The sequence below is a fragment of the Oncorhynchus nerka genome, unplaced genomic scaffold, assembly GCF_034236695.1.
Source record: "Oncorhynchus nerka isolate Pitt River unplaced genomic scaffold, Oner_Uvic_2.0 unplaced_scaffold_2028, whole genome shotgun sequence".
In the NCBI taxonomy this organism is placed as follows: domain Eukaryota; kingdom Metazoa; phylum Chordata; class Actinopteri; order Salmoniformes; family Salmonidae; genus Oncorhynchus; species Oncorhynchus nerka.
The window spans coordinates 1-55,059 of record NW_027039297.1 but is presented as its reverse complement, the minus strand read 5'-3'; the positions used below and the strand labels follow the sequence as shown (position 1 = coordinate 55,059).

Here is a 55,059-nt window from a genome sequence, read left to right as displayed (position 1 = left end):
TGACTATGGGTTACTGATAATATCCTATCTCTGGGGTGACCTGTTGTTGTGACTATGGGTTACTGATAATATCCTATATCTGGGGTGACCTGTTGTTGTGACTATGGGTTACTGATAATATCCTGGGGTGACCTGTTGTTGTGACTATGGGTTACTGATAATATCCTGGGGTGACCTGTTGTTGTGACTATGGGTTAGTGATAATATCCTCTCTCTGGGGTGACCTGTTGTTGTGACTATGGGTTACTGATAATATCCTGGGGTGACCTGTTGTTGTGACTATGGGTTAGTGATAATATCCTCTCTCTGGGGTGACCTGTTGTTGTGACTATGGATTAGTGATAATATCCTGGGGTGACCTGTTGTTGTGACTATGGGTTACTGATAATATCCTGGGGTGACCTGTTGTTGTGACTATGGGTTAGTGATAATATCCTGGGGACCTGTGACCCTGGGGTGACCTGTTGTTGTGACTATGGGTTAGTGATAATATCCTGTTACCTGTTGTTGTGATAACTGATAATATCCTGGGGTGACCTGTTGTTGTGACTATGGGTTAGTGATAATATCCTGGGGTGACCTGTTGTTGTGACTATGGGTTACTGATAATATCCTGGGGTGACCTGTTGTTTTGACTATGGATTACTGATAATATCCTGGGGTGACCTGTTGTTGTGACTATGGGTTAGTGATAATATCCTGGGGTGACCTGTTGTTGTGACTATGGGTTACTGATAATATCCTGGGGTGACCTGTTGTTGTGACTATGGGTTAGTGATAATATCCTGGGGTGACCTGTTGTTGTGACTATGGGTTACTGATAATATCCTGGGATGACCTGTTGTTGTGACTATGGATTAGTGATAATATCCTGGGGTGACCTGTTGTTGTGACTATGGGTTACTGATAATATCCTGGGGTGACCTGTGACTATGGGTTACTGATAATATCCTGGGGTGACCTGTTGTTGTGACTATGGGTTACTGATAATATCCTGGGGTGACCTGTTGTTGTGACTATGGGTTACTGATAATATCCTGGGGTGACCTGTTGTTGTGACTATGGGTTAGTGATAATATCCTGGGGTGACCTGTTGTTGTGACTATGGGTTACTGATAATATCCTGGGGTGACCTGTTGTTGTGACTATGGGTTACTGATAATATCCTGGGGTGACCTGTTGTTGTGACTATGGGTTACTGATAATATCCTGGGATGACCTGTTGTTGTGACTATGGGTTACTGATAATATCCTGGGGTGACCTGTTGTTGTGACTATGGGTTAGTGATAATATCCTGGGGTGACCTGTTGTTGTGACTATGGGGTGACCTGTGACCTGTTGTGTGACTATGGGTTACTGATAATATCCTGGGATGACCTGTTGTTGTGACTATGGGTTACTGATAATATCCTGGGGTGACCTGTTGTTGTGACTATGGGTTACTGATAATATCCTGGGATGACCTGTTGTTGTGACTATGGGTTACCTGTTGTTGTGATATGGGTTACTGAATATCCTGGGGTGACCTGTTGTTGTGACTATGGGTTACTGATAATATCCTGGGGTGACCTGTTGTTGTGACTATGGGTTACTGATAATATCCTGGGATGACCTGTTGTTGTGACTATGGGTTACTGATAATATCCTGGGGTGACCTGTTGTTGTGACTATGGGTTACTGATAATATCCTGGGATGACCTGTTGTTGTGACTATGGGTTAGTGATAATATCCTGGGGTGACCTGTTGTTGTGACTATGGGTTACTGATAATATCCTGGGGTGACCTGTTGTTGTGACTATGGGTTACTGATAATATCCTGGGGTGACCTGTTGTTGTGACTATGGGTTACTGATAATATCCTGGGATGACCTGTTGTTGTGACTATGGGTTACTGATAATATCCTGGGGTGACCTGTTGTTGTGACTATGGGTTACTGATAATATCCTGGGGTGACCTGTTGTTGTGACTATGGGTTAGTAATATCCTCTGACCTGTTGTTGTGACTATGGGTTACTGGGAATATCCTCTCTCTGGGGTGACCTGTTGTTGTGACTATGGGTTACTGATAATATCCTGGGGTGACCTGTTGTTGTGACTATGGGTTACTGATAATATCCTGGGGTGACCTGTTGTTGTGACTATGGATTAGTGATAATATCCTGGGGTGACCTGTTGTTGTGACTATGGGTTACTGATAATATCCTGGGGTGACCTGTTGTTGTGACTATGGGTTAGTGATAATATCCTGGGGTGACCTGTTGTTGTGACTATGGGTTACTGATAATATCCCTGGGGTGACCTGTTGTTGTGACTATGGGTTAGTGATAATATCCTGGGGTGACCTGTTGTTGTGACTATGGGTTACTGATAATATCCTGGGGTGACCTGTTGTTGTGACTATGGATTAGTGATAATATCCTGGGATGACCTGTTGTTGTGACTATGGGTTAGTGATAATATCCTGGGGTGACCTGTTGTTGTGACTATGGGTTACTGATAATATCCTGGGGTGACCTGTTGTTGTGACTATGGGTTACTGATAATATCCTGGGGTGACCTGTTGTTTTGACTATGGATTACTGATAATATCCTGGGGTGACCTGTTGTTGTGACTATGGGTTAGTGATAATATCCTGGGGTGACCTGTTGTTGTGACTATGGGTTACTGATAATATCCTGGGACCTGACTATGGGTTACTGATTGTGACCTGTTGTTGTGACTATGGGTTACTGATAATATCCTGGGGTGACCTGTTGTTGTGACTATGGATTAGTGATAATATCCTGGGATGACCTGTTGTTGTGACTATGGGTTACTGATAATATCCTGGGGTGACCTGTTGTTGTGACTATGGGTTACTGATAATATCCTCTCTCTGGGGTGACCTGTTGTTGTGACTATGGGTTACTGATAATATCCTCTCTCTGGGGTGACCTGTTGTTGTGACTATGGGTTACTGATAATATCCTCTTGTTGTGACTGGGGTGATAATATCCTGGGGTGACCTGTTGTTGTGACTATGGGTTACTGATAATATCCTGGGGTGACCTGTTGTTGTGACTATGGGTTAGTGATAATATCCTGGGGTGACCTGTTGTTGTGACTATGGGTTAGTGATAATATCCTGGGGTGACCTGTTGTTGTGACTATGGGTTAGTGATAATATCCTGGGGTGACCTGTTGTTGTGACTATGGGTTAGTGATAATATCCTGGGGTGACCTGTTGTTGTGACTATGGGTTACTGATAATATCCTGGGATGACCTGTTGTTGTGACTATGGGTTACTGATAATATCCTGGGGTGACCTGTTGTTGTGACTATGGGTTAGTGATAATATCCTGGGATGACCTGTTGTTGTGACTATGGATTAGTGATAATATCCTGGGGTGACCTGTTGTTGTGACTATGGGTTACTGATAATATCCTGGGGTGACCTGTTGTTGTGACAATGGTTAGTGATAATATCCTGGGATGACCTGTTGTTGTGACTATGGGTTAGTGATAATATCCTGGGGTGACCTGGGGTGACCTGTTGTTGTGACTATGGGTTAGTGATAATATCCTGGGGTGACCTGTTGTTGTGACTATGGGTTACTGATAATATCCTGGGGTGACCTGGGGACTGACCTGTTTGTTGTGACTATGGGTTAGTGATAATATCCTGGGGTGACCTGTTGTTGTGACTATGGGTTACTGATAATATCCTGGGATGACCTGTTGTTGTGACTATAGGTTACTGATAATATCCTGGGATGACCTGTTGTTGTGACTATGGGTTAGTGATAATATCCTGGGGTGACCTGTTGTTGTGACTATGGGTTACTGATAATATCCTGGGGTGACCTGTTGTTGTGACTATGGATTAGTGATAATATCCTGGGATGACCTGTTGTTGTGACTATGGGTTACTGATAATATCCTGGGATGACCTGTTGTTGTGACTATGGGTTACTGAAAATATCCTGGGGTGACCTGTTGTTGTGACTATGGGTTAGTGATAATATCCTGGGATGACCTGTTGTTGTGACTATGGATTAGTGATAATATCCTGGGGTGACCTGTTGTTGTGACTATGGGTTACTGATAATATCCTGGGGTGACCTGTTGTTGTGACTATGGTTAGACCTGGGATGACCTGTTGTTGTGACTATGGGTTACTGATAATATCCTGGGGTGACCTGTTGTTGTGACTATGGGTTAGTGATAATATCCTGGGGTGACCTGTTGTTGTGACTATGGGTTACTGATAATATCCTGGGGTGACCTGTTGTTGTGACTATGGGTTAATATCCTGGGGTAATATCCTATCCTGGGGTGACCTGTTGTTGTGACTATGGGTTACTGATAATATCCTGGGGTGACCTGTTGTTGTGACAATGGTTAGTGATAATATCCTGGGATGACCTGTTGTTGTGACTATGGGTTAGTGATAATATCCTGGGGTGACCTGTTGTTGTGACTATGGGTTACTGATAATATCCTGGGATGACCTGTTGTTGTGACTATAGGTTACTGATAATATCCTGGGATGACCTGTTGTTGTGACTATGGGTTAGTGATAATATCCTGGGGTGACCTGTTGTTGTGACTATGGGTTACTGATAATATCCTGGGGTGACCTGTTGTTGTGACTATGGATTAGTGATAATATCCTGGGGTGACCTGTTGTTGTGACTAACTGATAATATCCTGGGGTGACCTGTTGTTGTGACTATGGGTTACTGATAATATCCTGGGGTGACCTGTTGTTGTGACTATGGGTTAGTGATAATATCCTGGGGTGACCTGTTGTTGTGACTATGGGTTACTGATAATATCCTGGGGTGACCTGTTGTTGTGACAATGGTTAGTGATAATATCCTGGGATGACCTGTTGTTGTGACTATGGGTTAGTGATAATATCCTGGGGTGACCTGTTGTTGTGACTATGGGTTACTGATGATATCCTGGGGTGACCTGTTGTTGTGACTATGGATTAGTGATAATATCCTGGGGTGACCTGTTGTTGTGACTATGGGTTACTGATAATATCCTGGGGTGACCTGTTGTTGTGACTATGGGTTAGTGGTAATATCCTGGGGTGACCTGTTGTTGTGACTATGGGTTACTGATAATATCCTCTCTCTGGGGTGACCTGTTGTTTGTGACTACTATGGGTTAGTGATAATATCCTCCTGTTGTTGTGACTCTGGGGTGACCTGTTGTTGTGACTATGGATTAGTGATAATATCCTGGGGTGACCTGTTGTTGTGACTATGGATTAGTGGTAATATCCTGGGGTGACCTGTTGTTGTGACTATGGATTAGTGATAATATCCTGGGGTGACCTGTTGTTGTGACTATGGGTTACTGATAATATCCTGGGGTGACCTGTTGTTGTGACTATGGTTAGTGATAATATCCTGGGGTGACCTGTTGTTGTGACTATGGGTTACTGATAATATCCTGGGGTGACCTGTTGTTGTGACTATGGGTTAGTGATAATATCCTGGGGTGACCTGTTGTTGTGACTATGGGTTACTGATAATATCCTGGGGTGACCTGTTGTTGTGACTATGGGTTACTGATAATATCCTGGGGTGACCTGTTGTTGTGACTATGGGTTACTGATAATATCCTGGGGTGACCTGTTGTTGTGACTATGGGTTAGTGATAATATCCTGGGGTGACCTGTTGTTGTGACTATGGGTTACTGATAATATCCTGGGGTGACCTGTTGTTGTGACTATGGGTTAGTGATAATATCCTGGGGTGACCTGTTGTTGTGACTATGGAGTGATAATATCCTGGGATGACCTGTTGACTATGGGTTAGTGATAATATCCTGGGGTGACCTGTTGTTGTGACTATGGATTAGTGATAATATCCTGGGGTGACCTGTTGTTGTGACTATGGGTTAGTGATAATATCCTGGGGTGACCTGTTGTTGTGACTATGTTTAGTGATAATATCCTGGGGTGACCTGTTGTTGTGACTATGGGTTACTGATGATATCCTGGGGTGACCTGTTGTTGTGACTATGGATTAGTGATAATATCCTGGGGTGACCTGTTGTTGTGACTATGGGTTACTGATAATATCCTGGGGTGACCTGTTGTTGTGACTATGGGTTAGTGGTAGTATCCTGGGGTGACCTGTTGTTGTGACTATGGGTTACTGATAATATCCTCTCTCTGGGGTGACCTGTTGTTGTGACTATGGATTAGTGATAATATCCTGGGGTGACCTGTTGTTGTGACTATGGATTAGTGGTAATATCCTGGGGTGACCTGTTGTTGTGACTATGGATTAGTGATAATATCCTGGGGTGACCTGTTGTTGTGACTATGGGTTACTGATAATATCCTGGGGTGACCTGTTGTTGTGACTATGTTTAGTGATAATATCCTGGGGTGACCTGTTGTTGTGACTATGGGTTAGTGATAATATCCTGGGATGACCTGTTGTTGTGACTATGGGTTACTGATAATATCCTGGGGTGACCTGTTGTTGTGACTATGGGTTACTGATAATATCCTGGGATGACCTGTTGTTGTGACTATGGGTTAGTGATAATATCCTGGGGTGACCTGTTGTTGTGACTATGGGTTACTGATAATATCCTGGGGTGACCTGTTGTTGTGACTATGGGTTACTGAAAATATCCTGGGATGACCTGTTGTTGTGACAATGGTTAGTGATAATATCCTGGGTTGACCTGTTGTTGTGACTATGGGTTAGTGATAATATCCTGGGATGACCTGTTGTTGTGACTATGGGTTAGTGATAATATCCTGGGATGACCTGTTGTTGTGACTATGGGTTAGTGATAATATCCTGGGATGACCTGTTGTTGTGACTATGGGTTAGTGATAATATCCTGGGATGACCTGTTGTTGTGACAATGGTTAGTGATAATATCCTGGGTTGACAGTAAAGTTTAACTCAAGGTTGATATCCTTCAAACCTGTCCAGTTAGATATCAATGACTTTTAGCAGCCTTTACACAACATAGCTAGTTATTCCCGATCTGGCATTTCATTTTGACAGAGGAAGACCTTATGGTGGAAACAGGTTCCACACTACGTTGGTGTAACTTTTGAGTGATTTACTCCGTGAATGGTTTATTTTCTATTTTCTCTTATCTGTTGAACTTTCAGCCTTTAAACAAATATTTTTGCCCCTTCCACTGTCCTGGCTTACTTATTAGCGAAGCAAGGAAATAAATGTAATGTCTCATTGCTGTGAGGGACAGGGAAGCCTGAGCAGTTAGCATCCCTGAGACTAGAGGTGACTCTGTGCAGACGGAACATAAACCTTAGGTTTAGGATTTTTATTGACACAGAAGGTCCGTATTTATTTTCTTAATGACCCGGGAAAGAGATGCGTGTGTGTGTGTGTGTATTAACCTGGAATGGGCTTTGTGTCTGTGTGTGTCTGTGTGTGTGTGTCTGTCAGTCAACTAAAGGTGTGTATTCCTCATCAATGAATCGTGCCTTCATCTTTTTAGCATGTGTGTACCCTACTGAACCCTGTAGAAGACTTAGAACATGAACTAATCCCATTCATTAGGGTTAGCATAAACAGTCTCCCAGCACTGGGACTATCCACATGTGCTGAGGCTGGGAGTCCAAATACCTTCAGTAAATTCAACCAGATGGATCACTACAGATCTGACGTGAATACACACACACTGACGGACGAACGGACGGACACACGCACAAACGTTTACGGATGGACAGGTGGATGGACACACACACACACACACACACTGACGGACGAACGGACGGACACACGCACAAACGTTTACGGATGGACAGGTGGACGGACACACACACACACACACACACACACACACACACACACACACTGACGGACGAACGGACGGACACACACACACACACGCACGCACGCACGCACACACACGCACGCACGCACACACACACACACACACACACACACACACACACACACACACACACACACACACACACACACACACACACACACACACACACACACACACACACACACACACACACACACGGACAGGGACACACATGGAAACACACACGGACGGACGGGTCATTAGAGATCTGATGTGAACATGGGATGCATCCCAAATGGCACCATGTGACCTCTGGGTCTACCTATGGGCCCTGGTCAAACAGAGTGTACTGTAGTGGGAACGGGGAGCATTTAGGAAACAGTCATGGCCTAATTTAGCTCACAGGTGGCATTTCCTTCAGCAAAACTGAACGCCACTTTATTTCACAAGCAATTTACCACAGCAACGGGAACTGGAAACTCCTAGTTCAGATTGCAGGAGCTTTCCAGTAGCGCCAACCACCAAGTCTTATTTATGCCTGGAGTGATCAAATCTGAAGTTGTTTTAGGTTGCACCTACAGCACTTTAAGACAGCTGGAGCGCGCAGACATATTGTCCTCACTATGTCCTGTACTTACCTCTGTATTCTAGAGCTACTTTGGTAGGCAGAATGTGGTTGCTCAGCTGATCAAGATAACTGCAGATAAGGTACTTAAAATAACGATTGAACTCCAATCAGCAAAACTGGACAAACTTTGGTTCGAAGTAGTTACTAGCATATTAACTGAATCGTTGCTTAATTTGCTTAGTTGTAGCTGTATATAATTACACAGATACAATAAATGCTAGATGCTATGTGCACACTTAAAGATGGCCTCCGCAGCACGGGGAAACAGCGCCACTGGCCCCACCACCACCGTTGTTGTTGTTTTTGTTGCCGAGCTGAGGAGCGTCATGCAGCAAGGAAAAACAAATAGCAGGACATACTGTGCTCTTCTGTTTCCACTAACTTCTTTGTTGTTGTAATATCTCAAACAGACATGGCTGTTACATCATTAAGGATTCCAGCTTTAACATGTGACTGTTGTTTGTTTGAGAGTTTGAAACTGATCAAGTGTTTTTATTTTATTTTTTATTAACCTTTATTGAACCTTTATTTAACTAGGCAAGTCAGTTAACAACAAATTCTTATTTACTAACCCAGGGTTTGGCCGGGTTAGAGTCCCTATGAGACAATCACGGCCAGTTGTGATACAGACTGGAATCAAACCAGGGTCAGTAGTGACACCTCTAGCACTGAGATGCAGTGCCTTAGACCGCTGTGCCACTCGGGAGCCCAAGTTGATGAGATATTGATGAGGTGTTTGTCTCTCGTCTCCTGTCAGAAAGAGTGTTCCAACTTCATCCGAGTGCTCCAACCCTACAACTCCACCCACCTGTATATCTGTGGTACAGGGGCCTTCCACCCAATCTGTGCCTACCTGGAGATGGGCAAACGGGCAGAGGTAAGGGGCAACAACACACACACACACACACACACACACACACACACACACACACACACACACACACACACACACACACACACACACACACACACACACACACACACACACACACCTCTAACCTCCAATAGAATCTAAATTGCACCAAGACAAGGGACTAGATCATTATTTTCTGCTGTGACTATTTCTCACTCATTCAGTGTTTCTAATCAATGATTTCATTTGTGCAAAGTGGGGGGGAGAAGCTCATTACACAGGCCCACATTAACAAGCGGAAATCGTTCTCCCACACAACAGTTTAATCAATCATCTTGATAAGCAGATACAGCTTAATCAATGATCCCCACAGTGTAACTGTTCAACTGTGGAAAGGGGGGGAAATCACTATCTTGTCCTGCATTAATATAATGGGTTCTGTGTGTGTGTGAGTGTGAGTATGAGTGTGTGTGTGTGTGTGTGTGTGTGTGTGTGTGTGTGTGTGTGTGTGTGTGTGTGTGTGTGTGTGTGTGTGTGTATACCATGGTGCTATTTTACACAGATTGACGGGGTCTGTCAGTTATTAATATACATCTACAAGGTCAATAAGGTACAGCTCTACTCCACAGTACGTGTTTCAGGTCTCTAATGACACACTGTTACCCATCAAGTGCACTAATTTGACACACTATTCCCCATTTATTGAACTTCTTGCAAACCATATTCCTTCTGTAGTGCACTAATATGACACTATTCCTTATATAGTGAGCAACTTTTGTGTCATTTGCGTGTTGTTTTGGAATGTTCTAGATGGGTTTCCTACGGGCTATTCTTGAACACTGATCTTTCCCTTCAGGACAACATCTTTCGACTGGAGTCGTCCCACTTCGAGAACGGCCGGGGGAAAAGCCCCTACGACCCCAAGATGCTCTCTGCGTCCATCATGTTAGGTGAGTCCGACTCTAATCCCACTTGTGATTGGTTGGAGTTTGCCAGTGGACTTCCTGACACTTAACATCTCTAATCTCATTGGCTGCTTGTTGCTGACCCTGGTTTCTGGTTGGCAGATGGGGAGCTGTACTCTGGCACGTCGGCAGACTTCATGGGAAGGGACTTTGCCATCTTCCGCACCCTCGGGGAGCATCATCCCATCAGGACTGAGCAACATGACTCTAGATGGCTCAATGGTACAACACAGTGATTTAATATCTTCTTTATTTATTCTTTATTATACAGCTCGATCACATTAAAGCAAAAAGCTATTTTCCAAGGGAGAAATCAAATAAGACACTTCTGATTAAATTGTATTTGCAGAAGTATAAATAATTGAAATGAACAAGAGGGAACCGTTGATGATATGACACAGTAGGCAACAACCTTTATTGGCTGAAATTATATGAATCAGCCCTTTTTATTGGTCGATAGGAGAGGGGGCTCTTGATAGTATAATATAGACATGATACACTTAATCCTTTAAAGCGCATCAAAGGAACCTTCTCATTGGTCAATTGGCGAGAGGACGCCATTCATTGGTTTAAATAGCTGTCGGACAGAGCTTAGTCCTATCTATAAGCCGTGAGTGTCTCTGATGATTCCCATTCAAAGACAGACATAGATATCAGATCCCATTCATAAAGTCAATGTGTGTATGAATGTGTGTGGCTGCTGGTGCTGGTGAGATTAGCCAGGGGTGGGAAGGAGAGGAGCCCTCACTCTGTCAGTCTGCCTGCATAGCCAAGGATTTAATGGCTGCCGCACAAAAGGTCAATTTATGTTTTTTTCCCCCGGAGTCCATATTCTTTCCCATGGAGTTAATCCCCTCAGCTGTTTTCCGGCAGCGACGTCAAATTTGAACCCACCACCACCCCTTTACAGCCCCACCTCCCATTCACAGAACAGTGAACCCCCCAAACCCACTCCATGGTGATGAATGCCGTGACACATTCAGAAACAGCGATTTACCCAAAAGGTCATCTTCTCACCTTAATCCTCCTGTTGTCTGTTGGCTTCTCCATCCACTGGCTCCGGATAAATCCTCTCTGGTTATTGTAATTTGGGGATTACCAAAATGGATTCTTTTCTATTCTAGACTAGTATGAATGGCAAGCATGGCGTTCCTACTTCAGAGAGAATCCTTAATGGCTATGTGAATAGGTATGCACTTCAGAAGGATTCAGACCCTAGGTTGGCCAGACAGACTGTGGCAGACATTTATTTACACATCCTCCCGATCTGTTAACACTCCTAACTCGGGTTTATAGTTAAGCCCACGACCAATGAAATGGCCTTTGTCCGACATTAAATGTATTGAATGGCATGAGTGCAGCCGTTGTGGTGTGTGTGTTTGGGGGGGGGGGGGTTGTGTGTGTGTGCATCCGTCTGCTCGCGCACTGTGCATTTATTAAATGTCTGTGTGTGTGTGCATCCGTCTGCTCGCGCACTGTGCATTTATTAAATGTCTGTGTGTGCGTGTGTGTGTGTGTACTTGCATATCTGTGTTTGGGACTCACCCACATGGAGACAGTATAAATCTGGCAGCGTAAAGGTCCTGCTTTGGCCAGGGGTCTCCCTTTTCACGGCCACATCCTGTATTGTGTGAGTGTGTGTGTATATACAGTTGTGGCCAAATATATTCGCACCCTTGTGCGTGTGTGTGTCAGTGTGCGTGTGTGTCAGTGTGTGTGTGTGTGTGTGTGTTTGGAGCTTACTGCCACCATAACACTGCCCCGCTTGTTGCTCTCTCTCTAACTTAGTTGGGTTGGCGAAACGCCATCTCTCCTTTCCCGTGCCAACGCCTCCATGACTGACTGCTCCCAGATCAGTTTTCCGTAAAGAGCTCTATCCCTCTAGCTGGGGATATTCAAGCCCTAGGCTCTTGGCTCAAGTCATTTAGGAGTTTGATTTCCTCGCACTCCGAAATCTGCAATCGATGTATTAGGGCTGTGTCCCAAACAGCACCCTATTCCCTATGTAGAAGTGCACTATATAGGGAATAGGGTGCCATTTGTTACACATTCTGAAGTGTATATTACATAGAATCAGAGTCATATGTGTTTGTTTGGAGGTTTCTTCTAAAAAGGGGTTATGGAGGACTGGAGGATGGAGGTGTCTTCTAATAGGGGTTATGGAGGATGGAGGTGTCTTCTAATAGGGGTTATGGAGGATGGAGGTGTCTTCTAATAAGGGTTATGGAGGACTAGAGGATGGAGGTGTCTTCTAATAGGGGTTATGGAGGATGGAGGTGTCTTCTAATAGGGGTTATGGAGGATGGAGGTGTCTTCTAATAGGGGTTATGGAGGACTAGAGGATGGAGGTGTCTTCTAATAGGGGTTATGGAGGACTGGAGGATGGAGGTGTCTTTTAATAGGGGTTATGGAGGATGGAGGTGTCTTCTAATAGGGGTTATGGAGGACTGGAGGATGGAGGTGTCTTCTAATAGGGGTTATGAAGGACTGGAGGATGGAGGTGTCTTCTAATAGGGGTTATGGAGGACTGGAGGATGGAGGTGTCTTCTAATAGGGGTTATGGAGGACTGGAGGATGGAGGTGTCTGCTAATAGGGGTTATGGAGGACTGGAGGATGGAGGTGTCTTCTAATAGGGGTTATGGAGGATGGAGGTGTCTTCTAATAGGGGTTATGGAGGACTGGAGGATGGAGGTGTCTTCTAATAGGGGTTATGGAGGACTGTGGAGGATGAAGGTGTCTTCTAATAGGGGTTATGGAGGACTAGAGGATGGAGGTGTCTTCTAATATAGTTTATGGAGGACTGGAAGATGGAGGTGTCTTCTAATAGGGGTTATGGAGGACTGGAGGATGGAGGTATCTTCTAATAGGGGTTATGAAGGACTGGAGGATGGAGGTGTCTTCTAATAGGGGTTATGGAGGACTGGAGGATGGAGGTGTCTTCTAATAGGGGTTATGGAGGACTGGAGGATGGAGGTGTCTTCTAATAGGGGTTATGGAGGACTGGAGGATGGAGGTGTCTTCTAATAGGGGTTATGGAGGACTGGATGATGGAGGTGTCTTCTAATAGGGGTTATGAAGGACTGGAGGATGGAGGACATGGTGGAATTAAATAGCGGTTGGTTTAATGCGGATATGAGGGTTTCATGGTTAAGCCCTGGTGAAAATTAGTCATTGTTTGTTTATCAAGTTGGTGTTTGTTTGCGTGCTCATGTATCTGTGTTTGCACATATGTGTTTGAATGTTTGATCATGTCTGTAAGCAGTTTGTGTGTGTGTGTGTGCGTGTGTGTGTTTGTACCCGTGTATTTGTTAACGTGTGTGTGTGTGTGTGTGTGTGTGTGTGTGTGTGTGTGTGTGTGTGTGTGTGTGTCAGACCCCAGGTTTGTAGGTGTAAACCTGATCCCAGAGAGTGACAACCCTGAGGATGATAAGATCTTCCTCTTCTTCAAAGAGAACGCCATGGACGGAGAACACACTGGCAAGGCCACTATTGCCCGCATAGGACAACTGTGTAAGGTAACAACACACACACAAACACACACACAAGCATCCCATGCACACACTGGCATGCACAGACAGACACGCAAACACACATGGAAGCATGGACACGCACACAAAACACACAGAAACAAACTAGCATGCACTCACACAGACATCATGGATATATTAAACTCTCACACACATCATGGATATATTAAACTCACACACAAGTCATGGACATGTTAAACTCTCACACACACAGTTCCATTCACAAGGACACAGAAATATGTCACATACACAGATGTTCCCCAGTATCAAAGCTGAATTCACACAAGTATTATATATTGTGGATTTTCATGCCTGTCTGTAGACTATCTGTGTGTGTAACGTATGTGTGTTTGTGTGTGTAAGGTGTGTGTTTATTTGTGTGTGTGTATTGTGAGTGTGTGTAACGTGTGTGTTTGTGTGTGTAGCGTGTGTGTGTTTATTTGTGTGTGTAACGTGTGTGTGTGTTTGTGTGTGTCTGTCCCTGCAGAATGACCTGGGAGGTCACAGGAGTCTGGTCAATAAGTGGACCACCTTCCTCAAGGCCAGACTGACCTGCTCAGTGCCAGGCCTCAACGGCATCGACACACACTTCGACGAGCTGCGTAAGGAACTGCGTGTGTGTATGTGAGCCTCTCTGTGGGTACTTTCTACCCGAGAGGGGTACGTATGGTAGCATCGTTTCATTGAAACACTGTATGATGTTGGGATGGTTGTGCTAATGTCCCGATGTGGTTTCTATGTGTTTCAGAGGATGTCTTTCTGATGAGCTCCAAAGATCCTAAGAACCCAGTGATCTATGCTGTCTTCACAACTTCTAGGTAATGATCTAGATATTTATGATTCATAAAACCTACTGTGCCCTTGTGTGTATTCAATACTACTACTATTGATCATAGTACACATGTGCTATGTTTGCTAGGGGATCTGTACTGTATAACAGTGAAACCATTCTAGACAAATTACTAAAACACACAAAGCTCATATCTCTACTGTCCTCTCTCTCTCTCTCTTTCTGTAATCCCTAAACAATCCTTTAGAAAAAACATTTTTGCCTCCTTTAATCCTCTTCCAGGTGGCCAGACATCACCTTGTCTTACCTCCTCCTCAGATTGAAAATCCCTTTAATCCTCTTCCAGGTGGCCAGACATCACCTTGTCTTACCTCCTCCTCAGATTGAAAATCCCTTTAATCCTCTTCCAGGTGGCCAGACATCACCTTGTCTTACCTCCTCCTCAGATTGAAAATCCCTTTAATCCTATTCCAGGGGGCCAGATATCACCTTGTTTTACCTCCTCCTCAGATTGAAAATCCCTTTAATCCTCTTCCAGGTGGCCAGACATCACCTTGTTTTACCTCCTCCTCAGATTGAAAATCCCTTTAATCCTCTTCCAGGTGGCCAGACATCACCTTGTCTTACCTCCTCCTCAGATTGAAAATCCCTTTAATCCTCTTCCAGGTGGCCAGACATCACCTTGTTTTACCTCCTCCTCAGATTGAAAATCCCTTTAATCCTCTTCCAGGTGGCCAGACATCACCTTGTCTTACCTCCTCCTCAGATTGAAAATCCCTTTAATCCTCTTCCCCATTCTCTGCTACCTGTCCCCTTTCATTGTAAAACTCTGTGGAACCTCGGAGCTAAATCTGATTAAGTGGTGGAGAGGTAGTGGGGTGGGGAGGGGGGACACAATCCTCGCTCCCCAGGGAACGTCTCCCTCTCCCTGGCCGACGCTCAAACCTCGACAGGGGTAGCCTCCAGAGCCATGGTTCTATTGTACTGTACACACTGTTGGGCAGTGCGAGATGAAATAAGCGAGTTAAAAGCGGCTTGAGGCGAAAAACAATGTTGGCGATGATTGATTAGGCGGCTGGCGGCGTTCGGCGTGCCATGTTCGAGCGGCATTGTCTGGAGCCGCCGCCGCACGATTAGGACAAACACTTCATCATTAATCACAGACCTAATAATAAGAATGAGTACAGAGAAAATGAGAAGAGAGAGAGGGGGGGGGGTGGAGAGGAGATGTGAGTGGAGAGAGGGGGGAGAGAGAGAGAGAGAGAGAGAGAGGGAGGGAGAGAGAGGCGGGAGGGAGAGAGAGAGGCCAAGCTCGTTAACAAACAAAACAGGCTCATCATTTTGTTTAACCAATCACTGTGCAGGTCTGTTCCTCTCCACCATCTCTAATGCATGCAGTGTAACACAGCACTTGAAAATTCAATTACAGGCTTTGAGGAATTAGACTGGTTTAATTGTTTTTGTAAGTGGCCTGTTTCAGAGATGAATAGAGCCGGGGATTCAGGGGACTGGCTTTTAATATTCCACTTAATGAGGCCCATAGGCTGCTGCTGATAGATCGATGGTACTGATACCAGTGGTGTGTGTGTGTGTGTGTGTGTGTGTGTGTGTGTGTGTGTGTGTGTGTGTGTGCGTGTGTGCGCGTGTGTGTGTGTGTGTGTGTGTGTGTGTGTGTGTGTGTGTGTGTGTGTGTGTGTATTCAACATGCACTAGTGTCTGTCCAACATTCAGGCGTGTCAGGGATTAGAGTGTTTGTGTATGCCCAGCGGTTAATTAAATTTCTCCCTAATTAACATTTTACAAAAGCTCCTCCATTAATCTTTAATGGTTTACTGATATCTGGGGTTCTGGGTGGACAGATGCTCCTATACCACCCACATCACTGCTAGCCTGGTCCCAGATCAGTTTGTGCTGTATAGCCAACTCCTATAGTCATTGTCACAATATGCTAGCCTGGTCCCAGATCAGTTTGTGCTGAATAGCCAAGGTCCCAGATCAGTTTGTGATTTATAGCAAAAGGTCCCAGATCAGTTTGTGCCTTATAGCAAAAGGTCCCAGACCAGTTTGTGCCTTATAGGAAAAGGTCCCAGACCAGGTTGTGCTTTATAGCCAAGGTCCCAGACCAGTTAGTGCTTTGTAGGCAAGGTCCCAGATCAGTTTGTGCCTTATAGCAAAAGGTCCCAGATCAGTTTGTGCCTTAGAGCAAAACGTCCCAGATCAGTTTGTGCCTTATAGCAAAAGGTCCCAGACCAGTTTGTGCCTTATAGGAAAAGGTTCCAGACCAGGTTGTGCTTTATAGCCAAGGTCCCAGACCAGTTAGTGCTTCATAGCCAAGGTCCCAGACCTGTTAGTGCTTTATAGCCAAGGTCCCAGATCAGTTTGCGCTGTACACTCTAAAAATAAAAGGTTCCTGGAGTATCCTTTAGGGGTTCTTCAAATTGAAACTGTCGGGGAACCCCTTTAAACGGGGTTTTTAACAACCCCTTTTAATGGTTCCTCAAATAACCTTTTGAAGAACCTTTTGGGGTACATTTTTGAACTAACTCCCCTCCCCTATTATTATTATTGATATTGTTATTATTATTATTATTATTAATAATAACAATATGCATAACAATGAGAACAATAACATAATATTGCAGTTGTTAGTGTTTATTATTATTTTAGTAGCAAAGCAGAATGAATCCTTTGAAATATGAGATAAACTCCCAACAGAGCCCTAAGTCTAATGGGTATATCCTCTGGCCTGTTGATGTTAATGTGGTGATGTTCTCTGTATCCACAGCCATATATCCTCTGGCGTGTTGATGTTAATGTGGTGATGTTCTCTGTATCCACAGCCATATATCCTCTGGCATGTTGATGTTAATGTGTTGATGTTAATGTGGTGATGTTCTCTGTATCCACAGCCATATATCCTCTGGCGTGTTGATGTTAATGTGGTGATGTTCTCTGTATCCACAGCCATATATCCTCTGGCGTGTTGATGTTAATGTGGTGATGTTCTCTGTATCCACAGCCATATATCCTCTGGCGTGTTGATGTTAATGTGGTGATGTTAATGTGGTGATGTTCTCTGTATCCATAGCCATATATCCTCTGGCGTGTTGATGTTAATGTGGTGATGTTCTCTGTATCCATAGCCATATATCCTCTGGCCTGTTGATGTTAATGTGGTGATGTTCTCTGTATCCATAGCCATATATCCTCTGGCCTGTTGATGTTAATGTGGTGATGTTCTCTGTATCCATAGCCATATATCCTCCGGCCTGTTGATGTTAATGTGGTGATGTTCTCTGTATCCACAGCCATGTTAATGTGGTGATGTTCCTCTATCCACAGCCATATATCCTCTGGCCTGTTGATGTTAATGTGGTGATGTTCTCTGTATCCACAGCCATATATCCTCTGGCGTGTTGATGTTAATGTGGTGATGTTCTCTGTATCCACAGCCATATATCCTCTGGCGTGTTGATGTTAATGTGGTGATGTTCTCTGTATCCATAGCCATATATCCTCTGGCCTGTTGATGTTAATGTGGTGATGTTCTCATGTATCCTCTGGCCTGTTGATGTTAATGCCATATATCCTCTGGCCTGTTGATGTTAATGTGGTGATGTTCTCTGTATCCATAGCCATATATCCTCCGGCCTGTTGATGTTAATGTGGTGATGTTCTCTGTATCCACAGCCATATATCCTCTGGCGTGTTGATGTTAATGTGGTGATGTTCTCTGTATCCACAGCCATATATCCTCCGGCCTGTTGATGTTAATGTGGTGATGTTCTCTGTATCCACAGCCATATATCCTCTGGCGTGTTGATGTTAATGTGGTGATGTTCTCTGTATCCATAGCCATATATCCTCTGGCGTGTTGATGTTAATGTGGTGATGTTCTCTGTATCCACAGCCATATATCCTCTGGCGTGTTGATGTTAATGTGGTGATGTTCTCTGTATCCACAGCCATATATCCTCTGGCGAGTTGATGTTAATGTGTTGATGTTCTCTATCCACAGCCATATATCCTCTGGCGTGTTGATGTTAATGTGGTGATGTTCTCTGTATCCACAGCCATATATCCTCTGGCGTGTTGATGTTAATGTGGTGATGTTCTCTGTATCCACAGCCATATATCCTCTGGCATGTTGATGTTAATGTGGTGATGTTCTCTGTATCCACAGCCATATATCCTCTGGCATGTTGATGTTAATGTGGTGATGTTAATGTGGTGATGTTAATGTGGTGATGTTCTCTGTATCCACAGCCATATATCCTCTGGCATGTTGATGTTAATGTGGTGATGTTCTCTGTATCCACAGCCATATATCCTCTGGCGTGTTGATGTTAATGTGGTGATGTTCTCTGTATCCATATCCATATATCCTCTGGCCTGTTGATGTTAATGTGGTGATGTTCTCTGTATCCACAGCCATATATCCTCTGGCATGTTGATGTTAATGTGGTGATGTTCTCTGTATCCATATCCATATATCCTCTGGCATGTTGATGTTAATGTGGTGATGTTAATGTGGTGATGTTCTCTGTATCCACAGCCATATATCCTCTGGCGTGTTGATGTTAATGTGGTGATGTTCTCTGTATCCACAGCCATATATCCTCTGGCCTGTTGATGTTAATGTGGTGATGTTCTCTGTATCCACAGCCATATATCCTCTGGCGTGTTGATGTTAATGTGGTGATGTTCTCTGTATCCACAGCCATATATCCTCTGGCCTGTTGATGTTAATGTGGTGATGTTCTCTGTATCCACAGCCATATATCCTCTGGCCTGTTGATGTGAATGTGGTGGTGTTCTCTGTATCCACAGCCATATATCCTCTGGCGTGTTGATGTTAATGTGGTGATGTTCTCTGTATCCATAGCCATATATCCTCTGGCGTGTTGATGTTAATGTGTTGATGTTCTCTGTATCCACAGCCAGAATGATTTTGCATTGCATGGTGATCTAACAGGTTCCCTGTTATATTCATCAGAGGTGTAGGGAGGGTGAAGTCTGTGAATCCCAAAAATAGTCATTATACAGATGATCAACAAAACATGCACACGACAGTATTCATACCTTGGTTTTTGTGGTAAATGTGAATGAAAAAAGCTGTTTTGATAATGGTTTTCATACACATATCTTGTCCATAATGTAGAGGCCTATGGGATATTCATTGAAGAGGTGAGGGAGGTATACCTGCAGACACAGACACAAAAGTGAGCAGCTAGCCTTCAACATATTCTTATAGCTTACATATTCTTACCTCTTTGTTGATTAATATCCATTGAACTGTGTCCGTTTTCTGTTTTAGAAAGATTTGCACTAAGAGCAGCTGTTTAGCTGGTTAAACAAAGGTTAGTGATGGTAAACATTATGTCCATGTCAAGAAAGCTTCTCAACAGCCAGCGGCACTCGCCTCACTGGTCGCCGAATCGCAGCTGCTTTTCCCAAGTCTACGTCAGGTACTCCAGGGTGTCATAGGCCTTGTTGCAAAGAAATATGTTTTCCACTTTTTTATTGTTGTAATATTATAAGGTTGAACACTGCTGTTAGAAACGTGTGTGTGTGTGTGTGTGTGTGTGTGTGTGTGTGCACTACTTTACCCAAGCCACAGGGGAATATAGTTTCAGATGGACCAATAAACTACTGCATGTCCATAAATAATCACTATTATGTGCATCTAGTCAATTCAAAGGTATTGTTTTGTATTTTATGGCAGTACATGGATTTGTTTAAATTCATTCTAGAGGAATTTTTATGGTCTTGAACCATTTCTTGTAAATGATTCTGTCCAGCCCTACGATTCACACAGATACACTTTAGCACTTGGAACAAATGATGGAATTGTCCATTGGAAAACCTACAGTGGTGGAATACTGCAACACAGCATTCCCATCATTTCCTCCAACTGTGTTCCATTAGGGGTGAATTACGGTCTCGCTCGTTGGTAACCAGCCTAAATTCCTGTCCATTCTCTGGAAGCTGGATTCTATCACAGCCATGTTTCTAACCGACATCCTCTCCATTCAATTATGACAACATTCGTCTTGGTCTGTCTGTTGTATGTCAGGGTGAGCTTTGATTCTGTCCTCTTCTACAGCTATAATATCAGACCTGGATATTGTTATTGTCTTATGTTGTGATGGTTATGGGTCTCACAGTCTCCCCCCCTCCTCTCTCTCTCCCTCTCCCTCTCTCCCTCTTTCCCTCTACCTCTCTTCTCATCCTCTCTCCCTGCCTCCCTACTCCCCCTCTACAGTAACATATTCAAAGGCTCAGCAGTGTGTATGTACAACATGGCAGACATTCGGAGGGTCTTCCTGGGTCCCTATGCCCACCGAGATGGGCCCACCTACCAGTGGGTACCCTTCCAGGGGAGGGTGCCCTACCCCCGCCCTGGCACGGTGAGTCACAGGGGGGTCATATGGGGGTTGTGACAAGTTATAGCACCTCATAGCTGCTACTTGGAAGCTAATAGACAAATACAAGTCATTCACAACTGATACCCTATATTTACGTATGGAAGTAGCAAGTGACTGATGGCACACATGTCAACTTTTATAGAAGTCATGAATATCAATAGTTATAGCAAGGTAATAGGATACTTATGAAAGGAAAACGTAACATTAGTATTCATCACAATAACCTCAATAACCATATTCCCTACTTATTATAACCCGGCTCAACATGAAATACATATGACCTCAGTTCCAGACACATAGATGTATTAAATGTGACTTGTTAACTCTAGAACCTCCTGTTCTTCATAGTGCCCCAGCTGTGACCTCAGTTCCAGACACATAGATGTATTAAATGTGACTTGTTAACTCTAGAACCTCCTGTTCTTCATAGTGCCCCAGCTATGACCTCAGTTCCAGACACATATATATATTAAATGTGACTTGTTAACTCTAGAACCTCCTGTTCTTCATAGTGCCCCAGCTATGACCTCAGTTCCAGACACATAGATGTATTAAATGTGACTTGTTAACTCTAGAACCTCCTGTTCTTCATAGTGCCCCAGCTATGACCTCAGTTCCAGACATATAGATGTATTAGATGTGACATGTTAACTCTAGAACCTCCTGTTCTTCATAGTGCCCCAGCTATGACCTCAGTTCCAGACACATAGATGTATTAAATGTGACTTGTTAACTCTAGAACCTCCTGTTCTTCATAGTGCCCCAGCTATGACCTCAGTTCCAGACACATAGATGTATTAAATGTGACTTGTTAACTCTAGAACCTCCTGTTCTTCATAGTGCCCCAGCTATGACCTCAGTTCCAGACATATAGATGTATTAAATGTGACTTGTTAACTCTAGAACCTCCTGTTCTTCATAATTCACCAGCTATGACCTCAGTTCCAGACACATAGATGTATTAAATGTGACTTGTTAACTCTAGAACCTCCTGTTCTTCATAGTGCCCCAGCTATGACCTCAGTTCCAGACACATAGATGTATTAAATGTGACATGTTATCTCTAGAACCTCCTGTTCTTCATAGTGCCCCAGCTATGACCTCAGTTCCAGACATATAGATGTATTAAATGTGACTTGTTAACTCTAGAACCTCCTGTTCTTCATAGTGCCCCAGCTATGACCTCAGTTCCAGACACATAGATGTATTAAATCTGACTTGTTCACTCTAGAACCTCCTGTTCTTCATAGTGCCCCAGCTATGACCTCAGTTCCAGACACATAGATGTATTAAATGTGACTTGTTAACTCTAGAACCTCCTGTTCTTCATAGTGCCCCAGCTATGACCTCAGTTCCAGACACATAGATGTATTAAATGTGACTTGTTAACTCTAGAACCTCCTGTTATTCATAGTGCCCCAGCTATGACCTCAGTTCCAGACACATAGATGTATTAAATGTGACTTGTTAACTCTAGAACCTCCTGTTCTTCATAGTGCCCCAGCTATGACCTCAGTTCCAGACACATAGATGTATTAAATGTGACTTGTTAACTCTAGAACCTCCTGTTCTTCATAGTGCCCCAGCTATGACCTCAGTTCCAGACACATAGATGTATTAAATGTGACTTGTTAACTCTAGAACCTCCTGTTCTTCATAGTGCCCCAGCTATGACCTCAGTTCCAGACACATATATGTATTAAATGTGACTTGTTAACTCTAGAACCTCCTGTTCTTCATAGTGCCCCAGCTATGACCTCAGTTCCAGACCCATAGATGTATTAAATGTGACTTGTTAACTCTAGAACCTTCTGTTCTTCATAGTGCCCCAGCTGTGACCTCAGTTCCAGACACATAGATGTATTAAATGTGACTTGTTAACTCTAGAACCTCCTGTTCTTCATAGTACCCCAGCTATGACCTCAGTTCCAGACACATAGATGTATTAAATGTGACTTGTTAACTCTAGAACCTCCTGTTCTTCATAGTGCCCCAGCTATGACCTCAGTTCCAGACATATAGATGTATTAAATGTGACATGTTAACTCTAGAACCTCCTGTTCTTCATAGTGCCCCAGCTATGACCTCAGTTCCAGACACATAGATGTAGTAAATGTGACTTTTTAACTCTAGAACCTCCTGTTCTTCATAGTGCCCCAGCTATGACCTCAGTTCCAGACACATAGATGTAGTAAATGTGACTTTTTAACTCTAGAACCTCCTGTTCTTCATTGTGCCCCAGCTATGACCTCAGATCCAGACACATATATATATTAAATGTGACTTGTTAACTCTAGAACCTCCTGTTCTTCATAGTGCCCCAACTATGACCTCAGTTCCAGACACATAGATGTATTAAATGTGACTTGTTAACTCTAGAACCTCCTGTTCTTCATAGTGCCCCAACTATGACCTCAGTTCCAGACACATAGATGTATTAAATGTGACTTGTTAACTCTAGAACCTCCTGTTCTTCATAGTGCCCCAGCTATGACCTCAGTTCCAGACACATAGATGTATTAAATGTGACTTGTTAACTCTAGAACCTCCTGTTCTTCATAGTGCCCCAGCTATGACCTCAGTTCCAGACACATAGATGTATTAAATGTGACTTGTTAACTCTAGAACCTCCTGTTCTTCATAGTGCCCCAGCTATGACCTCAGTTCCAGACCCATAGATGTATTAAATGTGACTTGTTAACTCTAGAACCTTCTGTTCTTCATAGTGCCCCAGCTGTGACCTCAGTTCCAGACACATAGATGTATTAAATGTGACTTGTTAACTCTAGAACCTCCTGTTCTTCATAGTGCCCCAGCTGTGACCTCAGTTCCAGACACATAGATGTATTAAATGTGACATGTTAACTCTAGAACCTCCTGTTCTTCATAGTGCCCCAGCTATGACCTCAGTTCCAGACACATATATGTAGTAAATGTGACTTTTTAACTATAGAACCTCCTGTTCTTCATAGTGCCCCAGCTATGACCTCAGTTCCAGACACATAGATGTAGTAAATGTGACTTTTTAACTCTAGAACCTCCTGTTCTTCATTGTGCCCCAGCTATGACCTCAGATCCAGACACATATATATATTAAATGTGACTTGTTAACTCTAGAACCTCCTGTTCTTCATAGTGCCCCAGCTATGACCTCAGTTCCAGACACATAGATGTATTAAATGTGACATGTTAACTCTAGAACCTCCTGTTCTTCATAGTGCCCCAGCTATGACCTCAGTTCCAGACATATAGATGTATTAAATGTGACTTGTTAACTCTAGAACCTCCTGTTATTCATAGTGCCCCAGCTATGACCTCAGTTCCAGACACATAGATGTATTAAATGTGACTTGTTAACTCTAGAACCTCCTGTTATTCATAGTGCCCCAGCTATGACCTCAGTTCCAGACACATAGATGTATTAAATGTGACTTGTTAACTCTAGAACCTCCTGTTCTTCATAGTGCCCCAGCTATGACCTCAGTTCCAGACACATAGATGTATTAAATGTGACTTGTTAACTCTAGAACCTCCTGTTCTTCATAGTGCCCCAGCTATGACCTCAGTTCCAGACACATAGATGTATTAAATGTGACTTGTTAACTCTAGAACCTCCTGTTCTTCATAGTGCCCCAGCTATGACCTCAGTTCCAGACACATAGATGTATTAAATGTGACTTGTTAACTCTAGAACCTCCTGTTCTTCATAGTGCCCCAGCTATGACCTCAGTTCCAGACACATAGATGTATTAAATGTGACTTGTTAACTCTAGAACCTCCTGTTCTTCATAGTGCCCCAGCTATGACCTCAGTTCCAGACACATAGATGTATTAAATGTGACTTGTTAAGTCTAGAACCTCCTGTTCTTCATAGTGCCCCAGCTATGCCCTCAGTTCCAGACCCATAGATGTATTAAATGTGACTTGTTAACTCTAGAACCTTCTGTTCTTCATAGTGCCCCAGCTGTGACCTCAGTTCCAGACACATAGATGTATTAAATGTGACTTGTTAACTCTAGAACCTCCTGTTCTTCATAGTGCCCCAGCTGTGACCTCAGTTCCAGACACATAGATGTATTAAATGTGACTTGTTAACTCTAGAACCTCCTGTTCTTCATAGTGCCCCAGCTATGACCTCAGTTCCAGACATATAGATGTATTAAATGTGACATGTTAACTCTAGAACCTCCTGTTCTTCATAGTGCCCCAGCTATGACCTCAGTTCCAGACACATATATGTAGTAAATGTGACTTTTTAACTCTAGAACCTCCTGTTCTTCATAGTGCCCCAGCTATGACCTCAGTTCCAGACACATAGATGTAGTAAATGTGACTTTTTAACTCTAGAACCTCCTGTTCTTCATTGTGCCCCAGCTATGACCTCAGATCCAGACACATATATATATTAAATGTGACTTGTTAACTCTAGAACCTCCTGTTCTTCATAGTGCCCCAGCTATGACCTCAGTTCCAGACACATAGATGTATTAAATGTGACATGTTAACTCTAGAACCTCCTGTTCTTCATAGTGCCCCAGCTATGACCTCAGTTCCAGACATATAGATGTATTAAATGTGACTTGTTAACTCTAGAACCTCCTGTTATTCATAGTGCCCCAGCTATGACCTCAGTTCCAGACACATAGATGTATTAAATGTGACTTGTTAACTCTAGAACCTCCTGTTATTCATAGTGCCCCAGCTATGACCTCAGTTCCAGACACATAGATGTATTAAATGTGACTTGTTAACTCTAGAACCTCCTGTTCTTCATAGTGCCCCAGCTATGACCTCAGTTCCAGACACATAGATGTATTAAATGTGACTTGTTAACTCTAGAACCTCCTGTTCTTCATAGTGCCCCAGCTATGACCTCAGTTCCAGACACATAGATGTATTAAATGTGACTTGTTAACTCTAGAACCTCCTGTTCTTCATAGTGCCCCAGCTATGACCTCAGTTCCAGACACATAGATGTATTAAATGTGACTTGTTAACTCTAGAACCTCCTGTTCTTCATAGTGCCCCAGCTATGACCTCAGTTCCAGACACATAGATGTATTAAATGTGACTTGTTAACTCTAGAACCTCCTGTTCTTCATAGTGCCCCAGCTATGACCTCAGTTCCAGACACATAGATGTATTAAATGTGACTTGTTAACTCTAGAACCTCCTGTTCTTCATAGTGCCCCAGCTATGACCTCAGTTCCAGACACATAGATGTATTAAATGTGACTTGTTGACTCTAGAACCTCCTGTTCTTCATAGTGCCCCAACTATGACCTCAGTTCCAGACACATAGATGTATTAAATGTGACTTGTTAACTCTAGAACCTCCTGTTCTTCATAGTGCCCCAGCTATGACCTCAGTTCCAGACACATAGATGTATTAAATGTGACTTGTTAACTCTAGAACCTCCTGTTCTTCATAGTGCCCCAGCTATGACCTCAGTTCCAGACACATAGATGTATTAAACCTGACCTATAGCCTCTTGTTCTTCATAGTGCCCCAGTAAAACGTTTGGGGGCTTTGACTCCACCAAGGACCTCCCTGATGATGTGATCACCTTTGCGCGGGGCCACCCGGCCATGTTTAACCCTGTGCACCCCATCGGGGGTCGTCCCATCGTGGTGAGGACTGATGTGGACTACCAGTTCTCCCAGCTAGTGGTGGACAAGGTGGAGGCTGAGGATGGACAGTACGACGTCATGTTCATTGGAACAGGTCAGTGAGATATCATTCATTTATTTTTAGATTATCCTTTTATTTTTTTAATTAGCACGGTCCTGAAGGTGGTTAGAGTCAGATATATAACTGAATACTGATGTATGTTTCCTGTTATAGACCTGGGCACGGTCCTGAAGGTGGTTAGAGTCAGATATATAACTGAATACTGATGTATGTTTCCTGTTATAGACCTGGGCACGGTCCTGAAGGTGGTTAGAGTCAGATATATAACTGAATACTGATGTATGTTTCCTGTTATAGACCTGGGCACGGTCCTGAAGGTGGTTAGAGTCAGATATATAACTGAATACTGATGTATGTTTCCTGTTATAGACCTGGGCACGGTCCTGAAGGTGGTTAGAGTCAGATATATAACTGAATACTGATGTATGTTTCCTTATAGACCTGGGCACGGTCCTGAAGGTGGTTAGAGTCAGATATATAACTGAATACTGAGACCTGTTATAGACCTGGGCACGGTCCTGAAGGTGGTTAGAGTCAGATATATAACTGAATACTGATGTATGTTTCCTGTTATAGACCTGGGCACGGTCCTGAAGGTGGTTAGAGTCAGATATATAACTGAATACTGATGTATGTTTCCTGTTTATAGACCTGGGCACGGTCCTGAAGGTGGTTAGAGTCAGATATATAACTGAATACTGATGTATGTTTCCTGTTATGGTTAGACCTGGAATACATGTATGTCCTGAAGGTGGTTAGAGTCAGATATATAACTGAATACTGATGTATGTTTCCTGTTATAGACCTGGGCACGGTCCTGAAGGTGGTTAGAGTCAGATAGATAACTGAATACTGATGTATGTTTCCCTGTTGAAGGTAGACCTGATGGCACGGTCCTGAAGGTGGTTAGAGTCAGATATATAACTGAATACTGATGTATGTTTCCTGTTATAGACCTGGGCACGGTCCTGAAGGTGGTTAGAGTCAGATATATAACTGAATACTGATGTATGTTTCCTGTTGTAGACCTGGGCACGGTCCTGAAGGTGGTTAGAGTCAGATATATAACTGAATACTGATGTATGTTTCCTGTTATAGACCTGGGATATATAACATAGACCTGGGCGGTCCTGAAGGTGGTTAGAGTCAGATATATAACTGAATACTGATGTATGTTTCCTGTTATAGACCTGGGCACGGTCCTGAAGGTGGTTAGAGTCAGATATATAACTGAATACTGATGTATGTTTCCTGTTATAGACCTGGGCACGGTCCTGAAGGTGGTTAGAGTCAGATATATAACTGAATACTGATGTATGTTTCCTGTTATAGACCTGGGCACGGTCCTGAAGGTGGTTAGAGTCAGATATATAACTGAATACTGATGTATGTTTCCTGTTGTAGACCTGGGCACGGTCCTGAAGGTGGTTAGAGTCAGATATATAACTGAATACTGATGTATGTTTCCTGTTGTAGACCTGGGCACGGTCCTGAAGGTGGTTAGAGTCAGATATATAACTGAATACTGATGTATGTTTCCTGTTATAGACCTGGGCACGGTCCTGAAGGTGGTTAGAGTCAGATATATAACTGAATACTGATGTATGTTTCCTGTTGTAGACCTGGGCACGGTCCTGAAGGTGGTTAGAGTCAGATAGATAACTGAATACTGATGTATGTTTCCTGTTGTAGACCTGGGCACGGTCCTGAAGGTGGTTAGAGTCAGAGAGATAACTGAATACTGATGTATGTTTCCTGTTGTAGACCTGGGCACGGTCCTGAAGGTGGTTACCATCCCAAGAGAGAGCTGGCATGACCTGGAAGAGGTGGTCCTGGAGGAGATGACCGTGTTCAGGGTACGGTCACACACTGGGAAACTGGTTATGGTTATAATTGATTGCATTTACATGGAAAATTTTCAAGGGAGTGTAATAGAACACCAGTCATTTTGTTGGGAAGTGAAGGGTACATGATCAATGTCTAGCTCTGAAATTAAAGGGAGGAGTGGGGAAATTCCATAGGGAGTTATAAGGGGGGTGTCTAAATGAATCAGAGTGTTATATCTTCTCTAACTGTGTCTTTCTGCAGGAGCCCACCCCCATCACAGCAATGGAGCTTTCCACCAAACAGCAACAGCTGTACCTGGGCTCGGCGCTAGGCGTTTCCCAGATGCCTTTGCACCGCTGTGAGGTGTACGGGAAGGCTTGCGCTGAGTGCTGTCTGGCCCGTGACCCCTACTGTGCCTGGGATGGAACAGAGTGCTCCCGTTACTTCCCTACCGCCAAGCGGTAAGAACACACACACACACAGACATTCTCGTAGATGCACACACAGACAAGTATGAACGCAGAAAAGCAGAATGAAGGTCTGAAGTAGTAGGATGCTGGTTTGTAAACATAAAGTATGAATACACACACACACACACACACACACACACACACACACACACACACACACACACACACACACACACACACACACACACACACACACACACACACACAGAAAGACAAACAGACAGAAAAGTTCCTATGCATACACATATATACACAGAATCCACACACAAGCATTTAGGGACATGTGTGCACATGCCCACATATCACATACAGTGGCAAGAAAAAGTATGTGAACCCTTTGGAAATACCTGGATGTCTGCATGAATTGGTCATAAAATTTGATCTGATCTTCATCTAGGTCACAACAAATGACAAACACAGTCTGTTTTAACTAATAACACACAAACAATTATATGTTTTCATGTCTTTATTGAACACATGGTGTAAACATTCACAGTGCAAGGTGAAAAAAATATGTGAACTCTGGCCCTCCTTTGGCAGCAACAACCTCAACCAAACTCAGTTGCGGATCAGACCTGCACAACTCGAGACATTTTGGACCATTCCTCTTTACAGAACTGTTTCAGTTCAGCAATATTCTTGGGATGTCTGGTGGGAACCGCTCTCAAGGTCATACCACAGCATCTCAATCGGGTTGAGGTCAGGACTCTGACTGGGCCACTCCAGAAGGTGTATTTTCTTCTGTTGAGGCCATTCTGTTGTTGATTTACTTCTGTGTTTTGGGCCGTTGTCCTGTTGCGTCACCCAACTTCTGTTGAACTTCAATTGGCAGACAGATAGCCTAACATTCTCCTGCAAAGTGTCTTGATAAACTTGGGAATTCATTTCTTCCATTGATGATAGCAAGCTGTCCAGGCCCTGAGGCAGCAAAGCAGCCCCAAACCATGATGCTCCCTCCACCATACTTTACAGTTGGGATGAGGTTTTGATGTTGGTGTGCTGTGCCTTTTTTTCTCCACACAGAGTGTTGTGCGTTCCTTCCAAACAACTCAACTGTAGTTTTCTCTGTCCAGAGCAATATTTTGTCAGTTGCGCTGCGGAACATCCAGGTTCAATTTTGCAAACTTCAGACGTGCAGAAATTATTTTTTTGGAGAGCAGTGGCTTCATCCGTGGTGTCCTCCCATGATCATCATTCTTGTTTAGTGTTTTATGTATTGTACACTCGTCAAAAGAGATGTTAGCATGTTCCAGAGAGAATACTGATGTATGTTTCCTGTTATTTCTGTAAGTCTTTAGCTGACACTCTAGGATCCTTCTTAACCTCATTGAGCATTCTGCGCTGTGCTCTTGCAGTCATCTTTGCAGGAGGGCCATTCCAAGGAGAGTAGCAACAGTGCTGAACTTTCTCCATTTATAGACAATGTGTCTTACTGTGGACTGATGAACATTAAGGCTTTTAGAGAAATACCCTTTCCAGCTTTATGCAAGTCAACAATTCTTAATCTTAGGTCCTCTTTTGTTTGAGGCATGGTTCACATCAGGTGATGCTTCTTGTGAATAGCAAACTCAAATGTTGTGTGTGTTTTTTATATGGCAGGACAGCTCTAACCAACATCTCCAATCTGGTCTCATTGATTGGACTCCAGGTTAGAGTCCTGACTCCAATGAGCTTTTGGAGAAGTCATTAGCCTAGGGGTTCACATACTTTTTACAACCTAGACTGTGAATGTTTAAATGATGTTTTCAATATAGTCAAGAAAAATACAACAATTTGTGTGTTATTAGTTTAAGCACACTGTGTTTGTCTATTGTTGTGACTTAGGTAAAGATCAGATCAAATTTGATGACCAATTTATGCAGAGATCCGGGTAATTCCAAAGGGTTCACCTACTTTTCTTGCCTTTGTACATGTACACAAATACACTGGTACACACATTCAATTTGTGTGATTGTTGTGCATTCCACAGCTCAGGGGTGGTAAACCATGCTTCCCTGCACACACACAGTCCTGGCCAGTAGCAGTGTTAGAACCACTTCACCCTATAGCCAAGAGTTATAAAACACCCACATAGCCACACACACACAAATAATAGGCCAACAGGAGCCGTCTGACTTCTTCACCCCACCAGCCGAGAGCTATGAACAAACACACCCATAAATGACCTTCTCCTCCACCCAGCAGGATTAGCCTGACCACTACCAGCCCTCCACCTCCGTCCAGCACAACTCTCTATTAAATACAGATCTAGGATCAGCGTTACCTCCCTCAAACCTAACCCTAACCATCAGGTCCAAAAACACAAAACTGACCTAAGATCAACATCTACACTAGGGAAGTATGAGAGAATTGAATAGCAGCCTCAGAAGGAGGGGGTACAGGGGTGGTGGTACACCCTTGGTCAGGGCTGCTGGGGCACTCCAGTACAAATATTTGATTCTCCAGCTAAATGAGAACCAGACGCCCGGGCTCGGCTCAGCAGGCACTCGGACTGCCCTGCACGTGTTCAGACAGCCAAAGGCAGGAATGCTTGGGAGGAAATGTAGGAAGAGTGGTGGAGTGTGTGTGTCTGGGTGTTGGGTAGGAGCAGGGTGTGTGCGTCAGAGGGGATGTATGCATGTGTAAGTGTATTTATTTATGTGTGTGTGTGTGTAAATGGGTGTGTGTACATGTTGTTTATATGTGTGTGTGTGTGTGTATATATATATATATATATGTGTCCTGTATGGTTATAGAAACCCTGACACGAGACCTAGAGACCTCCACCTTTGGCTGTGCTGGGCAGGTCCTGAAGGTGGTTAGAGTCCTCTCTCCCTTCAGATTTTTACGACACGTAATAGCCTATGATCTTAGTGGTAATGAACCAGGGAACACATAGGGAGCACAGGGAAGCATGTTGTAGGATCCCACATAATGCAATACTCATGGTCATATGCTCATTCACACATAATATGTAGACAGAAAAATACCGTCCCAATGGAATGCTCTAAAACATACACACACACACACACACACACACATACACACATACACACATACACACACACACACACACACACACACACACACTGTATCGATTAAAGGGTCTTTCAAGTCGTGGAGGACATACTCAGGATTTTCAAGGCCCAGGTTATCTGTGTTTCATGTTTAGTAATGACATGTCCCTGAACGATGAATCACAATGAATCATTACTTTAATAGAAGCAAAAGGTTGACATGTTTTTAAATGTGCCTGTGATTTTCTCTCTTTTTATTTATCCACCCACTCAATAGCATCAGACTTAACAGAGGACTGATGGTGAAATAAACAGTTCTGCTCTGTTCTTCAGTTGTACTGCACAAATGTGTCAGCTGTGCCACTGGTTAAGATCGCCCTCTGGTGGTAGAAACGTCACAGTACATAGAGCCCTCAATCACTGGCTCCTTCCCGATGGAACTGGGGAGAAGAGAAATAAGTCTGAGGAAACAGAGCAGTGAGGGGCCTGACCGACACCTACAGGTTGATATGTTGTGTGTGAGGGACGTTTATTAACTCACTGGGAACACAATCTAACATGTGTATGTTTCTTTGGTTGTTTCATAGGAGAACGAGACGCCAGGACATCAGGAATGGAGATCCCCTCTCCCAGTGCTCCGACCTGCAGCATCATGGTACAAACGCTTTAGATTTTTATTTTACGCTTTCATCTCACACACACACACACACACACACACACACACACACACACACACACACAAAACCCCACTGTGGTGTTTCTCTGGTAACCCTATCCTTGTGTCTGTGTAGATGACGTGGACGGGCTGGGTCATGTGGAGGACAGGAGTGTGTACGGAGTGGAGAACAGCAGCATGTTCCTGGAGTGTAGTCCCAAGTCCCAGAGAGCCCTCATCTACTGGCAGCTCCAAAGACCTAACGAGGACCGCAAACATGAGGTGGGTACACACACACTCTGCATGCAAGATGTGTCCTATTCACCATCATTCTCAATAACATCCCAATCATTTTCAATAACTTTGCAATCACACTAAACCTTCACAAATGATTACCAGAAATTGCTTCAGTTTGTTAATAATCAATTACCATGCACTCAAATGTAACCATATTGAGTGGATATTGAATCCACCCCACCCTTTCTATTCCCCCCTCCCTTTCCTCCCCTCCCCCTCATTTCCCCCTCCATCTCTCTCTCCAGATCAAGTCGGAGGACAGGATGATCCGCACGGAGCAGGGCCTGCTCATCCGCATCCTCACCCAGGCCGACTCAGGCGTCTACACCTGCCACGCTGTGGAGCACGGCTTCATCCAGCCCCTCCTCCGCCTCTCCCTCCAGGTCATCCCCACACAGAGGCTGGGTGAGCTGCTGCCTGGTGGGCCTCAGGGTGGAGCTGGAGGGTCTGGTGGCGCAGGTAGTGGGTCTGGTGGTGCAGGTGGGCCTGCTGGTGCAGGGCACTCGACAAAACACAAGCTGTGGTACAGGGATTTCCTCTCCCTCCTCGACCACCCTGACCTGAACAGCGTGGAGGAGTTCTGCGAAAAGGTACGTGTGTGGCGGAAGGAGCGCAAGCAGCGGCGTCTGAAAGCCCCACCATCACCACCAATGACCAAAGTCTGGCTAGGCCTGACGGCGGAGCTCCAAGCTCAGGCCTAAAGCCTAAAAGTAGTCCTCTTGGCGCAGGGGCACCCAATGCCCAGAAGCAGCAGAGCGGGCATCCTACGGTGCAGCAGCAGCAGAACAAAGAAGGAGCCCCGGTAGCATGAACCCCAGAAGGTGCAACACCATGCGGGTACACTAACCCAGGCACAGGCCCCTAAAAACAACAACCAGAATGCCCAGAACTCTCAGGCCACACCCAACACCCAGAGCCCCCAGAAGGGCCACGGCGCCCTGGGTGGAACCCAGGTGCCTGGTGGTGGGGCCAGAGGTGGACCCCAGCACACGGCCAAGTGGAGGCGGATGCAGGAGAATAAGAAGGGGCGAAACAGGAGAACCCATGAGCAACAGAGACCCCCGCGGAGTGTCTGAGACACACACACAGCAACACACACACTTACAAACATATTGTACATTAAAATATAGACTTTCTATCCCATAAAGATATAATGTAGGATCCCACATAATGCAATACTCATGGTCATATGCTCATTCACACATAATATGTAGACAGAAATATACCGTCCAAATGGAATGCTCTAAAACATACACATAAAGCACACACACACACACACACACACACACACACACACACACACACACACACACACACACACACACACACACACACACACACACACACACACACACACACACACACACACACACACACACACACACACACACTGCAAATACCCTGTGAAGACTTGGAGAAGACTGGCGACTAACAGGACATTGAAGACTGAGGCTAAACTGGAATCGTATGCGTACTGTACATGCTAACCATGTGGATATAGTGGCCCAGGGGGTACAATTTGAGGAACTGTGTAGTCCAGGTCCGTGTTGCAAGTGGAACCGAATTATCTGGCGGACACATAGCCCTTCTGTACAGATGCTACTTCCGTATAGGACTGGGATGGGGTTAAAAAACATTCATTTTCAGTGAGGATGATACATATTCAGACCTCTGGACAAGTTTGGACAATGGCCCCTACAGGACATTTCAGAAGACATTTCAGAAGGGGTTAAGACATTTAAGTTCAGTAGGGACGTCCGTTACTGCAGCTACTGGCCTTGTTGACATGCGCAGAAGGAAGAGGATGTCCACTATATAGAGAATGGAAGAACTATAAGGATAAAGAATCATTTGTCCAGTCGATTGCAAACTAGAACCGAAATACATCAAAAGAAGTACAGTCATTTTCAGAGAGTGAACTGCATTTCCCACAATACAGTTTGTCAGCTCAACTTTATTCAACTGATCCGACTCACAATGACTCTCATGAATGAGCACTTTGGGCTTGTACATAGATCTTGACTGTCTTATAGGTCAAACAGATTAAATGGGGCACAGTTAGCTGATTAACAATCCACAACGGTGCCCTGCATATTGTTTATAGTTCAATAACAGAATTATTCAATATAAAACGACAAAATCCACATTAGCCTGTGATCTGTGCAGCAAAATCAAGCTTCTCTTCCTCCCAAGGCTTGAAAACCATTGTGCATGTCGTAGTCAATCAATGTTCATGATTTGAATAAGCTATTTCTCGCCAGTTACTCGCTATGTAAGGTTTTTTTATGTTAAAGGAGTCCTATGAAAGAAAAATCTATTTTCTGTTTTTATTTGATATTTACTTCTCTCTCTCCCTACAAACCACTGCATCCCTGTTGGGATAAACAATTATGTAGTAGAATTTTGTGACCTGCCCCTTTAAGTTATTTTTCTTTCTTTGCTTTCTCCTGGAGTTGCTTGTGAATTTATAATTCCAGTCATATGTTCGTGCTCAGTCTGGAAAACAGACTGCCTATTGATTCTGTACATACACATACAACAACAAAACCACTCTTTATGTATGTAAATATATACAACCAGAACACCACTGATTATTTATTTCTCATTGTTTTGTGAAAGGGTTGCATTTATTTTTGATATTCTGGTATTTTGGCTCATCAATAATCAAGAAAAAATACTGTGGCACGGTGAGAAACACAAACGGACCAATGAGGACGGACTTCCTCTGTCAAGGACTCCCTTTTTTCCGGGGGCGTGTTTCGAAGTGAACCACGGATGAAGGTGGGAGCAGGGGTTGTTGTGTGTTTTACAGTATCCAGACTGAGAGCCTTCAGGATGATAAGCACAAGTTTCTCAAACCCTCTTCTACGTTTCTGTCTCTTCTGGTCGTTTCCTAAATGGCTCTGAATCATTTTTCTACCCAGGAGGTGTTTTCGTTGGAGTTTGGAATCCCATCCACCTATTTCATTCGTCATCCCAAATACTCATTTTATGTAAGATAATACTACCCAAAACCTGATAAACATTAGCTGTGAATTCCTATGTAAGAATTAGTAAGGAAAAGGTTCCAATCTAAACCTAGTCTGAGGACGCTGAGTTAAAGCTGCATGTGAATGCTACTTAAGTGCATCTTTTCTATTGTCTCTAGATGTTTCCTGTGAGAGGTAAAAGTCCTGTGGGCAACATGTGCAAGAGAGATGTGAATATTCTTCCTGTTTGCCAAAACAAAGATGCCAACATGTACCAGGGGTGTATTCACTAGAACCAAACAGAAGCAAACAGGGCTAAACGGGAGGACTAACCTGAACTTGTCCAATAACAAACGCACATTTTTGTCGCAAATCGTTTTCTGTAGCTAAACGTTTTGCTATGGTGTCTGCTAATGAATACACCCCAGTGATGTTACTCCAACCCCAAAACTTGTATTAAGACCTTCAACTTTTCATACAACAATGTGTTTCCCCCTCAGTATACAACAAGACTGATGTGTCACTGCAATAATGGACAGCAGATAGCAAGGTTTCCTGGTGGTTTGTGGTATGTTTCCGGTCTCTCACGGTGTGTAGGGTGGACGAGGAGAGAACAGATACCTCTGCTGTAACATGGTTCTTCCTGGCATGCGTTCAGTTGTCTAATTAAACATTTCCTGTAAAACATAGCCTTGTTGTTGTTGTTGTGTAACTTCTGTCCAGTTATATATGGTACAGTCTGATGCATGTGAATCTGAGTTGACAAAATGTCTTTTGTTTGTGTTGTAGTCATTTCAAATGGTGCCATTTTATCCCATTTAGTCACAGGTGGGACTGGGAGCAGTCAGTTTGCACACTCAAACACACAGATAAAAGGTTGAGCTGATGAAAACGTAATTTGGTGAATTACACAGTATTATATCTTCTTTAGAAACGTTTTAAAAATACTTTCCAAAAGACAGTGAAGCCTACTCCTTCACTAGAGGACATCTGAACCCAGACCGTGGAGGAAGATGTGACTCAGTTCCAAGGTACGTGCTGAATCACAATGGCTGTGTTTACAGAGGCAGACTAATTCTGATATTATTGGCTAAAGAGCCAATCTGATTGATTAAAAGACCAATTAGTGGCAATAGATCAGAATTGGGCTGCCTGTGTAAACGCAACCATAGTGGGCTCTCAGTGCTGAGTACAGTAAATACTGAAGTAGAATCACAAGCTCTCTGTCCACATCCTTCAGTGGGTTGACCACGGCTCCCATAGAGAGATTTCATTGACTAAAGGCAGAAATGATGTGTCAAAAAAAGGTCATTGATATGCTATGCTGTATAAGTAAGAGGCAGCCTTACTTGTCGATGAAAACACCCCCTTGCCATGAATAATTAAACTGGAGGTTCATGTTTTGGATTAGCCACAAGAGGTCACTATTCTCTGTTCCAATGGACCATTTCTACCTAGCTTTTCAGGGGATGACATTTTAGCTGTCATTGTAGTTCACATGTCCAACTCATTCCACGGAGGGCTGAGTGTCTGCGGGTTTTAACTCCTCCTTGGACTTGACTGATGAATTAAGGTCACTAATCAGTAAGGAACTCCTCCCACCTGGTTGTCTAGGTCTTAACAAAAAAATAAAACAGGCACTAAACTCAATGGAATGAGTTTGACACCCTGTTCGGACACTTTAGTTAGTAGTCTAAGTTCCTGTATATCAATTATGTGACTGGAATGCAATGACCATCAGCTGTTTATGTTCATCAGCCACAACGTCTTGCACTGTGTGTCACTCTATGTCTGTAGCTTTGAAGATTCCACTGGTGTGTAGAGACAGATGGTTAACAGGCCTTCGTGAGGTCATCATCTCCACCCTAATTGAGCCTACAGTGGCACAGCGTGTTACCTAAAATGGTGCTCTACCACGGAATCCCTGCAGGTACCTGGGATAAAAGGTTCTCTACCACTCTCTGCGTGGGCACAAACTCCCTGAACCCTCTGACTGACACACACACACACACACACACACACACACACACACACACACACACACACACACACACACACACACACACACACACACAGAGACGCTGCAGCCATCCAGTCACACAGAGAGAGTGTGCATGTGGAAGCCTCAGCTTAACTGATGAGAGTAGCACAATCTATGTTCCCAGGCCCCAAGAGTCACAAACGTGTTGTGAATTCACAGGGTTCGTTACCATGGGTGAAAAAAATACCCCGAGAACACAAGGGCTGTATGTGTGTGTGTGTGACAGTGGAGGCTGCTGAGGGGAGGACAGCTCATAATAATGTCTGAACGACGCTCATGCAATGGCATCAACCACATAGAAACCATGTGTTTGATACCATTCCACTCATTCCGCTCCGGCCATTTACCACGAGCTCATCCTCCCCAGGCATTAAGGTGCCACCAACCTGCTGAGGTGAGTGTGTGCGTGTGCACGTACAAACACACACCTTTGGAATGGTGTGATAGGTGACTTACCAATGATAAAACAACACACTACAGTATATTTGTACCCCTTTAAAAAGGCTGTTTAAACACAGGGTTTATTATGTCATTGACATTGCAGTGACTGCTCTCTTTGGGTGCATCTCAATAGTCTGGAGTAGCTTCCTGCCCTCGTCTCTTCTTCACCTGTACTCATCTGAAAATTTAAAGCAATATGGTGGATGGAGACAAGGAGAAGAACCCATTTTAGATGACTGAGATACACCCCTAGGTTCATTCAATTCGCTTCGTTCCAGACGTTATTATGAGCCGTTCCCCCCTTCAGCAGCCTCCACTGCTCGAGGTTCCACTCATAGCTCTTATCTGGAAGAATATGTTTGTACTGGGTCTTAGTCAGATGAATGAACAGGAAGACACCATATGTTTGCTAACCCACTGGTTTGTTTCTTTGTGGTCGTGTGTAGGTTGGCCTATTGTAGACTGTATTGAGATGCAAGTCACCGTTGTTGTAATGGGATTGCCACTAGATGGCACACAGATCCCCGTACTGTAAAAATGACCTATGGAAGTTCAACATCAATTCTTTATAATAGACAGAATGGGACAATGGATATAAGGGCTATAGAAGGTATGTGGTCTCCTGCTGGGGTGTAGAGAACACACTGCCATGGGCTGTAGAGAAAACACTGCCATGGGCCGTAGAGAAAACACTGCCATGGGCCGTAGAGAAAACACTGCCATGGGCTGTAGAGAAAACACTGCCATGGGGCGTAGAGAAAACACTGCCATGGGCTGTAGAGAAAACACTGCCATGGGGCATAGAGAAAAAACACTGCCATGGGGGCTGTGTTGAGAAAACACTGCCATGGGGCGTAGAGAAACACTGCCATGGGCGTAGAAAACACTGCCATGGGGCGTAGAGAAAACACTGCCATGGGGAGTAGAGAAAACACTGCCATGGGGAGTAGAGAAAACACTGCCATGGGGCGTAGAGAAAACACTGCCATGGGGCATAGAGAAAACACTGCCATGGGGAGTAGAGAAAACACTGCCATGGGCCGTAGAGAAAACACTGCCATGGGGAGTAGAGAAAACACTGCCATGGGCCATAGAGAAAACACTGCCATGGGGGTCGTGGAGAAAACACTTTTCAAGCCATGGGGGCGTTTAGAGAAAACACTGCCATGGGGCGTTTTTAGAGAAAACACTGCCATGGGGAGTAGAGAAAACACTGCCATGGGCCGTAGAGAAAACACTGCCATGGGGCGTAGAGAAAACACTGCCACGGGCTGTAGAGAAAACACTGCCATGGGGAGTAGAGAAAACACTGCCATGGGGCGTAGAGAAAACACTGCCACGGGCTGTAGAGAAAACACTGCCATGGGGAGTAGAGAAAACACTGCAATGGGATGTAGAGAAAACACTGCCATGGGGTAGACAAACACACACACCACAGGGAGAAAACACTGCCATGGGGAGAGAAAACACTGCCATGGGGCTGTGAGAAAACACTGCCATGGGGAGTAGAGAAAACACATGCCATGGGGTGTAGAGAAACACTGTAGTAGAGAAAACACTGCCATGGGGCCTAGAGAAAACACTGCCATGGCAATGTAGAAATTGCTTCAGAAAAACACTGCCATGGGGAGAGAATCCAAAACACTAGAGAAAACACTGCCATGGGGCGTAGAGAAAACACTGCCATGGGCGAGAGAAAACACTGCCCTGGTGGGCCTCAGAAAAACACTGCCATGGGGTCTGGTGAGAAAACACTGGGGCCATGGTGCAGGGCAGAGAAAACACTGCCATGGGGTGTGCCAGAGAAGAAAACACTGCCATGGGGCGTGAGAAAACACTGCCATGGAAGGCGGAGAAAACACTGCCATGGGGGGGCAGAGAAAACACTGCCATGGGGCAGCAGAGAAACACTGCCATGGGCAGTAGAGAAAACACTGCCATGGGGCGTAGAAAAACACTGCCATGGGGCCACACCTGAGAAAACACTGCCATGGGGTGGGCCAGAGAAAACACTGCCATGGGCCCACTGGGGGTGAGAGAAAACACTGCCATGGGGTCTGAGTAGAGAAAACACTGCCATGGGACCATAGAGAAAACACTGCCATGGGGCGTAGAGAAAACACTGCCATGGGCCATAGAGAAAACACTGCCATGGGGAGTAGAGAAAACACTGCCATGGGGCGTAGAGAAAACACTGCCATGGGGTGTAGAGAAAACACTGCCATGGGGGAAACACTGTAGAGAAAACACTGCCATGGGGACTTGGAGAAGAAAACAGGACATTGAAGATGGGCTAGAGAAAACACTGCCATGGGGCCCAGGGGGGTAGAGAAAAACACTGCCATGGGGCCAGAGAAAACACTGCCATGGGGTGTAGAGAAAACACTGCCATGGGGAGTAGAGAAAACACTGCCATGGGCCATAGAGAAAACACTGCCATGGGGCCTGGAGAAAACACTGCCATGGGGCATAGAGAAAACACTGCCATGGGCTGTAGAGAAAACACTGCCATGGGGTGCAACTAGAGAAAACACTGCATTTTCAGAGAGGAACTGCATTTCCCAGAGAAACACTGCCATGGGCCAATGAGGAAAACACTGGGGCTGTCTTAGAGAAAACACTGCCATGGGCCATAGAGAAAAACACTGCCATGGGCTGTAGAGAAAACACTGCCATGGGGAGTAGAGAAAACACTGCCATGGGCCATAGAGAAAACACTGCCATGGGGAGTAGAGAAAACACTGCCATGGGCCATAGAGAAAACACTGCCATGGGGTGTAGAGAAAAACACTGCCATGGGGAGTAGAGAAAACACTGCCATGGGTACATAGGGGCCATAGAGAAAACACTGCCATGGGAGTAGAGAAAACACTGCCATGATCAGAAAACACTACCATGGGGCAGTAGAGAAAACACTGCCATGGGGCTGTAGAGAAAACACTGCCATGGGCTGTAGAGAAAACACTGCCAGGGCTTGAGAAAAAACACTGCCATGGGCTGTAGAGAAAAAACACTGCCATGGGGCGTAGAGAAAAAAACCTGAAAAAAACACTGCCATGGGCCATAGAGAAAACACTGCCATGGGGAGTAGAAAACACTGCCAGAAAAAATGCACTGCCATGGGCCTGTAGAGAAAACACTGCCATGGGGAGTGTGAAAACACTGCCATGGGGGTGTAGAGAAAACACTGCCATGGGGAGTAGAGAAAACACTGCCATGGGCCAAATCGTTTTCTGAGAAAACACTGCCAGAGAAACACTGCCATGGGGAGTAGAGAAAACACTGCCATGGGGCGTAGAGAAAACACTGCCATGGGGCAATAGAGAAAACACTGCCATGGGGAGTAGAGTTTCACTGCCATGGGGAGTAGAGAAAACACTGCCATGGGGTGTAGAGAAAACACTGCCATGGGCCAGTCTGCCATGAGAAAACACTGCCATGGGGAGTAGAGAAAACACTGCCATGGGGCAGTCAGAGAAAAACACTGCCATGGGGCACTTTGTGGGCTTCTTAGAGAAAACACTGCCATGGGGAGTAGAGAAAACACTGCCATGGGGAAGATGTGACTCAGTTCCAAACGTGTAGAGAAAACACTGCCATGGGGCCAATAGAGAAAACACTGCCATGGGCCCTGTAGAGAAAACACTGCCATGGGTACAGTAGAGAGAAAACACTGCCATGGGGCGTAGAGAAAAACACTGCCATGGGGGTGTCAAAACGTAGAGAAAACACTGCCATGGGCGTAGAGAAAACACTGCCATGGGGAGTAGAGAAAACACTGCCATGGGGAGTGAGAAAACACTGCCATGGGCGTGAGAAAAGGTCACACTGCCATGGGGCACTAGAGAAAAACACTGCCATGGGGCGTAGAGAAAACACGCCATGGGGAGTTTACACTGCCATGGGGTCACTAGAGAAAACACTGCCATGGGGCGTAGAGAAAACACTGCCATGGGGAGTAGAGAAAACACTGCCATGGGGAGTGACACAGGAGAAAACACTGCCATGGGGAGCCATGGGCTGTAGAAAACACTGCCATGGGGAGTAGAGAAAACACTGCCATGGGGCATAGAGAAAACACTGCCATGGGGAGTAGAGAAAACACTGCCATGGGCCGTAGAGAAAACACTGCCATGGGGAGTAGAGAAAACACTGCCATGGGCCATAGAGAAAACACTGCCATGGGGTGTAGAGAAAACACTGCCATGGGGAGTAGAGAACACACTGCCATGGGCCATAGAGAAAACACTGCCATGGGCCGTAGAGAAAACACTGCCATGGGGAGTAGAGAAAACACTGCCATGGGGATAGAGAAAACACTGCCATGGGGAGAGAAACACTGCCATGGGGCGTAGAGAAAACACTGCCATGGGGAGTTTTAGAGAGAAAACACTGCCCATGGGCGTAGAGAAAACACTGCCATGGGGAGTAGAGAAAACACTGATGGGCTGTAGAGAAAACACTGCCATGGGGAGTAGAGAAAACACTGCCATGGGGCTGTAGAGAAAACACTGCCATGGGGAGTAGAGAAAACACTGCCATGGGCCGAGAGAAAACACTAGAGAAAACACTGCCATGGGGCGTAGAGAAAACACTGCCATGGGGCGTAGAGAAAACACTGCCATGGGGAGTAGAGAAAACACTGCCATGGGGAGTAGAGAAAACACTGCCATGGGGCGTAGAGAAAACACTGCCATGGGCTGTAGAGAAAACACTGCCATGGGGCATAGAGAAAAAACACTGCCATGGGGCGTAGAGAAAAAACACTGCCATGGGGCGTAGAGAAAACACTGCCATGGGGCGTAGAGAAAACACTGCCATGGGGCGTAGAGAAAACACTGCCATGGGGAGTAGAGAAAACACTGCCATGGGCCGTAGAGAAAACACTGCCATGGGGAGTAGAGAAAACACTGCCATGGGGCGTAGAGAAAACACTGCCATGGGCCACTATGGGAGAGAGAAAACACTGCCATGGGCCGGTAGAGAAAACACTGCCATGGGGAGTAGAGAAAACACTGCCATGGGGCATAGAGAAAACACTGCCATGGGGCGTAGAGAAAACACTGCCATGGGGAGAAAACACTGCCATGGGGCGTAGAGAAAACACTGCCATGGGCCGTAGAGAAAACACTGCCATGGGGAGTAGAGAAAACACTGCCATGGGCGTAGAGAAAACACTGCCATGGGGAGTAGAGAAAACACTGCCATGGGCCGTAGAGAAAACACTGCCATGGGGGCGTAGAGAAAACACTGCCATGGGCCACTGCCATGGGGCGTAGAGAAAACACTGCCATGGGGAGTAGAGAAAACACTGCCATGGGGCATAGAGAAAACACTGCCATGGGGAGTAGAGAAAACACTGCCATGGGCGTAGAGAAAACACTGCCATGGGGCATAGAAAACACTGAAAACACTGCCATGGGAGTAGAGAAAACACTGCCATGGGCCGTAGAGAAACACTGCCATGGGCCGTAGAGAAAACACTGCCATGGGCACGCCATGAGAAAACACTGCCATGGGGAGAAAACACATAGAGAAAACACTGCCATGGGGCGTAGAGAAAACACTGCCATGGGGCGTAGAGAAAACACTGCCATGGGGAGTAGAGAAAACACTGCCATGGGCCGTAGAGAAAACACTGCCATGGGGCGAGAGAAAACACTGCCATGGGGAGTAGAGAAAACACTGCCATGGGCCGTCACTGCCATGGGGTGTAGAGAAAACACTGCCATGGGGAGTAGAGAAAACACTGCCATGGGCCATAGAGAAAACACTAGAGAAAAACACTGCCATGGGCCATAGAGAAAACACTGCCATGGGGGAGAGAAAACACTGCCATGGGGCGTAGAGAAACACTGCCATGGGGAGTAGAGAAACACTGCCATGGGGAGTAGAGAAAACACTGCCATGGGGCGTAGAGAAAACACTGCCATGGGGAGTGGGCCATAGAGAAAACACTGCCATGGGGCGTAGAGAAACACTGCCATGGGGAGAAACATAGAGAAAACACTGCCATGGGGAGTAGAGAAATAGAGAAAACACTGCCATGGGGAGTAGAGAAAACACTGCCATGGGGCGTAGAGAAAACACTGCCATGGGCGTAGAGAAAACACTGCCATGGGCCATAGAAAAACACTGCCATGGGGAGTAGAGAAAACACTGCCATGGGCCGTAGAGAAAACACTGCCATGGGCCATAGAGAAAACACTGCCATGGGGCGTAGAGAAAACACTGCCATGGGGCATAGAGAAAACACCGCCATGGGGCGTAGAGAAAACACTGCCATGGGGAGTAAACACTGCCATGGGTCGTAGAGAAAACACTGCCATGGGGAGTAGAGAAAACACTGCCATGGGCGTAGAGAAAACACTGCCATGGGGAGTGAGAAAACACTGCCATGGGGAGTAGAGAAAACACTGCCATGGGGCGTAGAGAAAACACTGCCATGGGGCCATGGGCCATAGAGAAAACACTGCCATGGGCTGTGCCAGAGAAAAAACACTGCCATGGGGCGTAGAGAAAACACTGCCATGGGGGCACATGTGGGCTGTAGAGAAAACACTGCCATGGGGCAGAAAACACTGCCATGGGGCTGTAGAGAAAACACTGCCATGGGGCGCTAGAGAAAACACTGCCATGGGGCATAGAGAAAACACTGCCATGGGCCGTAGAGAAACACTGCCATGGGGAGTAGAGAAAACACTGCCATGGGCTGTAGAGAAAACACTGCCATGGGGCATAGAGAAAACACTGCCATGGGGCGTAGAGAAAACACTGCCATGGGGCGTAGAGAAAACACTGCCATGGGGCGTAGAGAAAACACTGCCATGGGGCATAGAGAAAACACTGCCATGGGGAGTAGAGAAAACACTGCCATGGGCCATAGAGAAAACACTGCCATGGGCGTAGAGAAACACTGAAAAAACACTGCCATGGGAGTAGAGAAAACACTGCCATGGGGAGTAGAGAAAACACTGCCATGGGGAGTAGAGAAAACACTGCCATGGGGCGTAGAGAAAACACTGCCATGGGGGAAACACATGGGGTGTAGAGAAAACACTGCCATGGGCCAGAAAAACACTGCCATGGGGAGTAGAGAAAACACTGCCATGGGCCATAGAGAAAACACTGCCATGGGCCATAGAGAAAACACTGCCATGGGCTGTAGAGAAAACACTGCCATGGGGCGTAGAGAAAACACTGCCATGGGGCATAGAGAAAACACCGCCATGGGGCGTAGAGAAAACACTGCCATGGGGCCACTGCCATGGGTCGTAGAGAAAACACTGCCATGGGGAGTAGAGAAAACACTGCCATGGGGAGTAGAGAAAACACTGCCATGGGGGCGAGAGAAAACACTGCCATGGGCCGTAGAGAAAACACTGCCATGGGCCAGTAGAGAAAACACTGCCATGGGGAGAGAGAAAACACTGCCATGGGGCGTAGAGAAAACACTGCCATGGGGAGTAGAGAAAACACTGCCATGGGCATAGAGAAACACTGCCATGGGGCATAGAGAAAACACTGCCATGGGGAGTAGAGAAAACACTGCCATGGGGTGTAGAGAAAACACTGCCATGGGGAGTAGAGAAAACACTGCCATGGGCTGTAGAGAAAACACTGCCATGGGGAGTAGAGAAAACACTGCCATGGGCCATAGAGAAAACACTGCCATGGGGAGTAGAGAAAACACTGCCATGGGCCATAGAGAAAACACTGCCATGGGCTGTAGAGAAAACACTGCCATGGGGAGTAGAGAAAACACTGCCATGGGGTGTAGAGAACACACTGCCATGGGGCGTAGAGAAAACACTGCCATGGGCGTAGAGAAAACACAGAGCTGGGCTGTAGAGAAAACACTGCCATGGGGAGTAGAGAAAACACTGCCATGGGCTGTAGAGAAAAACACTGCCATGGGGAGAAGAAAACACTGCCATGGGCTGTAGAGAAAACACTGCCATGGGGAGTAGAGAAAACACTGCCATGGGCCGTAGAGAAAACACTGCCATGGGGAGTAGAGAAAACACTGCCATGGGGCGTAGAGAAAACACTGCCATGGGGCGTAGAGAAAACACTGCCATGGGGAGTAGAGAAAACACTGCCATGGGGCGTAGAGAAAACACTGCCATGGGGAGTAGAGAAAACACTGCCATGGGTCGTAGAGAAAACACTGCCATGGGGAGTAGAGAAAACACTGCCATGGGGGAGAAAACACTTCCAGAGAGAAAACACTGCCATGGGCCATAGAGAAAACACTGCCATGGGCCGTAGAGAAAACACTGCCATGGGGAGAGAAACACTGCCAGGGGAGTAGAAAACACTGCCATGGGCCATAGAGAAAACACTGCCATGGGGCATAGAGAAAACACTGCCATGGGGCGTAGAGAAAACACTGCCATGGGGCGTAGAGAAAACACTGCCATGGGGAGTAGAGAAAACACTGCCATGGGCTGTAGAGAAAACACTGCCATGGGGAGTAGAGAAAACACTGCCATGGGCTGTAGAGAAAACACTGCCATGGGGAGTAGAGAAAACACTGCCATGGGCTGTAGAGAAAACACTGCCATGGGGAGTAGAGAAAACACTGCCATGGGGAGTAGAGAAAACACTGCCATGGGGAGTAGAGAAAACACTGCCATGGGCGTAGAGAAAACACTGCCATGGGGCGTAGAGAAAACACTGCCATGGGGAGTAGAGAAAACACTGCCATGGGCTGTAGAGAAAACACTGCCATGGGGAGTAGAGAAAACACTGCCATGGGCCATAGAGAAAACACTGCCATGGGCTGTAGAGAAAACACTGCCATGGGAGTAGAGAAAACACTGCCATGGGGCTGAGAAAACACCGCCATGGGGCTGTAGAGAAAACACTGCCATGGGGAGTAGAGAAAACACTGCCATGGGGAGTAGGAAAACACTTTCCAAATAGAGAAAACACTGCCATGGGCTGTAGAGAAACACTTGGGGCGTAGAGAAAACACTGCCATGGGGGGGCGTAGAGAAAACACTGCCATGGGGAGTAGAGAAAACACTGCCATGGGAGTAGAGAAAACACTGCCATGAGAAAACACTGCCATGGGCCGTAGAGAAAACACTGCCATGGGCTGTAGAGAAAACACTGCCATGGGGAGTAGAGAAAACACTGCCATGGGCCATAGAGAAAACACTGCCATGGGCTGTAGAGAAAACACTGCCATGGGGCGTAGAGAAAACACTGCCATGGGGCATAGAGAAAACACCGCCATGGGGCGTAGAGAAAACACTGCCATGGGGCGTAGAAAAAACACTGCCATGGGACATAGAGAAAACACTGCCATGGGGAGTAGAGAAAACACTGCCATGGGCCATAGAGAAAACACTGCCATGGGCCGTAGAGAAAACACTGCCATGGGGCATAGAGAAAACACTGCCATGGGGCATAGAGAAAACACTGCCATGGGGCGTAGAGAAAACACTGCCATGGGGCGTAGAAAACACTGCCATGGGTCGTGAGAAAACACTGCCATGGGGAGTAGAGAAAACACTGCCATGGGGAGTAGAGAAAAACACTGCCATGGGGCATAGAGAAAACACTGCCATGGGGCATAGAGAAAACACTGCCATGGGCGGTGAGAAAACACTGCCATGGGGCGTAGAAAAACACTGCCATGGGACATCAGAGAAAACACTGCCATGGGGCGTAGAAAAACACTGCCATGGGGCATAGAGAAAACACTATGGGCCATAGAAAAACACTGCCATGGGCTGTAGAGAAAACACTGCCATGGGGAGTAGAAAAAACACTGCCATGGGCTGTGAAAAACACTGCCATGGGGAGTAGAGAAAACACTGCCATGGGGTGTAGAGAAAACACTGCCATGGGGCATAGAGAAACACTGCCATGGGGTGTAGAAAAACACTGCCATGGGGAGTAGAGAAAACACTGCCATGGGCTGTAGAAAACACTGCCATGGGGAGTAGAGAAAAACACTGAAAACACTGCCATGGGGGAGTAGAGAAAACACTGCCATGGGGAGTAGAGAAAACACTGCCATGGGCTAGAGAAAACACTGCCAGGGGCGTGGAAAACACTGCCATGGGGAGTAGAGAAAACACTGCCATGGGGAGTAGAGAAAACACTGCCATGGGCCGTAGAAAAACACTGCCATGGGCTGGAAAACACTGCCATGGGTCGAGAGAAACACTGCCATGGGCTGTAGAGAAAAACACTGCCATGGGGAGTAGAGAAACACTGCCATGGGGAGTAGAGAAAACACTGCCATGGGAGTAGTAGAGAAACACTGCATGGGCTGTAGAGAAAACACTGCCATGGGGCATAGAGAAAACACTGCCATGGGCTGTAGAGAAAACACTGCCATGGGGAGAGAAAACACTGCCATGGGGAGTAGAGAAAACACTGCCATGGGCTGTAGAGAAAACACTGCCATGGGGAGTAGAGAAAAACACTGCCATGGGCTGTAGAAAACACTGCCATGGGGAGTAGAGAAAACACTGCCATGGGGAGTAGAGAAACACTGCCATGGGGCGTAGAGAAAACACTGCCATGGGGAGTAGAGAAAACACTGCCATGGGGCGAGAGAAACACTGCCATGGGCCGTAGAGAAAACACTGCCATGGGCTGTAGAGAAAACACTGCCATGGGGAGTAGAGAAAACACTGCCATGGGCCATAGAGAAAACACTGCCATGGGCTGTAGAGAAAACACTGCCATGGGCCGTAGAGAAAACACTGCCATGGGGAGTAGAGAAAACACTGCCATGGGCGTAGAGAAAACACTGCCATGGGGAGTAGAGAAAACACTGCCATGGGGAGTAGAGAAAACACTGCCATGGGGCGTAGAGAAAACACTGCCATGGGCTGTAGAGAAAACACTGCCATGGGGAGTAGAGAAAACACTGCCATGGGCTGTAGAGAAAACACTGCCATGGGGAGTAGAGAAAACACTGCCATGGGCCGTAGAGAAAACACTGCCATGGGGCGTAGAGAAAACACTGCCATGGGGCATAGAGGGAAAACACTGCCATGGGCCGTAGAGAAAACACTGCCATGGGGCGTGAGAAAACACTGCCATGGGCCATAGAAAAACACTGCCATGGGGAGTAGAGAAAACACTGCCATGGGCCATAGAGAAAACACTGCCATGGGCCATAGAGAAAACACTGCCATGGGGAGTAGAAAAACACTGCCATGGGGGCGTAGAGAAAACACTGCCATGGGGCAGAGGAAAACACTGCCAGGGGCGTAGAAAACACTGCCATGGGGCGTAGAGAAAACACTGCCATGGGGCGTAGAGAAAACACTGCCATGGGGAGTAGAGAAAACACTGCCATGGGGTGTAGAGAAAACACTGCCATGGGGCGTAGAGAAAACACTGCCATGGGGCATAGAGAAAACACTGCCATGGGGCATAGAGAGAAAACACTGCCATGGGGAGTAGAGAAAACACTGCCATGGGGCGTCACTGCCATGGGACATAGAAAACACTGCCATGGGGCGTAGAGAAAACACTGCCATGGGGGCACTGCCATGGGCCATAGAAAACACTGCCATGGGGGGAGTGCCATGGGGAGTAGAGAAAACACTGCCATGGGCCATAAGAGAAAACACTGCCATGGGGTGTAGAGAAAACACTGCCATGGGAGTAGAGAAAACACTGCCATGGGCCAGTAGAGTATGGGGTGTAGAGAACACTGCCATGGGCCCATAGAGAAACACTGGGCTGTAGAGAAACACTGCCATGGGGTGTAGAGAACACACTGCCATGGGCCATAGAGAAAACACTGCCATGGGCTGTAGAGAAAACACTGCCATGGGGAGTAGAGAAAACACTGCCATGGGCTGTAGAGAAAACACTGCCATGGGGAGTAGAGAAAACACTGCCATGGGCTGTAGAGAAAACACTGCCATGGGGAGTAGAGAAAACACTGCCATGGGCCGTAGAGAAAACACTGCCATGGGGCGTAGAGAAAACACTGCCATGGGGAGTAGAGAAAACACTGCCATGGGGAGTAGAGAAAACACTGCCATGGGGAGTAGAGAAAACACTGCCATGGGAGTAGAGAAAACACTGCCATGGGGAGTAGAGAAAACACTGCCATGGGCCGTAGAGAAAACACTGCCATGGGGAGTAGAGAAAACACTGCCATAGGGAGTAGAGAAAACACTGCCATGGGCTGTAGAGAAAACACTGCCATGGGCCACTGCCATGGGCCGTAGAGAAAACACTGCCATGGGCTGTGCCATGGGGAGTAGAAAACACTGCCATGGGGAGTAGAGAAAACACTGCCATGGGCTGTAGAGAAACACTGCCATGGGAAGTAGAGAAAACACTGCCATGGGCTGTAGAGAAACACTGCCATGGGCACTGCCATGGGGCAGAGAAAACACTGCCATGGGGAGTAGAGAAAACACTGCCATGGGCTGTAGAGAAAACACTGCCATGGGGAGTAGAGAAAACACTGCCATGGGCCGAGAGAAAACACTGCCATGGGGATAGAGAAAACACTGCCATGGGGCCAGAGAAACACTGCCATGGGGCGTAGAGAAAACACTGCCATGGGGGAGTAGAGAAAACACTGCCATGGGTCGAGAGAAAACACTGCCATGGGCGTAGAGAAAACACTGCCATGGGGCGTAGAGAAAACACTGCCATGGGCGTAGAGAAAACACTGCCATGGGGCATAGAGAAAACACTGCCATGGGGCGTAGAGAAAACACTGCCATGGGGAGTAGAGAAAACACTGCCATGGGGAGTAGAGAAAACACTGCCATGGGGCATAGAGAAAACACTGCCATGGGCGTAGAGAAAACACTGCCATGGGCCATAGAGAAAACACTGCCATGGGGAGTAGAGAAAACACTGCCATGGGGGAGTAGAGAAAACACTGCCATGGGCCATAGAGAAACACTGCCATGGGGCCATAGAGAAAACACTGCCATGGGCTGTAGAGAAAACACTGCCATGGGGCGTAGAGAAAAACTGCCATGGGCCAAGAGAAAACACTGCCATGGGGAGTAGAGAAAACACTGCCATGGGGCGTAGAGAAAACACTGCCATGGGGCGTAGAGAAAACACTGCCATGGGGAGTAGAGAAACATATGGGGCGTAGAGAAAACACTGCCATGGGCTGTAGAAAAACACTGCCATGGGGAGAAAAACACTGCCATGGGGAGTAGAGAAACACTGCCATAGGGAGTAGAGAAAACACTGCCATGGGGCGTAGAGAAAACACTGCCATGGGGAGTAGAGAAACACTGCCATGGGCGTAGAGAAACACTGCCATGGGGTGTAGAGAAAACACTGCCATGGGCCACTGCCATGGGAAGAGAAACACTGCCATGGGGTGTAGAGAAACACTGCCATGGGGAGTAGAGAAACACTGCCATGGGCCATAGAGAAAACACTGCCATGGGCTGTAGAGAAAACACTGCCATGGGGATAGAGAAAAAACACTGGGCTGTAGAGAAAACACTGCCATGGGGAGTAGAGAAAACACTGCCATGGGGTGTAGAGAAAACACTGCCATGGGAGTGCCATGGGGCCACTGCCATGGGGAGTAGAAAAACACTGCCATGGGCTGAGAAAACACTGCCATGGGGGCGAAAAAACACTGCCATGGGCCATAGAGAAACACTGCCATGGGGCGTAGAGAAAAACACTGCCATGGGGAGTAGAGAAAACACTGCCATGGGGAGTAGAGAAAACACTGCCATGGGGCTGAGAGAAAACACTGCCATGGGGCGTAGGAGAAACACTGCCATGGGGAGTAGAGAAAACACTGCCATGGGGAGTAGAGAAAACACTGCCATGGGCGTAGAGAAACACTGCCATGGGCCATAGAGAAAACACTGCCATGGGGAGTAGAGAAAACACTGCCATGGGGAGTAGAGAAAACACTGCCATGGGGCGTAGAGAAACAATGCCATGGGGAGTAGAAAACACTGCCATGGGGGAGTAGAGAAACACTGCCATGGGGAGAGAAAACACTGCCATGGGGTAGAGAAAACACTGCCATGGGCCGGAAAACACTGCCATGGGGAGTAGAGAAAACACTGCATGGGGCGTAGAAGAAACACTGCCATGGGGCATAGAGAAAACACTGCCATGGGGTGTAGAGAAAACACTGCCATGGGCCATAGAGAAAACACTGCCATGGGGTGTAGAAAAACACTGCCATGGGGAGTAGAGAAAACACTGCCATGGGCCATAGAGAAAACACTGCCATGGGGAGTGAGAAAACACTGCCATGGGCCATAGAGAAAACACTGCCATGGGCCGTAGAGAAACACTGCCATGGGGAGTACAGAAAACACTGCCATGGGGCATAGAGAAAACACCGCCATGGGGCGTAGAGAAAACACTGCCATGGGCGTAGAGAAAACACTGCCATGGGGGAGTAGAGAAAAACACTGCCATGGGCTGTAGAGAAAACACTGCCATGGGGAGAGAAACACTGCCATGGGCTGTAGAGAAAACACTGCCATGGGCTGTAGAGAAAACACTGCCATGGGCTGTAGAGAAAACACTGCCATGGGGAGTAGAGAAAACACCGCCATGGGGGCGTAGAGAAAACACTGCCATGGGGGAGTAGAAAAAACACTGCCATGGGGCATAGAGAAAACACTGCCATGGGGAGTAGAGAAAACACTGCCATAGGCCAGTAGAGAAACACTTCATGAAAAAAACACTGCCATGGGCTGTAGAGAAAACACTGCCATGGGCTGTAGAGAAAACACTGCCATGGGGAGTAGAGAAAACACTGCCATGGGGCTGTAGAGAAAACACTGCCATGGGACAGAGAAAACACTGCCATGGGGCGTAGAGAAAACACTGCCATGGGGCATAGAGAAAACACCGCCATGGGGCATGGGCCATGGGCGTAGAGAAAACACTGCCATGGGGAGTAGAGAAAACACTGCATGGGCTGTAGAAAAACACTGCCATGGGCTGTAGAGAAAACACTGCCATGGGCTGTAGAGAAAACACTGCCATGGGGAGTAGAGGAAACACTGCCATGGGCCATAGAAAAACACTGCAGGGGCGTAGAAAACACTGCCATGGGCCGTAGAGAAACACTGCCATGGGCTGTAGAGAAAACACTGCCATGGGCTGTAGAGGAAAACACTGCCATGGGGCGTAGAGAAAACACTGCCATGGGGGCTGTAGAGAAAACACTGCCATGGGGGAGTAGAGAAACACTGCCATGGGGCATAGAGAAAACACTCCGCCATGGGGCGTAAACACTGCCATGGGGCGTAGAAAAACACTGCCATGGGGCATAGAGAAAACACTGCCATGGGGAGTAGAGAAAACACTGCCATGGGCCATAGAGAAAACACTGCCATGGGCCATAGAGAAAACACTGCCATGGGGCACTGCAATGGGGTGTAGAGAAAACACTGCCATGGGCCGTAGAGAAAACACTGCCATGGGCGTAGAGAAAACACTGCCATGGGGCGAAAAAACACTGCCATGGGGCATAGAGAAACACTGCCATGGGGGAGTAGAGAAACACTGCCATGGGCCATAGAGAAAACATATGGGCCGAGAAAAACACTGCCATGGGGCATAGAGAAACACTGCCATGGGGCGTAGAAAACACTGCCATGGGGCGTAGAAAAACACTGCCATGGGGGGAGAAAACACTGCCATGGGGAGTAGAAAAACACTGCCATGGGCCATAGAGAAAACACTGCCATGGGCCATAGAGAAAACACTGCCATATGGGCTGTAGAGAAAACACTGCCATGGGGAGTAGAGAAACACTGCCATGGGCTGTAGAGAAAACACTGCCATGGGGTGTAGAGAAAACACTGCCATAGAGAAAACACTGCCATGGGGAGTAGAGAAAACACTGCCATGGGGGTGGAACACACTGCCATGGGCCATAGAGAAAACACTGCCATGGGCTGTAGAGAAAACACTGCCATGGGAGTAGAGAAAACACTGCCATGGGCTGTAGAGAAAACACTGCCATGGGAGCGTAGAGAAACACTGCCATGGGGAGTAGAGAAAACACTGCCATGGGCCATAGAGAAAACACTGCCATGAGAGAAAACACTGCCATGGGGAGTAGAGAAAACACTGCCATGGGCCGTAGAGAAAACACTGCCATGGGGCGTAGAGAAAACACTGCCATGGGGAGTAGAGAAAACACTGCCATGGGGCGTAAGAAAAACACTGCCATGGGAGTAGAGAAAAACACTGCCATGGGGAGTAGAGAAAACACTGCCATGGGCCCATAGAGAACACACTGGGGCCATAGAGAAAACACTGCCATGGGGAGTAGAGAAAACACTGCCATGGGGAGTAGAGAAAACACTGCCATGGGCTGTAGAGAAAACACTGCCATGGGGAGTAGAGAAACACTGCCATGGGGCTGTAGAGAAACACTGCCATGGGAGTAGAGAAAACACTGCCATGGGCTGTAGAGAAACACTGCAATGGGGAGTAGAGAAAACACTGCCATGGGCCATGAGAAAACACTGCCAGGGCGTAGAAAACACTGCCATGGGGAGTAGAGAAACACTGCCATGGGCCGTAGAGAAAACACCCATGGGGGCGTAGAGAAAAAATGGGGAGTAGAGAAAACACTGCCATGGGGCGTAGAGAGCCATGGGGCGTAGAGAAACACTGCCATGGGGCGTAGAGAAAACACTGCCATGGGG

The 55,059-nt window shown here is 46.1% G+C and overlaps 1 protein-coding gene across 1 annotated transcript; it reads left to right on the top strand.

Annotated features, from left to right (window-relative positions):
• The first annotated feature begins 9,367 nt into the window (after positions 1-9,367).
• LOC135567453 (semaphorin-3aa-like) lies at positions 9,368-34,017 on the top strand. Its single transcript, XM_065014844.1, has 14 exons — positions 9,368-9,921; positions 10,150-10,243; positions 10,361-10,480; positions 13,632-13,774; positions 14,274-14,388; positions 14,535-14,604; positions 20,842-20,986; positions 26,510-26,729; positions 28,461-28,552; positions 28,785-28,984; positions 32,577-32,644; positions 32,781-32,926; positions 33,187-33,636; positions 33,793-34,017. The coding sequence occupies exons 1-14, from the start codon at positions 9,754-9,756 to the stop codon at positions 34,015-34,017; spliced, it is 2,256 nt and encodes a 751-aa protein (XP_064870916.1). The 5' UTR covers positions 9,368-9,753.
• The last annotated feature ends 21,042 nt before the right edge of the window (positions 34,018-55,059 follow it).

Excerpts from the sequence above, each read along its gene's own strand:
- LOC135567453 (XM_065014844.1), top strand. The coding sequence starts at position 9,754 with ATGAGTGTGTGTGTGTGTGTGTGTGTGTGTGTGTGTGTGTGTGTGTGT. Across the intron at positions 32,645-32,780 it reads CTCCGACCTGCAGCATCATG|ATGACGTGGACGGGCTGGGT; the intron begins GTACAAACGCTT and ends GTGTCTGTGTAG. Across the intron at positions 32,927-33,186 it reads ACGAGGACCGCAAACATGAG|ATCAAGTCGGAGGACAGGAT; the intron begins GTGGGTACACAC and ends CTCTCTCTCCAG.